Source organism: Nicotiana tomentosiformis, chromosome 6, assembly GCF_000390325.3.
Source record: "Nicotiana tomentosiformis chromosome 6, ASM39032v3, whole genome shotgun sequence".
Lineage (NCBI taxonomy): Eukaryota > Viridiplantae > Streptophyta > Magnoliopsida > Solanales > Solanaceae > Nicotiana > Nicotiana tomentosiformis.
In genome coordinates, this window is record NC_090817.1 from 98,295,031 (window position 1) to 98,367,119 (window position 72,089).

The following is a 72,089-nucleotide window of genomic DNA, read 5'->3' on the forward strand; positions in this document are numbered from 1 at the left end:
TTTTCGATAGTCAATTTTATTGAGACCATTTGAAATTTAGCCAAGGGTAGCCTTTTTAACTGGTTTGTGAAAATATTCGAAGGCCTGTTTAATAACGGAAATCGGACGTCTCCGAACCGTGTTGATTTGGCCGTAGCCTTTAACTTGGGATTCGCCTTTTGGGCTTGTTCCCTTGTTATACTTCGAACTTGTTCGAAGTGTCAGTCCCCGAGTGGGGTGACCGTGGCCGTGGCCTATAAAATCGAGGATTGTTTTTTTAAGGTCTTACGATCTCGGGGTTTAGTGAATTGATCGTGTCGATTTTTTGGGCGACAGTCCCCGAGTATCGGGTGAATTGTTTGAACTTCAGTTGTTATCAACCCTTGAGCCAGTTTCCGCCATAGATCATGTAAGAAATTGTAAAGTATAAATTTTTCTAAATCATAGAGCATCTGGTAAGGAAAAAATACTTCTTCCAATATATTATACATGCGCACATGTTTTGCCATTTTAGGGCTCGAGTAATCTATATGGACATAGTTCATTTGACTGTTTGGTCCTCTACAAAATTTACCTATCGATCCCCTATTGACACGAAGTATTTTCCTTGTAGCTATCCGAGGGTGATGCCCCTCAAAATTCTAGGTTGATTGTAAAGGAACCTCGGATTCTGTTGAATTATTCTAAGTTAGCACGAATAATGGTTGCCTCATTAAAAACCTCGCCGAAAAAACCCGTTTGGAACAAAAATCGGTCAAAGGAAAAAAGAGTACAACGCGTGCTTTCGGACCTAAGGGCTTCATGTTGAATGATGCTCTGATGTCTCCGATAAAATGCCTGTAATTGGTTAGTATAAAATTTTAATGAAAACGGAGAAGGTCATACCTTAGCAATAATATCGTTTGAGGAGTGACACGTTCCAATTATTTGACAATTGTTCGTCGTTCATCATGTCGAGTTTGTAAGATCCTTTTCTGACAATATCAAGGATCTGATACGGTCCCTCCCAATTTGGGTCGAGTTTTTCTTCGTTTGGGTCTCGGGTATTGAGGGTGACCTTTCTCAGTACTAAGTCCCCGATTCTAAAATGTCAAAAATTGGCTCTTCGGTTGTAGTACCTTTCGATCCGTTGCTTCTGTGCGGCCATTCGAACGAGGGCGCTTTTCCCTTTTTCATCAAGTAATTCGAGACTTGTATTCATAGCCTCGTGATTCGATTCTTCCGTTGCATATCGAAACCTGACACTAGGTTCCCTCACTTCGACTGGGATTAGAGCTTCGGCGCTATATACTAAAGAGAACGGTGTTGACCCCGTACTGAATTTTGGCATTGTTCGATACGTCCAAAGGACCTCGGGCAACATTTCTCTCCATTTTCCCTTAGCGTCGTTCAACCTTTTCTTTAGATTTTGAATAATGGTTTTGTTCGTTGATTCTGCCTGTCCGTTCCCACTGGGGTGATATGGTATTGATAAGATCCTTTTGATTTTGTGGTCTTCAAGAAACTTTGTTACTTTGCTGCCGATGAATTACTTTCCATTGTCGCATACGATCTCGGCAGACATTCCGAATAGACATATAATGTGGTCCCAGATGAAGTCGATAACTTCTTTTTCCCTGACTTTTTTGAAGGCCTGTGCTTTAACCCATTTAGAAAAAATAGTTAGTCATAAATAAAATGAATTTAGCTTTACCTGGGGCCGATGGTAGAGGGCTGACAATATCCATTCCCCATTTCATGAACGGCCATGGGGATAGGACCGAATGGAGTTGCTCCCCGGGTTGGTGGATCATCGGCGCATATCTTTGACACTTGTCGCACTTTCGAATGAATTCCTTCGTATCCTTTTCCATACTGGCCCAGTAGTATCCTGCTCTGATGACTTTGTGAACTAATGATTCGGCACCGGAATAATTTTCGCAAGTTCCCTCGTGAATTTCCCGTATGATGTAGTCGGTGTCTCCGGGACCCAAACATATTGCCAATGGTCCATCGAACATCCTTCTATATAGTGTTCCATCTTCGGCCAATGTGAATCGTGCGGCCTTCATACGTAGAGTCCTCGATTCCTTAGGATTCGACGAAAATTTTCCATTCTTTAGGTACTCGATATATTTATTCCTCCAATCTCAGGTTAGACTTGTGGAGTTTATTTTGGCGTGTCCTTCTTCGATCACTGACTTCGAAAGTTGCACGATAGTCCCTACGCTAATTTCATCGTCTTCGACCGATGACCCCAAATTTGCAAGGGCATCAGCTTCGCTGTTTTGCTCTCGAGGTACATGCTGTAGGGTCCATTCTTGAAACTGATGTAATGTCACCTGTAATTTATCCAAATATCTCTGCATTTGATCGTCTCGAACCTCGAAGGTTCCGTTGACTTGGTTTACCACAAGTGAGGAGTCACATTTGGCTTCGATGACCTCTGCTCCCAAACTCTTAGCTAGCTCGAGACCTGCAATCATGGCCTCATACTCAGCCTTGTTAGTTAACTTAGAAGTTTTGATAGACTGTCTAATTGTATTACCTGTGGCCGGTTTCAAAACGATGCCTAGTCCAGTCCCCCTCACGTTCGAAGCGCCGTCTGTGAATAGGGTCCACCCCCCCGATGTTGTACTCGATTTTAATAATAGTTCTTTTTCGACCTCAGGTACGAGGGCTGGCGTAAAGTCGGCCACGAAGTCTGCTAAGATTTGAGACTTAATGGATGTTCGGGGTTGATACTCGATATCGTACCCGCTGATTTCGACGGCCCATTTGGCCAATCGACCCGAGAGTTTGGGCTTATGCAAAATATTGCGAAGAGGATAAGTGGTCACCACACAAATTGAGTGACATTGAAAATATGATTTTAATTTCCTAGAAGCGCTTATTAGGGCAAGAGACAATTTTTCTAAGTTTGGGTACCAGGTCTCGGCCTCGCCTAGAGTTCGACTAACATAGTAAATAGGAAATTGCGTACCTCGATCTTCTCGAACTAGGACTCCACTTATCACGATTTTCGAGACTGCTAAGTACAAGTAGAGTTGCTCGTCTGCTTTCAGAGTATGAAGCAGTGGCGGTCTCGAGAGGTACCGCTTTAACTCTTTCAATGCTTGTTGGCATTCCGGGGTCCATGCAAAATTGTTCTTCTTTTTGAGCAGTGAGAAGAACTTGTGACTTCTATCTGAAGACTTTGAGATAAATCGGCCTAGGGCGGCTATGCGCCCTGTTAATCTTTGTACGTCCTTAACATTATCCACGACTGTGATGTCTTCGATCGCCTTGATCTTATCTGGGTTGATTTCAATACACCAATTTGATACCATAAAGCCGAGGAACTTGCCCGAACCGACCCCTAATGCACACTTCTCCGGATTGAGTTTCATGTTGTATTTCCTTAGTATATCGAAGGTCTCCTGCAAATGTGTCAAATGGTCCTCTGCTCGCATGGAATTAACTAGCATATCGTCAATATAAACTTCCATTGACTTACCTATTTGTTCTTCGAACATTCGATTTACTAAGCGTTGATAAGTGGCACCAGCATTTTTTAGTCCAAACAGTATTACATTATAACAATAGGTGTCGTACTTAGTGATGAACGAAGTCTTTTCCTGATCCTCCGGGTTCATTTGTATTTAATTGTACTCGGAGTAGGCATCGAGAAAACTAAGGATCTCGTGGTCGGCCATGGCATCAATCATACGATCAATATTCGGCAGAGTAAAAGAATCTTTAGGACATGCTTTGTTTAAATGTTTATAATCTATGCACATCCTAAGTTTATTTCCCTTTTTAGGGACTACGACTTCGTTTGCTAACCATTCGGGATATTTTACCTCCCGAATGGATCCTATTTTGAGAAGTTTGGTTACCTCGTCCTTGATGAATGTATGTTTTACCTCGGACTGGGGTCTTCTCTTTTGTTTTACCGGGCGGAACTTCGGGTCCAAGCTCAGTCGATGTATAGCGATTTCCGGTGGGATCCCTGTCATATCTAAATGGGACCAAGCAAAACAATCCATATTATTGATAAGAAATTTAATGAGTTTTTCCCTGAGCTCGGAGGTTAACCCCGTTCCTAGGTATACCTTTCGATCGGGTAGATGCCCGATCAGTACGACCTGCTCCAGCTCCTCGACCGTCGATTTGGTGGCGTCGGAATCCTCGGGGATTATGAAGGATCGAGGTATCCAATGGTCATCGTCCTCATCCGTTCCCTGCTTCTCTGATTGAGTCGAGGTTGGCAGATGTGGTTGCTATTTAGCTTCCTGTTTTCCTTTGGACTCCGATCCTTTTGTTGATGAAAGTGTCGATATCGGTATCACTTCGTCGACCGCAAATATCTCTTTGGCAACGTGTTTTTCCCCGTACACTGTTTTTATTCCATCTGGTGTTGGGAACTTCAGCATTTGGTGAAGTGTTGAAGGGACTGCCCTCATATTGTGAATCTAGGGTCTTCCGAACATGGCGTTGTATCTCATATCGCCTTCGATCACATAGAACTTGGTTTCTTGAATAGTTTCAGCTATATTTACTGGTAAAATGATTTCTCCTTTAGTCATTTCGTTTGCCATGTTGAAACTATTGAGAACCCGAGCTGCCGGCACGATCTAATCTTGTAGGCCGAGCTGCTCCACAACCCTCGATCGAATAATATTGGCCGAGCTTCCTAGAACAATTAAAACACGTTTAACCTGAATTTTATTTACAAGGATAGAGATTACCAATGCATCATTGTGGGATTGTGAGATCCCTTCTGCTTTCTCATCGTTGAATGATAAAGTGCCTTATGGTACATAGTCTCGAGTTCATTTTTCCCTGGTGATCGATACCTTAGTGCATTTGAAAATAGGCCCTTGTGGAATATCGATCCCACCAACAATCAAGTGAATCACGTGTTGTGGTTCTTCCTGTTCGTTTTTCTTGTTTGTATCTCTGTCTCTAAAATGATTTTTATCTCGGTCGCTTAAGAACTCTCGAAGGTGACCCTCGTTGAATAGACGGGCCACCTCCTCCCTTAGTTGTCTGCAGTCTTCGGTTCTGTGACCATGCGTACCATTTGTATTTACATATTTAATTGGGGTTCCTTTGGGATGGATTGGTTTGTAGGGTCCTGGGCCATCTGGTATCTTTGTTTTTCCCAATGGCCGACACAATACCTGATACGTTGATGTTGAAGTTGTATTTTGATAATCGTGGTGCCTTTGTGGGATCGGCATGTTTATCGAAATTGTTTTTGCTCATGAGCCCTCGAGAGCTCTGTCCTCGATCGTTCCTTCGATCATTTTGGATGGGATTGCGTCCTGGGCCGTTGTTTCTACGATCTGCATTGTATGGTTGATATCGGTCTCTGTTCGACCGAGGTTCTCTGTCGATATCTCTCTGAGTTCTTCCAACCGGCCTGACCAGATAAGCGGAACCGAAAGGGGTTCCTAATTAATCATCCTCGACCATGATCTTCGACTGGTATCGATTATGTATATCAGCCAGGTTAACGCCGGGTATTCAATTAAATTCCGCTTTAGCTGTCGTAAGGCCACCGAACTCCGATCGTTCAAACCTTGAGTAAAAGCTTGAATAACCCAATCGTCTATGACTGGTGGTAATTTCATGCGTTCCATCTGGAACCGAGATACGAACTCCCTCAATATTTTGTTATCTTTCTGTTTTACCTTGAAGAGGTCCGACTTCCTAGTCGCAACCTTTATTGCTCCGGCGTGTGCCTTTACGAAAGAGTTATCAAGCATGGCGAAGGAATCGATGGAATTAGGTGGCAGATTTTGATACCATATCATTGTCCCCTTCGATAGAGTTTCTCCAAATTTCTTTAGTAGAACCGATTCGACCACATCATCTTCTAAATCGTTTTCTTTTATCACACATGTATAAGAGGTGACATGCTCATTTGGATCAGTGGTCCCATTGTACTTGGGGATTTTCGGCATGCGAAATTTCTTCGGAATGGGCTTCGGAGCCGCACTTGGGGGGAACGGCTTCTGCACGAACTTCTTCCATACCTTTTAAAATTGGTGGCGCCCTCGGTATTTGTTCAACTTGGGAGTTATATGTCTCTACTTTCTTGTCATTTACCTCGATTTTTTTTTCTCCCATTTCAATTCATTTAGTGAGCTCCTCGAGCATTTTCATAATGACGGGGTCAGTCCCCGATTCATTGGCATTCGACCTTTCCGGCACTGGCTCGGCCCTGTGGATGACTTCTGGTTCTACCCCACTCAGCGCTCGATGTTGATTTTGTAGTTGTGCTATAGCGGCTTGTTGAGCCTGTAACATTTCAAATATCAATTGGAGGCTGACTCCACCATCTCCTCCGCCATGCGTACCTCGACTACCAGATCGACCTTCCGTGCATACGCTACCTTCGGGATCAGCGCCCAAATTTATATTTAGGGCGATATGTGAACTGACGTTGATGGGGTTTGTAATTGGTACTCCTCGAGATTAGCCCGAGGCACCTCAATTCCTGGGACGGCTATACTGTCGTTCTCCCCGTGAAATCCGAAATTGTTGTCACCATGTGTGGGTGTCGTTTGTGAGTTTGACATATTTTTTCCTGAAAACAAAAACACTTACAAGAACAAGCGTAAAGTAGTGTGTGTTATTGAAATCAGTATTTAGCAATCACTATTATCCTTAGCCCCACGGTGGGCGCCAAACTGTTTATCCTCGAAATTGGATAACAATTAAACTTATAATGTGGATTTTAGGAGACGTGATTTCACTTAATACCAATTGATAAATATGAAGATTAAAGACAGAATTGAACTATAAGGCAAATCAAACTAGTGTTTGAGTAGAACTCAACCCTTGAGTTGTAATACCCTCGAACTGGTGGATGCAAGGACAATAAAAATACGATAAGCTGAAGAACAAGAGCGTGAGCGAGAAAGAAAATTATATTATTTTTTTCTTCGTGCCCTACAAATGGTTAGAACCCCTTTTTATATAGTAGATGAATTCTATATATAGTACAATTCTAATTACAGAAGGAAATCTCATGATTAACTAAACAACCGTTCTTGATTCGATCCGTTCCGAGATTTTCGCCATGATCTTCGACCAATCGCGGATATCTCGCTTTTCCGTTATTACGCTATCTTCGGTATTGCTCGATGACTGTCTTGTTTGGTCTCGATTGCTGCTGGCCTCGATCTTGGCAGGTGCCTCGAATTTCAATCTCGGTACCTTATCTTCGTGTCTCGATCCAATCCACTTCGGAGTCGTCCTTCGATGCAAACTCCCCGGTCTCGGTCATACAGTAAAATCGGGCCACAGTAAAATCGGGTGGGCCCGATTTTAACCGTATACAGATACAAATATCCGGTCAAAAAAATGATGTTTAACTGCAACTTGAAAGCATATCATACACTCTACTTGTTAGCAGTATTGTTTCTTGCCACTTTGGTACTTAAGTTATCTTTCATGAATATTACTGTTTGAGCATTAATTCTAAAAAGTGCTACTTTGAGTCGTTTTTAAATTTTTGCAAGGAATACACTGAATGCTGTGGAATAATTCAGAAACTTGTGTCGTTATCGATTCAGACACCGTTTTTAGCAGTTTTGAACCACCTCGGATGTCGGATAGCAATACTAAGCAATTGGTGAATATATGGATTATATCATTCTCTATTTTCTTATTATTTTCGCATTGTTAAACAACATTCACCACTGACAATATATGAGTTGAAATCTCTACAGCTTTACAGTAATTGTTGTCTGATTGAACTTCAAACCGTAATTTATGTTAAGCATATTGAATCTTCAATGACGTGTACTTCTGATTCTTATACTTTTGAATCTTTAGAAATTTAATGAAATATTACCCGTTAAATTATTAAATATTTTTTGATTACTCCATATTTGAGGTTAATGAAATTCTAAAAGTATTCAAATATAACATATAGCATATGTAAAGGCACAGAAATTGCTCATTTTTATCAATTCAAGATAAAACATGCTTATATTGCAAGGACCAAAATTGACTAATTCATCAATAACTGAGGATCAAAAGTGCAATGATTCCAAAAGAATAAGGTGCCCATGTCAACATGTCGGAACATGTCCGGATATGAGTCCCTGTCCGAATTTATAGCATGTCCGTAGCATTATTAAAATTACAAATTTGCACTTTCCTTCCACCGCAGGCGGAGCACACTCTTCTCAGATTTTGCCTTCTCTGCTTTCTTTATCCTCTCTCCTAAGTTTTTTCCTTTCTCATTCTCTTTTTCTCTCTAGCGTATGATTTATTCCCAATGTGCAAAGCTGCTTGATTCTGTTTGCCCTTTCAGATTTTCCCTTTTCTGGAGATCTAATCGAAACCGTGTAAGAATTTCTCTTCTTCTCCTCTTTTTTCTTTTTAAAAATAAATTTGTAATCTTTTTTTTTTCGTTTCCTTTATTGCCTATCTCTTTCATTTTGGTGCTCTGCATTTTGTCCTTTTTTGTGTGTGTTAAATTCTTCAAAAGGGTTGTTAAGGTTTCAAATTTCTTTGATCTTTGAATTCCGGGTTTGTATTTTTTTCTTGAATCTAAGATTCTGATAATAAAAATTCCCTTTTTTGTATCAAAGATGTTGTGGGGTTTGCTCATTTTCTTTTTTTTCTTCTTCCATTTTTCAGGTTGCATTTTACAGAGGAAATTGATCTGAGATAAGCTTGCTCAGTATTTGTGAAATCTACAGGGTCTCAGCAAGGGGTTTCATGTTCTGTTATAGCTAAGTTTTGGTGGAATTTGAATACCTCAGGATTTTAGATGCAGAAAAAAACAACTTACATTGTGAGAAGGTTCTTGCTTTAAGCGAACAACGAATTATTACCTGTTGATTTTTGTGTTTCTGTTATCAAGGTTGTTCGGTCTGGATTGTATATGTGTAAAAGTTGGATTTTTTTGGCTCTGTGATATTTTAGCATTTGATCATTAACCTGAAGGGTAGGTTTTATAATATATACTGTGTTGGCTGGGAGAACTTTTATGGATAAGGATAAGTCTTCAAGCCATGCAGTAGGTTCATTGCCTCCATTCGGGAGATACTCATTGTTTTCACCTCCTGGGGGTAGTTCCAATGCAAAGTTGGAACAATCTGGATTAGCTAATTTACCTCCCTTAGGACCTGGAAATGCTTCAGAATCAGGTCATTTTGGTCATGGTTTGTCGGCTGATTCTAGCCGATTTAGTCATGATATAAGCCGAATGCCTGATAACCCGCCTAAGAAATTTGGTCATCGGCGTGCCCACTCGGAGATTCTTACTCTTCCTGATGATATCAGCTTTGATAGTGATCTTGGTGTTGTTGGTGGACTGGATGGACCGTCTCTGTCGGATGAGACTGAGGAGGACTTCCTCTCAATGTACCTTGACATGGATAAGTTTAATTCTTCATCTGTGTCTTCTGACTTTCAAGTGGGCGAGTCTTCTTCTTCGGCAGCTGCAGCTTCAGGTTTATTGCAAATTCCAGCAATGGCTTCAGCAGCTTCAGGGTCAGATAATTTGGGCCCCACTGTTAGCGCGAAGCCAAGGGTTAGACATCAGCATAGCCAGTCCATGGATGGTTCAACTACAATCAAGCCGGAGATGCTTATGTCAGGTGTAGACGAGGCATCTCCACTTGAAACTAAGAAAGCAACGTCTGCAGCGAAGCTTGCTGAACTCGCTCTGGTTGATCCAAAACGTGCCAAGCGGTAAGGCTTTAGATGGAAATGTTGTTGCTCATTTAAGTTTGCAGTCTGTTTCACGTTACTTTAGCTTGGCTATACCATTGCATTTTTCTTTTCTAGTGCATGGTCTTGCTTGGGATGAAATCTTTATGTGGAGGTTTAGGGGCAGATTAGGGAGGGAGAGCCCTAAACTATGAGCCTCCTGAATATGTTTTTGAAAAAAGTTTTAGATTTAATGCTACAGTGCTGTTTTGCAAATGCCTGCTCCTGAATATGTTTTTGAAAAAAGTTTTAGATTTAATGCTACAGTGCTGTTTTGCAAATGCCTGCTCCGTGTGAAGCAGCATTGTAAAAAGCGAGCGCAAGCGAAGCGAAGCGAGGCTGAAGCGCTTCAAGGGTGTGACAAGAGTGTGAAGCGAGGCGAGGCGAGGCAAGGTTAATGAAGCGACTGCTTCATAGTCTGAAGCGTCAAGTGAGGCTGAAATGATCGGGTCTTCTCTGTTTTTTAGAAAAGGGACTTAGTTGGAAGTAAAAAAGAAAGCTGGGACTTGTTTTTTTTTTTTAAAAAAAAAAAAAGAAAAGAAAAGCTGAGGAGCACTCATTATACACATAGAGGCGACCTCATGTGTTCATCAGACTTCAACCTAGGGTTCAAATTTTTTCATCCGTAATTTTCTTTTTCTTTCTTCTTCGCTGGTAAGGATTTTTGCTGCTGTGTAGTTTTCGCTGGCAGCTCTTTTTTCTCCATTCTTTCTTCTTCAAGCTTTTCTTTTTCCCTTTTTTCTTCTTCTCTTATTTCTTCTTATTCAGCTTTTATATTTTTTTATCTTTCTTCATTTTTTTCAGTTTGCTAATTTAATAGAATTTGCCATTTTCAGTTTGTTAATTTAAGCCCAAGCTGCATATTTCTTTGTTTCAATCCGTTTTTTCAATAGCCTTTTTTGAGTTACAATAGATGTTTCTGAATTTTTTTCTTTATCAACAATTATAAATTGTATATATATATATATATATATATATATATATATATATATATATATATAGAGAGAGAGAGAGAGAGAGAGAGAGAGAGAGAGAGAGAGAGAGAGAGAGAGAGAGAGAGAGAGACTTATAAATATAGACACACACACATCTACGCTTTTGGTTTATTTTGGTATTTCTTAAAAAAATGCTCTTCACTTCAATGAAGGGAGCGCCCCGCTTCTCGCTTCACGCTTTAAGCTAAGCAGGGCCCTGTCACTTTTTTGTGCTTCGCGCTCTCAAAAACACTGGTATGAAGATAATCATTTATTCCATTGGTAGTGAGGCATTTTATCTATATGTTGCTTAGCACTTGCTTCTCAATCTTTTTGGTTATTGTTTTTGTCATCGAACTTCTAAAGGTTTGCCTATGGTCTCTTCTATCAAGTTTTTCCCTTCAATGGCCAAAGAAGATGGTGAAGTGATGAAAGTTGTTAGAAAGGAAAATAAAAGAGTATAGAGAGACAAGGCCCTTCTGGCCCTCTACCATAACTGTGTCAACAAGTGCCTCACACTCCCCAGAACATTTCTGTTCTATTTCTTGTTCTCTCCTGTTCTCCTTGAGCCTACAGAAGAGGAATCTCCCCAGAAGTTGGATTTCATTTATGGTGTGTAGAAATCCACCTCTAAGAACCAAAATCCAGCTTTCTTGACTCCTCTAAATTAGCTAAAGTTGGCCTCCATTGTTGGTGAGGAGGGCACACTGCCACTGCCCCTCCCCCCCTGCCTTCTAGGAAATTTGGACTTGTTTGTCAATTAGAGGGAGGCTGGGAAAAGAGAGAGAGAATATGTAAGATCAAAACTGTGGGCCCCTCCAGGGAGTTTGAAGCAGGCAACAGAAACCATGTGAAGTGTGAGAGGTGTATATCGTCTTTATAGGGCTAATATAGAGACAAATGCCATAGAATTTTTTTCTTTATAGGGTGACCGTGCCACTAAGATTAGAGAAAAGAGACGGTATCATGGGATGGCTCAGTATTCTAAGCTTAGTTTGGTTGTCCCAGTCGAACTGTTCGTTTCACTTAAAACAAATCTCCAGTTGTATTCTCTCTCATCATTGTCTTTGTTTATGCTGTGCAACAGGATTTGGGCCAACAGGCAGTCAGCTGCAAGATCAAAGGAAAGGAAAATGAGGTATATAACAGAACTTGAGAGAAAAGTGCAGACTTTGCAAACAGAAACAACTACTTTGTCTGCTCAGTTGACCCTATTGCAGGTGCAGATCAGTTGCTCTCACTGCCCTGTAATTGTTTGTTTCTGTTCCTCTTTTTATTTGTGTTTGCTTTCTGTTGTCGAACACGGGTTTGGGTGTAATTGAAGTGATGCTTGTAGATAAGTGCTTGGTCTAGTGTCTGCAGCATCTGCTTGCATTTGTAGAAATGTACAGATATGTGTATCTTTAACTTTTTCTCTACGTGTATTATAAGATTATGAATTCTGAGATGTCTGCTTTTGTTTCCATAGAGGGATACAAATGGTCTGACTGCTGAAAACAGTGAACTTAAACTGCGTTTACAAACAATGGAACAACAGGTGCACTTGCAAGATGGTAAGAATCTGAACATTACTTCAGTAATATTTTCCCCATTAGACATTGTCTTTTCATCTGTCTGGATAGTGGTTGCCATTTCTTCATTGGTATTCTTGAATATATTTAGTTTGACCATTCAAGCTGATTCAAAAGGGGATTATTGGTCAAATGCAAATTAAGGTCTGGTTGGGTTTAGGCTATTGTTGATTTCTGAAACTTTTTCCGCGAGTTGAGAAGAAAGTGAAATTAATTTTGATTTACTTCATCACTTTCACATCCAGTGTAGTATTGATGTTTTGGTAAAAAATACTAGTAATTCTGATCTTGTTGTACAGAAACCAACTCACCGCATATTACCTTACAAGGCTAAACATATTTTTTAATAGGACCTGGTTGCCAAGTAAATATTGAGAAACTCATATATTTAGTCTCATGATGGGCACCGCCCATGTATTAGGTAATACTCTGTTTCATCCATTAAAAAATGGATAGGTTAGAAGACACCAATAGGCTATAAATTCACCTTGTAATGCCTTTGACAGCATTGAACTCAACAGGACCTTATTTCCTTGTACTCAGTAGAAGATCATACTAGGCTGATTAGAACACTTTCCTAACATAAATTTCCTTGTCTCTCTCTGAAAATTTTTTCATCTCCATGATCTCTTCAGCTTTTTTCCAACTTCTTCAGCCAGATTCCGGATGCAACCCTATGTGGACGATGAAATGAAATTTATTTTACTTACTACTGAGAAACATAAGCCTTGGAAAACACTTCTCTAAGATTAGTAGCTATGCTACTTTTCTGTATCTGTAAATTCCTTAAACAGGAATTCCTGAATAACTGATTCATCTCCCAACTTGGGTGAAAAGGGGAATTCGTATCGCGCGACTTTTGGCATGTGAATGTGCTGGGAGGTTTCCTTATAAATAATATTTGTCTTAATTCACTTCTCAGTTGAGCTACTCCTTCACGTGTACCACGCTCTCCTTTCCAAAAGGGGGGAAAGGCCGGAAACAGAAAAAGTGAATGGCTAAAAGTTTAAGTGAAAAAAACTGTAGAAGACCAATATTCAATATAGAAGGCTTTAATTAAATGGTGAAGAATGGAGCACTACTACAATATATGGGTTTGTTAGAATTATTTTTACGCTAATGGTGAAGGCACGACACACTAGCGGGCCTTCTTCTTGTAATATTAACGCCCCAAACCTGACGGACCGTTAAGTATAATTTGAAAAGAAGGTGCAATTATTTTAAAATTTACACAGAAGGCTATATAGAGTACCGCGCCTTCTGTGTAAATTCAACCCTGACGCGATTCAGCTTGATGAAAGGCGCTTTCGTTGACGGCGCCTTCAGTATTAATACTAAAGGTGTGCTTGTTGGTCGCGCCTTCAGTGTTAATACTGAAGGTGTGCTTGCTGACCGCGCCTTCAGTCTTAATACTGAAAGTGTGCGCTTTGAATGCGTTTTCCTTGTAACTGTTAAACCCTCCACCTTCTCCATTTCAGTCGCCTTCCACCATTTTCACCTGAAAATTTCCTATTTTCCTTCAATTTTCACCGGAAAAATAACCCTATTTTGGCCCAAAAAATCACACTATTCCCGGTAGAAGTAGTAGCAGGGTTGTTATTGTTCAAGACTTCAAGTAAGTTTTAGTTCTCCCAATTTTTTTTTGCCCTAGATTTTAAATAGTATATTGTTATATTTTGATTGGTTATAGATTTTATTTGTTTTCTATTTTGATTTCATGTCTAATTGTTACATTCTGATTACATCCAAGTTTGAATAATAGAACAAGTTCACTTGTTATGTGAGCAAAAAACAATAATTTAAATCCTTTTTATTTGTGAAAAAAATTCGACCATTAGTAGCATTTTTTTTTATATTTGATTGGTTGCATATTAAATTTTTTGGTTGTAAAAAAGTAGTATCTTGTTATTATTTTGATTGTTTGAATTCATATCTAATTGTTGCATTTTGATTTTGTCCAAGTTTGAATATTAGCAAAAACATTCCAAAATAAACTTTCACTAAAAGCAATACTTTTTTCGCTTATATATTTTTTACCTCAAGAAATATAATACTATATAATCTATGTAACTCATGTGTTTTTGATTTGCTTAATTTATCACTACTATATCAATTCATAATCTACTAATTTAAACTAGTTACATAATATTTTCCACGAAAAATATATTATCACTGTACAAATTATTGAACAAATTAGGCATACACACTCAACTACTACTAATGGTCAATTATTTTCACAACAAGGAAAAAGAACTTGCAACTTTCAGACCTTAGCAGATTTTTGCTAGTTTAATTCCTTGCTAATCTGCAGTACGCATAAATTGTCGCAAGATGTTTCTCTAGAAATTTTGTCTAAATTACTCTACGAGCTCTTCATCTTGTTCAATGTGCATGTTTTACAAGTCTGACAATTTACACCTTTGGAAGAGGTTGATGTCTTGAGTTCCTAGTGCCGGATGTGCTACGAATGATTAGTAGACAAGTCATTGCTATCTGTCCGAAATCATCCTCATTGATTTATGAATTTGCTTAAATGTTTTCTTAGTTTCTTTAATGTATCAAAAAAACACTGAGGGCAAAAGTAGTTTGGGTTTTTGTCTGGAGGGTTTCTAATATTCTGCTCTGTTTTTGTTCTTCTTTATTTTCTATATATAGCATTGAATGACGCTCTAAAGGAGGAGATACAGCATCTGAAAGTGCTAACTGGACAAGGCATTGCAAATGGCGGACCTATGATGAACTTCCCAACATCCTTCGGAGGCAATCAGCAATATTACTCTAACAACCATGCGATGCATACGTTGTTGGCTGCGCAACAGCTTCAGCAGCTCCAGATACATTCTCATAAGCAACAACACCAGTTTCAGCAACATCAGCTCCACCAGTTTCAGCAGCAGCAACAGTTGCAACACCAGCAACAACTGCAAGAACAGCTGCACCAAGCAGGAGATATGAATTCGAGAAGTTCACTGTCATCTCCTCAAAATGACAATGCTTCTGATACTAGTGCTATATCAAAGGATTGAAAAACACACAGGCATTGTTGGCCAGAGAGTATAGAGTTGGTCTATTTTTTCAGAATCATCATGTGTTTTCATCTAGCTCAAAGTCTCTCTATGTTTCAAAAACATCATGTGTTTTTCATGTAGCACAGCTTATTACGCTTAATTAGGTTGGTTAGCTTCATCTGCATTTTAGTACTACATTGTAGGGTCATTGACTTTTTAGTTGAAAATTGTGCTAGTTCCATTCTATGGCAAGTCATTGTGCTCGACATGTTTTTCTTCATATATTACCAATATTCTTTGTGGTGGTCTTTTTTAAGACATCAAATGTAATTTACAGTATTTCTCTCATAGTGTCAGTGTTCACATATTACTAATAATTATATTTGAGGCATGTGAGGATATCTGTTGGTTTTGTCTTATAACTGTCTGTTCTGAATCTGTTATCACTTTGAGAAAAATTGCAGGGTGGAACTAATTTCCAACGTTTGCCTATGAATTATGAATTATATTTCATGTTTTTATTCATTTCAAACTGTGCTTACCTCTTGCATGAATACAACTTATGACTCCATGTCCTCTCGTCTTCAAGACTATGTTTGGCTAACTCACCTAAGCAAGTGAATGTCGATTTTTTATAACTTTTACAACGGGAATAACATTTACCTTTTTAAGAGTAAAGTAAAACAAACCACAAAGGAGTTCTTGCACTAAAGAAATGGTTTTCGTTAATAAAGCTTTTATAGAAAAAGTAATAAAGTAGAGGTATCCACTTATGTCGTGTGACTGGTAGATTTAACCATTTAGTCTGAAAGATAAAGTTGGTACTCTCTCTGTCTCAAATCAATTTATGTGGAGGAGTTCAAAGTGCCAAGGAAAGGATAAACCACATAAAGTAGTACTTAATTTTTTTGTGTGAATTCAAATACATATTATTAAATCTCTTATAATAAAATTTATATTTAAAATTACATGAAAAGTATAAGTGATCATAGTTAATATTTTAAAATATATAAAAAGCTTAAGAAAATCGTAGTCAACAAAAAACGGTATAACTTCCCAAATACTCGAGCTTTGTATTAAGCAAATAATTTTAAATGTCAAAAGACAAAAAAAGTAAATAAAATGAAAAGGAAAGAGAGTCCTCTACACTAGAATCTGCATCTTCTCTGTCACTTCTTTCACCTCCAATCATCTTGAAGAGAAGAGTCACTTTTTGTTCTTTTCCTGAAATAGTTTAATTCCCACAACCCAACAAATTTAATTTTTTTTTTTTTTGTGTGGAGTTTTTCTCCTCCATATTGACAATTCCATTTGCGCGATCACTCTACAAACAGAACACCTGATCAAACTCTTTCAGGGTATGTTTTTGTTTTCAATTTCATTAATCTTTTCCCTCCCCCCAAACCCCAGTTTTGTTCTTAGTTTAACTCATACTTCTTTTAGCTGTGAGTTATTTATATTAATCATTTCTTGTAGTATTTGTTTATTTGGGTATTTTTAGAAATGCAACTGACAGGTAATATGTAGGAATGTAATTGAGAAACATAACAGGAGAATTGGGATTTTAGAAAATTTATTCCTAGAATTAGATGAAGTGTGCATCTAATAGGTTCATTAGCTTGGCCAGAATGCTATATGTTGTGGGTATTTCTTGGAAAATTAAGATAATTGAATCATTGAATTCATGTTATAGCTATATACTATATGCAAGTTCTCTTATTTTCTTTATCTAAATAACAAATTTGTATTTCTAAGATCCAGACTAATTTTTAGAAGGGTATATTCTTGCAAGGATAAAGATATGATCTTGTACATAGACATGTATATAGAATATAAGCCCTAGATAATGTAAAGTTAATATTTTTAATAAGGGTAACTTTCTGCAATATCCTTGAATCTTTGCACCGATAAAAAAAAAAAGAATATCCTTAGATCTCTGCTCCAACAGCCAGCTCCATCGGTAGTGGTACTATTTGAAATTTCACTAATTCCATTCTTAGAAAGTGTGGTACTGAAAGACGTAAATTGGATAAGGAAATCTGTCTCTGTTGGATGAAGTTTCAAAATGGATTCCTTTTCTTTCAACTAATAGAACTTTTGAAAAAGTGAGGAATGTGTTGCCAAGGACATTCCAGAAGGTCACCCATCTTAGGAAAACGAACTCACTTTAGGTTCACATGTTTCCTAAATGGTTTATACGTGCCAAGTTTAGTTGAGAAAATAGTAACTTATAGATTGGGAAAATAAGAAGATACCATTAGTCTTATGGTGTTGGAATTTTGGTCACTTAATTCCTTTTTTTGGTGGTAAGATTATGCAAATGATTAAGATGTAATAAGCAAGTTTAGGGTTGTATTGAAGGTGCCTCTGTGTTGTATTTTTCTTATTTCTTCATGAATCTTTTTCAACTATATAAATCTTGGTCCTATTTTTGTCGTTATTAAAGAGAACAACTTCTACTTTTGAGCCCACGTATCACTTCAGCCAGTGAAGCCATGGCCAACTGAAAGAAGCCTGAAAAACAGATGGAAGGGTGGAAACTAAGGAAGAAAGAGATGTAGATAGAAACTGCTTTCGATGAGCCCGAATCTGGCTAACCTTATTGGGCACATATACAAGTATATTGATTTTTATCAGGCTAGCTTTAAAGAGCACCTTTGTATTGAATGATTTGAAATGGAAAGAAGCGGCTTGTAACGGACTGCAATTCTCCTAGACTGCAAGCATGCAAGCCAACAAGCGAATGACACTGTGAACTAGTTAAGATTATATATTAACAAATTATGAAGGCACATTGAAGCCTTTTCTATGAACTTGCATTCCTGTCTCCAGCAGTCAAGATCAATGTGTGACCACAGTTTGACAGTGAAACCTCCTAAAACCTTTTCTTATCAAGAATGTGCCAGGTAAGAATGCGTTTCTTAATGGAAGGACTAATCTACAGAAATTTGAACTGAGATAAGGGTAAAAGCATGACTATTAGGAAAATGAATAGGCATCAGAATACTAGTAAAAACTAGATTTAGGTGATCAGATCTGGATCCATGAGGGTAAAGATGTTAAAGGGAGGACTCAAATCAGTGTATAGTTGTTTGGTGCGTGGGTACACCAGCGACACTGATTCTTACTACTCAGATAAATAGTGTAGTTTAGAGTGTTCCGACTACAAGAAAAAGATGTCCCAGTTTTGCAACTATTGCTTCCTGATAGGTTATAAAGTTAATGTACTCTAAAATTGAAAGGTGTAAACTGTAGCGGTGACATAGCAAGGTTTATCATTTTGCAGTTGTTCAAGATACGCGAGTCAGCATATTCAGAATTTGGTTGTGGAAAGAAACAGCAATTTCATCAGAAAGATGTCAGTTTATGAAATGTAAAGGGACTGTAAATACTAGTATTATGTTTGGCGAATAGCCTATAATCACTGGCTATCTCATAACTCGAGACTTTAGGGCTATAAAACAGTATGGTGATGCAGAGGGATGTCAAATAAGTGCATGAGTAGAACATGCACATTGATCGTCCATTTTTGTCACAGTTTTGGCATGGCCCATCTCTTGTACATCTTCTGTTCATAATGCCACTTATCTGTTAAATTGTTCACTCTTTTTGAATTTGTTATTGAGATCTCTAAGTTTGAGGGAAGCTACTCTCCAGCTTTTTACATTCTAGAAACTTTGAAGTACTGTTTTTGGTATATCGATTCTACATCCTGGTAATAAAATCCTCTAATCATAAACTAAGGTGGTGCCGTACAGATAGTTTTCATTGCATATGGCCAATCTTGATGGCGATGATGAACCTGAATGGATAAAGAGGGTGAAATCAGAAGGTGCCGTTCCCCTTCTGGACCCAGATGACTGCTCAAATGGTTGGGCTTCTCCACCGGGGAACGGTTTCATGGTAAGAGGTCCAGAATACTTTTCAACAAAGGTTAAAGTTCGTGGGGGGGAATTTCTTCTAAAACCTCTTGGTTTTGACTGGATTAAAGGTCCCAAAAAGATTTCTGGTCTCCTGAATAGTCCAGCACACCGTATCAGGAGGGCTCTTCAAGAGGAAAATCCAACTGGTCACAAGCCCTTTATTTGGGTTTTCAACTTGCAAGTTCCTAGTAAGGAAAATTATAGTGCCGTTGCATATTTTGTGGGTCTTGAGCCTGTCCCCGAAGGGTCTTTAATGGAGCAGTTCTTGAAAGGGGATGATGCATTTAGAACTAGAAGGCTTAAATTGATAGCAAATATTGTTAAAGGACCTTGGATTGTAAGAAAGGCAGTTGGGGAGCAAGCTATATGCGTAATTGGTCGTGCGCTGACTTGCAACTACTGTATAGCAGACGACTTCATAGAAGTAGATATTGATATTGGATCTTCTGTGATAGCAAATGCAATTGTTCATCTCGCATTTAATTATCTATCATCTCTTACTGTTGATTTAGCTTTCCTTATTGAGAGTCAAGCTCAACCAGAACTACCAGAACGGATTTTAGGAGCTGTAAGATTTTCAGAGCTGAAAACCACTTCAGCAAGGCCAGTTGAAATGCCATCTGATGGGAACATGGGAGAGTTGCCGCCTTCTTTCTCTTCAAGGTTATGGAAGTCGTTTGGGCACAGTTTCTCCCACCGTGTTCAGACAGATACTCAAGATGGTAGCTCCAGCTCATCACATGTAGAGGGGGCTGTTGATAATGGGATGTTCGAAGAAGATACAAAAAAATGGTAAGTCATCTCAGACTTTAAGGACGCTTTATCAAATACCTGACGTAGAAGAAACATGATTTTTCCTTCCTCATTTTAGTTTTACTTTTTCTATTTTAAATTTGACTACATTGTGAGCAACCCACCCCCCTCCGCCCAACCTCCACCACCCCCCAAAAAAAATGTAAGCGCCTGTTTCATGGCTAAATTTTTGAATTCCGAGTTCATCTTTTCCTTTGTATAAAACTTACCATGGTAAGGTAATACCTTTTTTACATTGCTAAGCATGGCAACTGCTAAGAGTTTGGCAAATCATGGTTTGATCTAATTTTTCAACACTAAAAATTGGTCTACTAGGTTTTCTTTTACATCCTTCCTCGGGTTAGCAAAAATAAAACACAAAGAGAAAATCACGCAAAAGATTTTTGGTTTAGTTCCATTGTATATAAAGTTCCCAATTCTTCCTCTTCCTGAGAATTTTCCTTCAGTCAGTTAAAGCTTCTTGAATGGTAGTTATGATTTCTTTGAGCAAAATTGTTACTAGTTTCCCTTTGTTCTGGATTTCCTCTGATTGTTTCTTCCATCCATAGAAATATAGTTTAAGAAAGTTTTCTCTGAAGTGTGGATTCTTAAGTTGATTTTGAAATCATGTCCAAAATGAATTCCTCTGACCAGTAATGCATCCAGAGTAGATTTTACATATCTTATTTTTCTCTTCTCACACCGCACAATTGAGATGCTTCCCTTATGTATAGTGCCAATGGTTGTAGTAACTGGCATATCTTTTTTGCAAATGACTTCTAATTAAGGATATAAACAATGATTTCAATCATAACTGCCTATTTCAGTGTTGGCTATCCTTCAAGTGTCACTCTTCCAACATATGCTGCATATAAAATCCACAGAAAATGTTATAATTTGCAAATGTTTTTCTTATAAATATGTTAACGCAGCATCATGTTACATTATCTCTCAGAAAGATTTTGTTTTTAATTTCATTGTTTAAACATGCATATGGAGCTCGTGTATTGTTGCTGGCATGCTGCTGAGACTCCTTTTTTTTTTAAATCTTTTCTCCGGACACCAAGATTAGGGTTTTCTCTTGGATCATGTCCTCTTTCCAATGAAGACAACATTGTCATTTTCCTTGCAATATATCCCTTGCTCTCTTTCTGTTCTTCATTAGACAGTTCCCTCCTTGTATTCTTTCTTGGATGTTTGAGATGAAGGCTGTTGCTCAAGTTATACGCATCAAATATCTGCTCATATTCTTACTGCATATACTGATATATACATTTCTTAATATTTGAACACCGCAGACCTCCACACTGTAAATTCGACGAATTTCTTGAAAGGTTCAATGGCTTCAGGCGTGAGGAGTCTTACTATTGGTCTCTTGTTGCAGTAGAATTATATACTACAAACATATGCATACAGCTCTGTGGCAAATTTAGCGACACGAAACTGCAGTAACATTCTTCGGCTGTATTGGCCTCTGCCATTCTCATTTCTTTCTGAAAACCCACTTCTTCAGCTGCTCATTCATTTGTATTCTTGATATTGATTTTTATTTGTTTATATCGATTGCTCGGTAACAACCGGATACTAATTTGAAGGGGTTTGATTGGCTATACATTGTTTCTTTTCCTTTTTTTTTTTTCTCTTCAGCAACCCCATATTGTTTACAACAACAACAACAACCCAGTATAATCCCATTAGTGGGGTCTGGGGAGGGTAGTGTGTACGCAGACCTTACCCCTACCCTGGGATAGAGAAGCTATTTCCAATAGAAACTCGGCATCCTTCCCTCCAAGAACTCCCACCTTGCTCTTGGGGTGACTCGAACTCACAACCTCTTGGTTGGAAGTGGAGGGTGCTTACCATCAGAGCAACCCACCTTGTCTAAATTGCTTACCATCAGAGCAACTCACAACCCCATATTGTTTGATGTCAGGAAATATATTCTTTGATTGAAAATGTTGGGATAGAACAACTATATTTGCCAGAAGAAATAAATAAAGGCAAAAAGAGAAGAAGAAAGACAGAGAGAAACCAAATACAGTAAATACTCTCATGAGGACAAACCAAAATTTACATGATTTAAAACGCAGAAAGCACACCCCTTAGACTTGCACAACCAGAAGCTCCATGATTTTGCAAAGAAAACTAAAAGTTCAAATCAAAATGCTTCTGTTGGCGGCTTAAAACGAAGTCTGATTAATAAATGAATTCTGCAAATTTATGATCTTCCGGAAGATCTAAGAAAAACAGTTTCAAAAAACTAAAGGAACGGGGGAATGACTACCTGTAATAAAGCAAAGGATAATACGAGTCGAGTCAATCATCAGAGGAAGAAAGGGTCAAATTACCGGCTATTGGACAAAATCTTACCAGAGATGGAGACCCCCTCGCCTCGCCTGCTAAATGAAAGCAAATGATATTACCTGACTCAAAACTACCTAATATGGGGGAACCTTCCAAATATTGCAAATTTATGATTTTCCAAAAGATTTAAGAAAACAGGTTCCAACTTATTCTGCTCAATGAAGGTACAAGGATACTCCCTGACCCAAAACTAGCTAATATAAGGTCCTATAAAGATTAAACATGAAAACATATACTCCATGAGATAAAATTTGAGCATACATCCCATTAACAAAGCTAAGAAATGATTCACGAGACTGGACTAGGAGAATGATCTAGGTATTAAAGTATATCACTAAAACAGTCCAAGAAAAGAATGAAAAGTTAACCGACTAAGTTAGCAACCAATTACATGTCCAAAGAGTTTTCTGCACATCTGGTATCTTCTATATTCTGAGGCAAGCACTGGCCAAAAGTTTTAATAGGTAAAACTTTATAAGAAATTGCATATTAGGCTTTCTCAAGGACAAGATTGAGGATGCGATCATACCAGCACTAACGCACCGGATCCCATCAGAACTCCGAAGTTAAGCGTGCTTGGGCGAGAGTAGTACTAGAATGGGTGACCCCCTGGGAAGTCCTCGTGTTGGATCCCTTTGTAGTCATTTTGTCTTTTTATTTTTTTGAGCCGAGGTTCTTTCGGAAACAGCCTCTCTACTCCTTCGGGGTAGGGGTAAGGTCTGCGTACACACTACCCTCCCCAGACCCCATTAGTGGGATTTTACTGGGTTGTTGTTGTTGTTGTTGTTGTCAAGGACAAGATTGACAAATAAATCTCTTTTGCAGTTTCCGGAAACTTCCCAAAGGGACAAATTTCATTCATAAACAAAACTTAGATAGTTGAAGCAGTCCTTTTTTCTCTTTGAAGGCTATCTTCATCCTTAACATAAGACTCTTTTCTTGACTAGGTATTGAATGTCTCCATGTTTTCTTTGCTTTCTGTTTAATTCATGGGAGAGTAATGGGGGTGGGGTTGTAGCACAAAGCACAGAATAAGCAACTAAGCTTGAAGCTTTGACCTATGTTACTCAGACTCTCCAAAAATATCCCGGTGCATGTCAGATCCTCCAAAAGTAGTGCATTTTTGGAGGATCCGATACAGGTAAGGCAGCATTTTGGAGAGTCCGCGCAACAAAGGCTTTGACAGTATAAGCAAAATCCATGAGTCTACTCTGCAATAAAATAAGCATTATAATGGACAGAAATTGACAACAGTAAATATAATTGTTCATTACATAGCCTAAAAAACAGACAACAGAAATTCTTTTGATATTTGCAAATGTCACCCTCCCAAATCATTTAACAAAGAATTGGAATGCATGCATGGATGGAACACAATGGCTAAAGCACCTAACCACAAAAATTTAGTGTTAGGTGGAATACTATGGTGCATCTATAAATATGTTAATAACAGCTTTGTCCAACACACTTAAACATGACAGTGGTTACCTAAACAGACGAGTGTTTCAAGAATCAATGAACATATTGTCGTCTAAATGACAATTGTTGAGATTACTGGGCAGGTAAACCAGTCATCCTCTGCAAAATCCCAATACTAATAAATACATTGTAATCCCCAAGTAAGCAGTGAAAGCTATACAAGATTGGAGCCAGTATCTGCTAATGTACTCATCTGTAAAGTTCTACCATTTCCAGCTGCAAGAAACCGTACAGAAGGCAAAGAGGGATCGGTGACAGGTTCAATCTCAAGAAAGTTCAAATCAAATGTAGCAGACTTTTTCAAACTGAAAACAAACACAACCACAGTCCATCCCAGCAGTGTAACCGCCCAGTAATTGTTCATCCCATGTATCAGACCCCAACCAACAGCATAACCAACAATGATTCCCGATAAATGCCCAAGAAAACTCGCTTGAGGAACAATAATAGAAGTAAATATAAGTGACTCAAATGGCGCAAAACTGATGGGAAGTGAAAGAAAACCAAAAAGATTCAGCTTTGACGACGGTTGCTTGACTGAAAGAATCGTCATCCACCCAAACACCACACAAGAATATCCAACAGCAGTAACTCTTCGAAAATACTCAAGCTTAAATTTCTGAATCAAAATATGGTACATTGCTACGACAAGCATGCCCGAAAGAAGAACCAAAACCAATGTATAATGAAGATAGTACTCTACCCCAAGACCTATATCTCCCAATTGTTCAACAACTCCAAGACTCCAAAGTGCACTCATATTAAAAACAAGATGAAGCACACTAATATGCGAAAACGCTGATGTTATTATCCTCCAATGATGACCTTCCACAGCAGTTTCATAACTCATACCAACATGTGAATAACCAATATTTGATTTCTGAATATAGAACCAAATTGCACTGCATATTCCAATCACACAACTCGTTGCTGGCTTTTCCAATATCTCATAAAATAATGGTTTCCCCATTTTGAAGAAACCACCTACTCACAATTCCTTCCTTAACTTTATTGCTAAAATGCTTACAAGGACACAACTTTGTCCTTTTTATTTCTCTTTTTTTCTTCTTCTGGGGTTACGCAATTAATCAAATTCAATACGGAATCCACAGAAAAATTGAATCTTGAAGCAGCATAGAGAAACCCCAAATCAGAAAAATCGAGAATCTTGCACTAGGGCTAAGTTTGATGAAAGTAAAATCACATAAAGACCCAAATCTACAAACCCAACTTCAAAATTTCTTCATTGCAATCTTATTCAGATCCAATGTAGTAACTAAGATTCCAGAGATCCTCGTACAAAGATCAATCGAGCTATCAATCTTCAATAAAATTTGAGAATTTAATGGTAACCCAAAATCTAAAACAAGGAAAATTGAATACGTAATACTTACAGGGTTGTCTCGAAGAAATGTTGCTATGAAAATCAATGTATTTTAGGGAGAGGGGTTTCAGTTGTTATTTTTGTCGAGTCTAGGCTCCTCTAGAGTGACATAAGGAAAATGGAACAATTACAATTGTGGTCCCTCAATTTTTAAAACTTTTAATTTTGGTCTAACCTTCTCACATACCGACAATTAGTTATGTGAGAGTTCTTTGTTTAAAACGTGGAATGTGGTTCCAGGTAGGGGACATAGTTTGGGGCAAACTCGAAATCCAAATCGAAATCCTGAGTATTTTAGATTTTTGGTTTGGATTTTCGAATTACGGATTGGATTTTGGATTTAATTTTTAAAATTTTTGGATTACGGATTGGATATTGGATTTGGTACTTCAAATTTTTGGATATCCGAAAATCCAAAATTCTTATACTTTATATTTGGTCAATTATCCATATGTCAATAGTAATAAGTTCAATATCTTACCCATTAGATATTATCTCATATATTCAATATTAATTACTAAGTTACTGTGTGAATACTTTTTATTTGGACATGATTTTACTATTTCTACTTCTTATCGACTGTATTAATGCCTCTATTTTATTTTTTGATAATAATTTCGTTACTTGAATACTTCATTTGAATGATTGTGGTGACAATGAGGAACTTTTCAGGCAATTTAACATGAGTACCTCATTTGGATATTTATTTTTGTAAAAAGCAGAAATATCTCAATTTATAAGCTCAAAGCCGAAAATCCAAAATATCCAAATCGAACTTAAAAAATCCGATCCAATACGAACTTATTTGGAATGGATTGGATTTGGATTGTCATTTCTTCAATCCGAAAACCGAAAATCCAAACCGAAATTTTCATATGCAATCCGAACTACCCGAACGCCCACCCCTAATTCTAACTTTCTAAGGGTGTGTTTGGTATGAAGGAAAATATTTAAAATAAATAATTTTCTTATTTATTTTTATTTTTACATTAATTAACTAAAGTAATGAAATGTCACGACCCAATTTCACTTATAAGCCGTGATGTCGCCCAACGTCGCCGCTAGGCAAGCCAACGGTGAACTAGCCATGTATTTATTCTTTTAACAACTTTAAAATAGTTGATTTTTATTTATTAAGTAAGTAAGAGGTGAAAAATTCTATAAAATAAAGTGTAAACTAATATAAGAACAAGTATGGTGAAATAAATACTCAAAAGCCATCAAATGTCTACTAGCATAATTCCAAGACCTGGTGTCACAAGTGTATGAGCTACTAGTGGAATATATAGAATACTAAACTACTGTCTGAAATAGAGTAGACAGAAAGTAAATGCAAAAGAGAGATTTCAGGTGCTACAGAACAGAATCGGAAAGCAGCTCACCACTAAGTCTCGGAGTATCAAGGGTGTGTGTCGGGATGACTTCCAAATGCACCTGCCTCAGATCCTCCACGATTAGTGCAGAAGTGTAGCGTGATTACATAAATAACATGTACCCAGTAATTATCCAGTCTAACCTCGAATAAGTAGTGACGAGGGGTCGATATCGACACTTACTATAGGCCAACAATAAAATACAGAAAATTCTAAACATGTATGGGATATAGAAATAATAATAATAACACAATAACAAGCAATGAATAAATGACTCCTTAACTGATAATAAATTCCAAAATCTCTATCCAACACCTACTAACCCCAAAGCAATTTCTATCATTAAATAAATTATAATCTCTCAAGCCATAAAATAATATCAAGTGTAATCAGGCTCCAAGTATTATCACGCACGATTTATGCCGAGGTCGTACGACTCGATTAAAAAATATATTGTATGCACTGTCGAGGGTCGAACGACACGAACCATAGATGCATCTATTATACTGCCGAGGCGAACGACCCGCTCCCATGAGAATAGAGAAGTTTACCTCGCTCGCGGAAGTACTTGCGACGCGAGAGGACATGGATTTCTCAAAGTTATTAAGTATTCTTCAAATCTTTCCCAAAAATAATAAATCTAACTTGGAAGTTTTCAACTAAAATCTCTAGTCTCAGCTCTATTTAAGATAATTAATATGCACAACAAATATGACAGTACAATTAAAGCATGATGTAAATCTAAGACTACTCGGATATCTCGAAAAAAATATAGCTACGCACGGACTCTCGTCACTTAGTACGTACGTAGCTCCCCACACAAGTAACACACAACAAAATACACCTAAGGGGATGAGTTCCTTCTTAAAAGGTTATGCAAGAGACTTACCTCGTTCTCAAGATCACTTCCGGTCCACAAATACTCTCTAAATCCTCAACTCGGTGCCAAATAACCCTAAACTAGCCAAATATTATATAAATAAATCAATATATACTCAAAAGTTCATAATTTAACTATTATGGTAATTACACACCCCTAATTGAAAGATTCCTAAAATTCACCCGGGCCCACATGCTCGGATTCCAAAAATTTTCGTAGATAATTGTTACTCACAACCTCACAAACTCAAATATATAATTTTCACCCAATTCCATAATTATTTTCGTGGTTAAACCCCATTTTTATCAAAACCTAGGTTTCACAATTTTACATGTTAAAATCTACCCATAATCTATGTATTTAACTTACATTGGGTAGGAATTACTTATCTTCAATAGATAGGTGGAAACCCCTCTCTAAAAAGCTCCAAAAATCGCCCAAGAAGTGAAATAAATGAACCAAAATGGCCTAAGTCCCATCTTAAATGAACCTCACTGTCTCCCAGTGGTTCCGCTTCTGTAGCTCCGCATCTGCGGAAAATGCATTGCAGATGCGGCCCTCCCCAGTTGGCCTCCTTCCGCTTCTGCGGTGCCCTCTTCGCATATGCGGTCGAGCCTTCGCCCCTGCGCCCCTGCCCCTCAAGCTCAAGGCCGCTTCTGTTGACCTCTGACCGCTTTTGCGCCTCCATGTCTGCACCTGCGGAGTCAGCCCACGCAACCCAATTTCGCACCTGCGGCTAACCAGCCGCTTCTGCGGTGCCGCACCTACGACCAATCCTTCGTAGGTACGAACGCACCAGAAGCCCTACTGCTTTAGCAACTTCTTCCAAGTCCAGTCGAGTTCCGCGCATCGCCCGAATGGAATCCAAGGCCCTCGAGGGCTCGTCCAAACATACCAACAAGTTCGAAATCATAAAACGGACTCGCTCAAACCCTCAGAACACGTGAAAATAACATCAAAACTAATGATTACACTCCAAATAAAATCAAATCAACTTATGAACTTCAAGTTCTTCCAACTCACTCCGAAGGATACTTAAACTACTCGAAATGATACCAAATTTTGCGTGCAAGTCTGAAATCACCATACGGAGCTATTCCTAGGCTTAGAATCTCAAACGAACCGCGATAACACCAAAAGCTACTTCAAACCAAATTTAAAGAACTTTAAAACCTTCAATGCGCCAACTTTCAACTTTAGGCACCGAAACGCTCCCGGGTCATCCAAAACCTGATCCGAGCACACGCCTAAGTCCAAAATTATCATACGAACCTATTGAGACCATCAAATCCCGGTTCTGAGGTGGTTTCTATAAATGTTGACCCAAGTCAAACTTAACCTCTTTTAGCCAATAATAAGGAACTAAGTGTTCCGATTTCAACCCAAACCCTTCCAAACCCGAACTAACCATCCCCGCAAGTCATAAAACAGTAAAAGAATATACGAGGAGTCTTATTTAAGGGAACGAGGTTCTATAATGTAAAATGACCGATCGGGTTGTTACATTCTCTACCTCTTAAACAAACGTTCGGCCTCGAACTGGTCTAGAATCGTACCTGGAGTGACGAATAAGTGTGGATATCTGCTCCGCATGTCCTCCTCGGTCTCCCAAGTCTCCAGGCTCTCGTCTAGCTGAACCGTGTTGTAGTCTAACACATGCGACCTATTGGCATGATATCTTTAAAGCATAGACACGTGGAAACCGGATGAACTCCCAATAGACTAGGAGGTAAAGCAAGCTCATAAACAACCTCCCCAACTCGTCTAAACACCTCAAATGGACCTATAAACCTTGGACTCAACTTGCCCTTCTTCCCGAACCTCATGATTCCATTCATCGCCGAGACCTTTAAGAGAACCTTCTCACCCACCACTAATGATAAATCAAGCGCCTTATGATCCGCGTAACTCTTCTGTCTGGACTGTGCTGTGCAAAGTCGCTCCTGAATCAACTTTATCTTTTCCAAGGCATCATTCACCAAATCAGTACCATATAACTTATCCTTGCCGGGCTCAAACCATCCGATGGGCGAACGATATTGCCGACCATATAGAGCCTCAAATGGAGCCTTCTCGATGCTGGACTGATAACTGTTGTTGTAAGCAAACTCGGCCAAAGGCAACAATCGATGTCGCTTCCCTCCGAAGTCAATCACACATGCTCTGTACATATCCTCCAAGATCTGAACCGTCCGCTCTGACTGCCCGTCGGTTTGTGGATGAAAGGCTATGCTAAGCACCACTCGGATCCCTAACTCACTCTGTATTGCCCTCCAGAAATGCGAGGTAAACTGAGGGCCTCTATATGATATAATGGAAATAGGCACACCATGCAACCGAATAATCTCCTAAATGTAAATTTGAGCCAATCTCTCTGAAGAATACGTGGTCACAACCGGAATGAAGTGTGCCGACTTGGTCAACCTATCGACAATGACCCAAACTGCATCAAACTTTTTCAAGGTCTGCGGCAACCCAACTACGAAATCCATAGTAATGCGCTCCCATTTCCACTCAGGTATAACCATCTACTAGAGTAGGCCACCTGGCCTCTGATGCTCATACTTAACATGTTGGCAATTTAGGCACCTCGCTACATACTCAACTATGTCCTTCTTCATCCGCCGCTACCAATAATGTTGCCTCAGGTTGCGATACATCTTCGTAGCACCTGGATGAATAGAATACCGATAATTGTGTGCCTCCTCTAGAATATTTTCCCTCAATCCATCAACATTAGGGACACATAGATGACCCTGGAGTCGCATAACACCATCCTCACTGATAGTAACCTCTTTGGCACCACCCTGTAGCACCATCTCTCTGAGAGCCAATAAGTGCGGATCGTCGTACTGGTGAGCCTTGATCTGCTCGAATAGTGAAGACTGGGCGACAACACATGCAAGAACTCGACTGGGCTCTAAAATATCCAACCTCACAAGTCTGTTAGCCAAGGACTGAATGTCCAAAGCTAATGGCCTCTCCTCTGCTGAAATGAATGCCAAACAACCCATACTCTCCGCCTTTCTGCTCAAGGCATCTGCAACCACATTCGCCTTTCCCGGATGATAATATCATAATCTTTTAGTAACTCAAGCCACCTGCGCTGCCTCAAGTTGAGATCCCTCTACTTGAACAAATGCTGCAAGCTGCGATGATTGGTGTAAACCTCACAGGGTACCCCATAAAGATAATGCCTCAATATCTTAAGAGCATGAACTATTGTGGCCAACTCCAAATCGTACAGAGGGTAATTCTTCTCGTGGGGCTTCAGCTGACGTGAAGCATATGCAATAACTCGCCCCTTCTACATCAATACAAAACCCAGGCCAATGCGTGAAGCGTCACAAAACACATTATACATCCCTAAACCGGAAGACAACACTAACACTGGTGCTAAAGTCAAGGCGGTCTTAAGCTTCTGAAAGCTCACCTCGCAATCATCGGAACATCAAAACGGAGTACCCTTATGGGTCAATCTAGTCAAAGGTGCTGCAATAGATGAGAAGCCCTCCACAAACCAACAATAATAACCTGCTAACCCCAAGAAGCTCCTGATCTCGGTCATTGTGGTAGGACGGGACCAACTCTGAACTGCCTCGATCTTCTTGGGATCTACCTTAATACCCTCGCTTGATACAACATGCCCCAAGAATGCCACAGAATTTAATCAAAACTCACACTTAGAGAACTTAGCATATAACTTCTGTTCCCGCAAGGTCTGAAGCACCACTCTCAAATGCTGCTCGTGGTCCAACATGCTACGCGAGTAGATCAAAATGTCATCAATGAAGACAATGAAAAACGAATCAATATACGTCCTGAACATCCGGTTCATAAAATCCATAAATATCGCCGGGGTGTTAGTCAAGCTGAAGGACATCACTAGAAACTCATAGTGGCCATATCTAGTCCGGAATGCCGTCTTCGGAACATCTGAATCCCGAATCTTCAACTAATGGTACTCCGATCTCATGTCGATCTTAGAGAACACCCTGGCACCCTGTAACTGGTCAAACAAATCATCAATGCATGGCAACGGGTACTTGTTCTTAATGGTAACTTTGTTCAACTGGCGGTAGTCAATGCACATCCGCATAGTCCCATCTTTCTTCTTCACGAATAACACCGGTGCACCCCAAGGCGACACACTCGATCTGACGAACCCCTTTGCTAGCAACTCCTCAAGTTGTTATTTCAACTCCTTCAACTCTTTCGGAGCAATGCGGTACAGTGGAATAGATATAGGCAGAGTACCTGGAGCCAAATCAATACAGAAGTCGATATCATAATTTGGTGATATGCCTGGAAGATCAGAAGGAAACACATCGAAGAACTCCCGGACTACGGGCACTGAATCAATCGTCGGAGACTCTGTAGTAGTATCCCGAACATAAGCTAGATAGGCCAAACAACCCTTCTCGACCATATGTCGAGCCTTCAAAAAAGAGATAACTCGACTAGATGAACTAGCAGACGAACCCTCCACTCCAATCTAGGAAGCTCCGACATTGCCAAGGTAACAGTCTTGGCATGACAATCAAGGATGGCGTGATATGGAGACAACCAATCCATGCCAAGGATGACCTCAAAGTTGGTCATATCGAGCAACAGAAGATCCGCTCTAATCTCATAACCACAGAAAGTCACGATACAAGACCGATAGATCCGATACACCACAATAGAATCACCCACTGGCATGGACATATTTACAAGAGTTCTCAAGGACTCGCGAAGAACACTCATGAAATGAGAAAACAGAGATGAAACATATAAATATGTAGACCATGGATCAAATAGTACCAAAGCATCCCTATCGTAGATAGAAATAATACCAGTGATCACGGCATCTGAGGCCACTGTATCTGGTCTGGCCTGAAAACATGGAACCTAGCTGGAGCGCCACCTGACTGGACTCTACGTCTGGGACAGCCCCTACCCACCTGCCCTCCACCTCTAGGCGACCGGACGACAGGTGCGATAGCTGGTGCTGAAATCATAGGTTGATGACCGTGTTGTACTGCCTTGCCCTGAAGTCTGGGATAAAACCTCTTCATGTGGCCAGGATTCCCGCACTCGTAATAACCCCTCGGAATGGTGGAATGATGACCTGAAGTCTGGACATGATGGCCGGAATACCCACTGGAGGAGCCCTGAATAGCTGGTGGGCGGTAAGAGCTCTCTAGAATGGCTCTGAAATAGGGCCGCACTAGAGCACCCCGAGAAGGCGGCGGTGCTGGATATGTGGGCCTGCTAGACTGACCCCTCACAACTAACCTCTGCCCCCAGACGGAGCACCACTGAACCCTCCAGAATAACAGAACTGCTTACCCCTCGGCACCTGCTCTCGGCTCCGCTGACGAACACCCTCGATCCTCCGAGCTATCTCCACAACTACCTGATAAGAAATCCCCATCTCAACCTCTCGGGCAATGGTGTCTTGGATACCAGAGTGTAACCCTGCAACAAACCTCTACACCCTTTCTGCATCGGTAGGAAGTATCATAAGTGCATGGCGAGACAACTCAGAGAACCTCGCCTCATAGTCGGTCACCGACATCTGACCCTGCTGGAGCTGCTCAAACTGAAACTGTAACCCTTCTCTATGAGAAGGTGGAATATACCTATCCAGAAAGATATGTGTGAACTGGTCCCAAGTCAAGGGAGGAGAACCTGCTGGCCTACCGAGAATATATGACTGCCACCACCTACGGGTCCTGCCCTCCAGCTGAAAAGTGGTAAAGTCCACCCCGTGGGACTCCAATATCCTCATGTTGTGCAGTCTATCCCTGCAACAATCAATAAAGTCTTTGGGGTCTTCATGTCGCTCACCTCCAAAGACAGGAGGATGTAGCCTGGTTCATCTATCTAATAGCTTCTGCGGCTCGCCGGCCGCAGCTGGTCTGGACTCAGGTATGGCTGCTATAACTGGCTGGGATCCGCCCACGGGTAGTGCACCTAGGGTATGATATACAACAACTATATTCCCTAGAGCCTGAGCGGTAGGGGTCTGTCCTCCCCCTCCCGCCTGAGATGTGACTGGGTACGCTGGAAATAAACTAGTCTGAGTCATAGAATCCATTAACTGCAGCATACGACCCATGACATCCTGGAATAGTGGCGCATACTTGAAATCCATTGGGATGGCTCCGCTGCAGGCACCTCGCCATGCTCCTTAATAATAGGATCCTATACTGGATCCACTAGTGGCATAACTGGAGAATCTCTGGGATGCCCTCGTCCTCTACCACGAGTTGGAGGCCTCCCTTGGCCTCTGCCCCTGCCTATAGTAACAGGGGGAGGAACTCCTCCATGATCGGGTACATCTGCCGCACGCTTTCTCACCATCTGTGAGAGAATAAGAGAAAGATACTTAGCACAACATCAACTGCATGGTAGGAGATAAAGAAAGAGTAGTTTCCTAGCACCCTATAGCCTCTCGAAAATAAGTACGGGCAAGACTCTATTAGGCATGCTCATAACTTGTGAGACCTATGTGAACCTAGTGCTATGATACCATGTTGTCACGACCCAATTTTACCTATAGGTCGTGATGGCGCCTAACATCGCCGCTAGACAAGCCAACAGTGAACTAGCCATGTATTTATTCTTTTAAAAACTTCGAAATAGTTGAGTTTTATTTATTAAGTCAGTAAGAGGTGGAACATTCAATAAAATAAAATGTAAACTAATATAAGAACAATTGTGGTGAAATAAATATTCAAAAGCCATCAAATGTCTACTAGCATAATTTCAAGACCTGGTGTCACAAGTGTATGAGCTACTAGTAGAATTTACAAAACACTAAACTAATGTCTGAAATAGAGTAGACAGAAAGTAAATGCAAAAGAGAGACTCCGGATGCTGCAGAACGAACTCGGAAAGTAGCTCACCACTAACTCTCGGAGTATCAGGGGTGCGAGCCGGGATGACTACCAAATGCACCTGCCTCAAATCCTGCATGATTAGTGCAGAAGTGTAGCGTGATTACATAAATAACATGTACCCAGTAAGTATCCAGTCTAACCTCGAAGAAGTAGTGACGAGGGGTCGATATCGACACTTACTATAGGCCAACAATAAAATACAGAAAATTCTAAACATGTATGGGATATAGAAATAATAATAATAACACAATAACAAGCAATGAATAAATGACTCCTTAACTGATAATAAATTCCAAAATCTCTATCCAAACACTTACTAACCCCAAAGCAATTTCTATCATTAAATAAATTATAACCTCTTAAGCCATAAAATAATATCAAGTGTAATCAGGCTCCGAGTATTATCATGCACGATTTATGCCGAGGTCGTACGACTCGATTAAAAAATATATTGTATGCACTGTCGAGGGTCGAACGATACGAACCATAGATGCATCTATTATACTGCCGAGGCGAACGACCTGCTCCCATGAGAATAGAGAAGTTTACCTCGCTCGCGGAAGTACTTGCGATGCGAGAGGACATGGATTTCTCAAAGTTATTAAGTATTCTTCAAATCTTTCCCAAAAATAATAAATCTAACTTGGAAGTTTTCAACTAAAATCTCTAGTCTCAGCTCTATTTAAGATAATTAATATGCACAACAAATATGACAGTACAATTAAAGCATGATGTAAATCTAAGACTACCCAGACATCTCGTGGAAAATATAGCTACGCACGGACTCTCGTCACTTAGTACGTACGTAGCTCCTCACACAAGTAACACACAATAAAATACACTTAGGGGGATGAGTTCCCTCTTACAAGGTTAGGCAAGAGATTTACCTCGTTCTCAAGCTCACTTCCAGTCCACAAATACGCATTAAATCCTCAACTTGGTGCCAAACAACCCAAAACTAGTCAAATATTATATAAATAAATCATTATATACTCAAAAGTTCATAATTTAACTATTAGGGTAATTAGCCACCCCTAATTGGAAGATTCTTAAAATTCACTCCCGGGCCCACGTGCCCGGATTCCTGAAATTTTCGAGATAATGCTTACCCATAACCTCACGAACTCAAATATATAATTTTTACCCAATTCCATTATCATTTTCGTGGTTAATCCCCATTTTTATCAAAACCTAAGTTTTTCAACTAAACCCATAATTTTCACAATTTTACATATTTAAATATACCCATAATCTATGTATTTAACTTACACTGGGTAGGAATTACTTACCTTCAATAGCTAGGTGAAAACCCCTCTCTAAGAATATCCAAACATCGCCCAAGAATTGAAATACATGAAGCAAAATGGCCTAAGTCCCATCTTAAATGAACCTCACTGCCTCCTAGTGGTTCCGTTTCTGCGGCTCCGCATCTATGAAAAATGCATCGCAGATGCGGCCTCCCTAGCTGGCCTCCTTCCGCTTCTGCAGCGCCCTCTTCGTATCTGCGGGTTCGCAGATGCAGTCGAGCCTTCGCACCTGTGCCCTTGCCCCTCCAGCTCAAGGCCGCTTTTGAGGACCATTGACCGCTTTTGCGGTCGCGCATCTGCGCCTCCATGTCTGCACCTGCGGACTCAGCTCACTTAGCCCAATTTCGCACCTGCGGCTAACCAGCCGCTTCTGCAGTGCCGCACCTGCGGCCAATCCTTCGCAGGTGCGAATGCACCAGAAGCCCTGCTGCTTCAGCAACTTCATCCAAGTCCAATCGAGTTCCGCGCATCGCCCAAATGGCATCCAAGGCACCCGAGGCCTCGTCGAAACGTACCAACAAGTTCGAAATCATAAAACAGACTCGGTCGAACCCTCGGAACACGTGAAATGACATCAAGACTAAGTATTACACTCCAAATAAAATCAAATCAACTTTTGAACTTCAAGTTCTTCCAACTCACTCCGAACGCGCTGAACCATACTTAAACTACTCGGAATGACACCAAATTTTGTGTGCAAGTCTTAAATAACCATACAGAGCTATTCCTAGGCTCGGAATCCCAAACGACCTCGATAACACCCAAACCTACTTCAAACCAAATTTAAAGAACTTTAAAACTTTCAACGTGCCAACTTTCAACTTTAGGCGCCGAAACGCTCCCGGGTCATTCAAAACCCGATCCGAACACACGCCTAAGTCCAAATTTATCATACGAACCTATTGGGGCTGCCAAATCTCGGTTCCGAGGTCGTTTACTACAAATATTGACCCAAGTCAAACTTACCCTTTTTAGCCAATAATAAGGAACTAAGTGTTCCGATTTCAATCCGAATCCTTCCAAACCCGATCTAACCATCCCCGCAAGTCATAAAACAGTAAAAGTACATGCGGGGGAGTCTTATTTAGGAGAACATGGTTCTAGAAAGTAAAACGAGCGGTCGAGTCGTTACATGAAAATTAAAAATCAAATTTTGAAACTATTTTTGAGAAAATATAATAAAAAGAATACTCTAAAAGTTTTCAAAAAATACAATAAACTTGGCTAAATTTTCTTCACATAAAGTACCCAATATATTTTGTCCAAAAAGGTTTTCATAATCATGCAATCCTTATCATTTTACACTGAAAATTTTTAGCCTACACATTTTGAACTTTTTCTTTCTTTCCTTTTCTTTGTTTTGGTAAGTTGGTATATTATTGATTATAGTTGGACCTATTATTAAATTTTGCTTTATTACTTCAAGGAAAGTGGGTGTATCCTTATGGAAACCAAATTAATTTCTAACTTCCTCAATCTATCATAAATAAATTACTTGTCATTGTTCTCAAACTTATTTCAGATTGCACTTACCTTAAATTGTGATTCTCAGAACTATATATAGCAAGAAAAGTGATAGGTATTTATACAAGTTATAACTCATCAAAAATTTGTTGCACACTTTTCAGTTTTCAATATGGCTATGTGGAAGGGATCCATCACTTTGTTTTCCATGGTTTGTTTGATGCTTATCACAATAGGTATATATTTCTCCCTCTTTTACTTTCTCATCAAACGAAAATTCTAATTCTATATATGTTTGTATGCCTAAATAAGAAATTGAATTCTTAACATAAAAGTATTTCATAATACAAATTAATTTAATTTTTGGAGTTTCAAGTATATAATTAATAGAGCAAATCCGAAATAGTTTGGGATTTGAGACATTGCAACTTATCACATTTTTTCTAAACCGGCCTATAAAGTTGTATTATTTTTCTACTTAAACATAAATTTTTTAATACTTTATAACAAAAAATTAATTAATATTTGTTTATAGGCTTGCAGAGTGTGGAAGGTTCGGTCTTGTTTGGTGAACCATGCACAACATTTAGGGATTGCTTTAATTCTTGCGGTCATGGCGCAATCCCCTTTTGCCAGAATGGACATTGCAGTTGCGATAAACAGGAGGAGACTATGAGCATTTCTTCAACTGGAGCTATTAGAAAACTTTTACAGAATAATTAAGACTCTGTAATTATACACAGGAATAATTGGTTTATTGAAATTTTCAGAGTGATAATGATGAAGATTTCTCTTCAATTTCAGTTTATGGATAGAAGAGATTTCTCTTCAATATCAAATTTTCGCATTTTTCCAAAGGTTATATATTGACCTCCTATATTGATCAAAGACTAACTCGTCATCGGTGTTTTTGCGATTATACTTGGCTTGAGCCTGGGGTTTATCGAAAACAGGCGCTTTACCAGCACAAAGATAAGAGTAAGATCTGTATATATATATATTACCCTCTTCAAATCCCACTTGTGAGAGTCAAATTAAAGGAGATTCAATCAAACCTCCGTTATTACATGTAGCCAGGGGGTGAAAAATGCGCGGATCGGGTCGGATATGGGCGGGTAAAAATTTGGTAATGCAAAAACGGTTAAATAATCCGACCCTACCCATATTTAATACGGTTAAATTATCTGACCCTACCCATATTTAATATGGATAAAAAAAAGAGTTAACTCGCGGATAATATGGAATGGATATCCATATTATCCATGACTTCTTGAGTATGATCACTTTTAAGAGAATTCCTAATCTCTCACACTTAAGGAACCCTCAATTTGAGGTTTTACAAATGTAAAAGTTAAACACATTAGTTATCCATTGGTTATCCATTTTCTAAATGGATAATATGATTCTTATCCATATTTGACCCATTTTTAAAAAATTCATTATCCAACCTATTTTTAATGAATAATATGAATAGATAACTGTTTTCTTTTAACTATTTTACCTCCGCTACACGTAGCTCTGCCCCTTGTGATGCCTCTTGATCGGTAAGAGTTGAGAACACTATGAACAAATTACTTCTTCAAAAGAAGAGAGAGCTAAGAATAAGGCTAGCATTTGGGTAGAAACCTGTTAGTTATAGGCGAAAATAGTAGCCAAGGACAAAATATGCAATATTTTCACATCGTTAAAGAACAAAATAATTGCTAGTATTCCACAATATATTGAGGGCCTACCCTTTTCTCTACCCTTTCTCGAAGAATAACAATTATCAAGCACCAAAGACATGAAATTTAGTCGGTTAAATTTTTACTAATCAATTTTCTTTCATTATCGAGGAAACACTGTGTAACGACTTAATCGGTCGTTTTGAGCTCTAGCGCGTCGTTCGTCGGTTTGAAGCCTTGAGTAGCTTCACTTTATGTTTTATGACTTGTACGCGTAGTCAGAATTGAATTTCGGAGTTGATTTGGAAAGAAAATTCTAAATTTAGAAGCTTTAAGTTGGAAGAATTGACTAAGGTTTGATTTTTGAGTAAACGACCTCGGAATTGGAATTTGAAGGTTCCAATAGATTTATATGATGATTTCGTACTTGGGCGTATATTCGGGTCGAGTATCGGGTGGTGCGGGAGCATTTCGACGCCTATTATGCAAGGTTGGCATTTTGGAAGTTTAAGAAGTTTTTAAGTTTGATTTGAAATAAATTTTTGGTGTTGTCGATGTCCGTTTGGGATTCCGAGTCTTCAAATAGGTTCGTATTGTGAATTATGACTTGTGCACAAAGTTTGGCGTCATTCCAGAATGTTTTGATATGGTTCGGATGCGTTCACCGAAGTTTGGAAGTTTAAAAGTTTAAAAGTTTAAAGAAGGATTTCGATCATTGATTCGTAATTTTGATATTGTCTGACGTGGTTTGAGGTTTCAACTAAGTCCGTATACTATTGTGGGATGTGATGGTATGTTTGGACGGGGTCCCAAGGGCCTCAGGTGCGAATTGGATTGGAAACACATCGAGTTTGGACTTGGAAGAACTGCTGAAGCTTAAGGCTTTTGGTGCGATTGCACCTGCGAGGTTATGGCCGCACGTGCGAGACCGCAAAAGCGGCTCAAGGTCGCAGAAGCGGTAGGGAGTGGGATTGGATTTGATTCACAGGTGCGAGGAATTTATCGCACCTGCGGTCTCGTAGATGCGGATGGAGAAGCGCAGAAGCGAGAGTGGTCTGGAGTTGGATGATCGCAGGTGCGGGTGTTGTAGTGCACCTGCGGAGCCGCAGGTGCGGTCATGGCTGCGTAGGTGCAGAGTGGTGCTTGAGCTTGGGAGTCCACAGATGCAGAGGATTTTCGCAGAAGCGGATGCGCACCTACGGTTCGATGGCCGCAGAAGCTGAAAAAGTTGGCACTTTGGGGGAAGTCGCATCTGCGAGGAAGCTTCCGCAGAAGCGGAGCCGCAGACGCGCAAGGAGTTCCGCAGGTGAGGAAAGTCGGCTGGGCAGATTGTTTAAAAAATGGGGTTTTGCTCTTTTCACTCATTTTCTCTCTTGATTTGGGCATTTTTTGGAGAGCTTTAAAGGGAGATTTTCATCATTTATGGCAAGGTAAGTTATTCCCACCTATTGTAAGTTAAATACATAGATTTTATAAGGATGTAAATATGAAAATTAGTAGAAAGCGTGGGATTTTGGTAGAAAACCTAGAATTTGGTATTTTTAAAATTTGACCACGAAATTGGACATGGAATTTGGAATAAATTATATATTTTAGTTTGTGGCGTTATGAATAAAGTTTATCTTCAAAAATTTTCGAAATACGGGCACGTGGGCCCGAGGGTTGATTTTATTGACTTTTTCGAGCGGAGTTGGTAATTTTTATAAATGGTTAAATTGTAAGCATTGGAGTATATTTCGATTGAATTACACGTTGTTTGACTAGTTTCGAGACGTTTGGCTTGAGTTGAGGTGTTAGAGAGGCGTTGGAGCCGATTATGGAAATTCGGAGCGAGGTAAGTCTCATGTCTAACCTTGTAAGGGGAAAACTACCCCTAGGTGATATTTATTGTTACGTGCAACTAGTTGTGGGTACTACGTACGCACGAGGTGACGAGAGTCCATACGTGGCTAAAGCATGTTTATGTCTGGGTAGAGTTAGGACTTTATCATGTAATATTTGAATTGTTTGGACTCATTTTGCTAGCTTAATTAATTGAAATTTTAAATAAAACTGATTTAGAAACATATGAATATATTAGGCCGAGTTTTATCACCTTGAGTTGTTGCCAAGATATTTGATAAGTGTAAAGGGGTATATTTACTATTGTACCCATGTACTGTGTTGTAAGCACGTGTCTCGTAATTCGATAACTTTCTTTCTTTCTTATGGAGTGGGCCGAATGCCTCGGCAGTATAATAGATGCATATATGGTTCGTGCCGCTTGACCCTCGGTAGTATACACATTATTCTGAATCGGGCCGATCAACCTCAGCATAATCGTGCGTCATATCGCTAGTACTCCGAATATTCACGAGATAATATTTCCACTGATGCTCTGCATTTTATATGGTATTCCTTATTTATTTGATATCGGCACTTGGTATTTTCTGAGCTGTTAAGGTAGGATACTAGATCGAGAAATTCATACTTTAAAAGAAATGTTTGAAAGATTATGTAATTTACAGATTCACCCCACTATCGTTGTGCACTTCATATCTGATATGAATTATTATATCATTTTATTTGACCTCTAGTAAGTGTCGATATCTATACCTCGTCACTACTTCTATGGGGTTAGGCTAGATACTTACTGGGTATGCATTGATTTATGTACTCATACTGCACTTTTGCACTAAATGTGCAGGATCTGACAGGTTCATCTGGTAATCATCTTGGCACGTGGGCGCACCTGTAGAGGAGACTTTATCTGATCAGCATTCCAGGTTACGCATCGTAGTCCACTGAGTCTCCATCGTACTATTTACTTTATCATGTCTAATTCACATTCTGGACAGATGTTGTATTATTATTAAAATGCCCATATACTTGTGACACCGGGTCTTGGAGCTATACTAGTTGATGCTTATGGTTTCGTACATCATTAACGCCTTTCAATTCTTTTTTTATAAACTACATATGTTGTACGTCCCCGTGGATTTAGGAGCGTAAATTGTATTAGGTAAAATATGTTATGGCACGTGGCCACCCAAGAAGTGGACACGTGGAACCTAAGCCGGGAGGACGAAAAACTGGACGTTGCTATCCCATGTGTCACCGGAAATGATAACGTTCATGAAGGCATTGAATACTCTGCACCCGGTAGCATTCAATGAGGAAAATTTCATATCATTAAGAGCAACGACCCGTTACAAAGAATTTGACATTTATGTCCACCGTTACGTCTTTATCAATGCTCCTCATAATTGACATTAAAGAAGGGCACGACCCTAGTGCCTTCTTCATAGCTATAACTAATAAGTTCAATGATCATTGTAAGGGAAACGAATTTTCTGGCTAACTTACACTATATTCTATACAGAATTTTAATACAATTTTGCTTTCTCGCTCTTTGATCTCATCATTATTATGCCCGAAAACCCTGTTCTCAGACTCGCTAGATCTGTCATTTCATCTACATTTTAAGGTTGAGTATTTTATATTTCGTCAGTTATTTCGCTATTTTTTGGATCAAATTAATTCACATGTCTAGAAACCACGAACAAATTTAATTGTACCGTTTTACGGGTAAACAGTTTGGCGCCCACCGTGGGGCCTAGACAGTCGTGCAATTAAATTGATCCTTGCCTTTTTTACTAACGAGTTTTAATTACTTTGTCTTAGTAAAAAACACAAAAAATGGCAGATAACACTGTTAACGGCACACGCAACCCTGAAATTCAAGGGGGGCAACCTTATTTCGAGGATTCAATCAGTGACACTCGCAATGAGGAGAACGACGCTACACCGGTACATGACAGACGGTACACTCGACAGATTCGAGAGGCAGCTCCTGATGATGCTGATGAGGAACATGTAGCGTATGCAGTAAGGGTCCTGCAAGAGCAACATGTAATCATTCTAGTCCATCTCACGCGGCAGGATCATGTTATGACAGAACTAAAACAGACGCTTTCAGATGCCTTAAATAATGCAAACAAGCGAGATCCAGTTCCTCCTGATGTTCCCGCGAATCAGACGACATAGAGAGTTGATAATAACACTCCCAGGGACGAAGTTAGCGGGGCTGGGGGTAGTAGATCTGATCTCAACAATGCGAACGATCCGTTCAAGGATGAACTTTTTAGGTGCATGAAGGAAGTAAACACCTGCATGGATCAAATACCGGGCACGCCACCAGTATTAAAAGGCCCAAACTCGAAGAAGTATATTCAATTACCGTATAAACTGAGCGCAACCCCAGAATTAATCCCGAAGCGGTTTAAAATGCCCGATGTATGATGGAACTTCAGATCCATATGAGCACATTACTACCTACACAACAACGGTGAAAGGAAATGATTTGGCTCCTCACAAAATTGAATCTGTATTGCTAAAGAAATTTGGTGAGACTCTCACGAGGGGAGCTTTAACGTGGTATTCATTATTGCCGGAGAATTCCATAGATTTCTTTGAGATGCTCGCAGATTCTTTCATCAAAGCTCATGCCGGTGCCAGAAAAGTACAAGCCCAAAAGGCCAACATATTTAGGATCGGGCAAGGAGAAAGTTTAGTACATATTGTTATAATGTGATGCCCTTCGGGTTAAAAAATACCGAAGCCACTTATCAACAGCTCGTGAATAAGATGTTCGAAAAACAAATTGGAAAAACTATGGAAGTATATATAGACGATATGCTAGTTAAGTCTTTGAATGCAGGTGACCACCTGAAGCATTTGCAAGAAACATTCGACATCCTGAGGGAACATAATACGAAGCTTAACCCCGTGAAGTGTGCTTTCGGGGTCAGTTCGGGTAAGTTCCTAGGATTCCTAGTCTCACAAAGTGGAATTGAGGTAAATCCCGACAAAATCAAGGCCATAGAGGACATCCCAGATCAATTGTCTAACATAAAAGAAGTCCATAGGCTCACAGGGAGATTGGCAGCTTTGAGCAGGTTCATTTTCCGATCATCGGAAAAATGTCATTGCTTCTTCGCACTACTAAAAATGAAAAACAATTTCGAATGGAAATCGGAGTGTCAGAAAGCCTTGAAGGAGTTGAAGAAATATTTGCCAAGCCCTCCGTTACTCTCAAAACCAAAAGAAGGTGAAACATTGCTAGTCTACCTCACGGTTTCAGAAGTTGCGGTAAGTGCAGTTTTAGTCTGAGAGGATAAAGGTATGCAATCTCCCATTTATTATGTTAGCAAAATTTTAACGGGAGCAGAAACTCGCAACCCACATCTAGAAAAGCTGGCTTTAGCTCTCAGAGTCGCCACTCAAAATCTGAGGCCCTACTTCAAATGCCACCCGATAGCTGTGGTGACAACTTTACCTTTTGAGGAATATTCTCCATAAACCCGAGCTCTTGGGTAGATTGGCCAAATGTGCTGTCAAAATGAGCGAATTTGATATAGAATATAAACCAAGGACTGCAATTAAGTCGCAAGTCTTGCCTTACTTCGTGGCTAATTTTAGTCCGGGACTATCGCCTCTGGCAGCCAAGGAGGTAATAATGGTGTCAGAATTGACATCGGGAGTTTGGACCTTATTTATGGACGGAGCTTCAAACGTAAAAGGGTCCGGGCTCGGAATAGTCTTGGTCACGCCTTCGGGGGAAACCTTAAGACAAGCCATCAGAACGATTCTTTTAACAAACAATGAAATGAAATACAAAGCTTTGATTGAAGGGCTCGAATTGGCCTGGGGGCTTGACTTCGAAGTCATCGAAATCAAATGTGATTCGTAGTTGGTGGTAAATCAGGTCTACAGAATTTTTGACACCAAAGAGGAATGTATGAAACAATACGTGGTAAAGGTTCAGGCTTTATTGGTGCAATTCTGGGAGTGGTCAATTACTCATATCCTGAGGGAAGATAACACGAAAGCAGATGTATTGGCAAATTTGGGCTCATCTATAGAAATCCAGGGATCGGAATCAGGGACGGTAGAACAACTGATGAACTCAGCCTTGGACACAAATGGTTTCTAAGAGGTGAATTCGACTAGTTTGGTCTGGGATTGGAGAAACTAAATAATCGATTATCTTAAGCATAGAAAGTTGCCTGAATACCCCAAAGCATCAAGAGTGTTAGGCACCAAAGTTGCACGATATAGCTTCAAGAAAGTCCAATTGTACAAAAAATCCTTTCGAGGCCCGTTGGCTCGATGCTTAGGAGCATCAGAAGCTAGCTATGTCATGAGAGAAGTCCATGAAGGGATATGCGGCAACCACTCGGGTGCAGATGCTTTGGTGCTAAAATTAGTTCGGGTAGGATATTACTGGTCCCGTATGGAACAAGATGCCAAAGACTTCGTACGAAAATGTGATACATGCCAACGCTACGCACCACTATTACATCAACCGACAAAACCCCTACATTCGGTTTTGTCCCCGTGGCCGTTCATGAAATGGGGGATGGACATTATCAGATCGCTACCACCGGCTCCTGGAAAGGTAAGGTTTCTTTTAATTTTGACTGACTATTTTTCTGAATGGATGGAAGTAGGTCCTTATCAGAAGATCGGAGAATGCGAAGTGGTTGACTTCCTATGGGAAAATATAATTTGTAAGTTTGGAATACCAAAGAAGATTGCATACGACAACATGCTGCAGTTTATCGGCGCAAAAGTTACAAAGTTCCTTGAAGATTTGAAGATAAAGTAAATGCACGACTGGTGTCACCTCTTCACCTTATCATCCGAGCGCAAATGGTCAAGAAGAATCAACTAACAAAGTAATTATTCAAAATCTCAAGAAAAGGTTGGAAGTGACAAAAGGCAACTGGCCCGAAGAATTACCTGGGGTTCTATGGGCCTACCAAACAACGGCCAAGTCAAGCACAGGTGAAACCCCTTTTTCTCTTCTGTACGACATAGAAGCTTTGATACCAGTGGAAGTAGGGGAATCAACCTTAAGGTATTTCCATACGGACGAAGAATCGAACAACAAAGCAATGCTAATCAACTTGGAGCTACTCGAGGAGCGTAGGGACTTAGCACATATAAGAATGGCAGCTCAGAAACAAAGAATGGAGCGATATTATAATCAAAGATCCAACCTCTGATATTTTAGAGTAGGAGACTTGGTCTTGAGGAAGGTAACTCAAAACACCCGGGAACTCAATGCGGGCAAGTTAGGCTCAACATGGGAAGACCCTTACCGGTCTTCAGCTATCAATGGGAAATGATTGTACGAGTTGGAGAACCAGAACGGAGACAAGTTGCCCAACAACTAGAACGTGGCTCACCTCCAAAGATATTACTGCTGACGAATAACAGTCAAACGGAAAGTATGTGCTGCACTTTTTTCCCTTCGTTTAGTTTTTGTCCCAATTGAGTTTTTCTGGAAAGGTTTTTAACGAGGCAGCGACACAAAGCATACTACGAAGACATCAGTGATAAGAACTTTGATAACAAGGCAAACAAATAAGTTTCCACTCGGAGATGATTAGATAATCTTTGCTTCGATATCAAATTCCCACCGGGAAGTTAAGTTTGCTGCCGAGCAGAGGTTACCCGACCGTTTACGAGCACAAACCACTAGAGGACTGTTAGGTATTCTTTCGCTCGATAGCATGGATTCCTAAGGGGAATCAAAGTATGTTTCTGAGTGGAGGATTACCTAGCAATTCATTGGTGGAGCCTTCGAGGGTGCAAGACTTCCAGTGTTCCAATTCGCACTCTCCACCTTCGAACACTGGGGGAATAATATGAGGATACGGTAACAATGACTGCCACATCAATCAGGAATGAAAATTCGGAAAAAAAATGCTTCATTGGGACCGGGGACTACACAACCAGCCTCGTAGAAACAAGTTGTACAAGAAAGCCACATATAATGGCAATTTCTTTTTGCATAGCAAGATGCTTATGTATTTTTTGAAATAAAAGGAATAAAATGAAATCCTTTTGCTTTTATCTTGTTTCTTGTTTAAACGATGAACTAACTTTTTCATTTGAAAGTTAAACAAGTACTTCAAATGTTAGTGCCGTAATGAACATGAGACGTCTTTTTCAAGAGCACCGTAAACATAAGAGTGCCCTCTCTTATAAAAACTCTCACGTTAAAGGTTTGGTTCCGGAAGAATTTATGCCTGGAATAAAAAATGCTATCGGGGAAAAATACACTCGAAGCCGCATATGAAAATAACTCAAAAGGCAAACTTGCACAAATACTTATAAAAACCTTCACGTTAAAGGGCTGGTTCCGAAAGAATTTATGCCCGGGATAAAAAATGCTATTGGGGAAAAATACACCCGAAGCTGCATATGAAAAGGACGCAAAAAGCAAACTTGCGCAAATACTTATTGAAAACCTCACGTAAAAAGGATAATTCTCGGAAACAAAGTTCGAAGAAAATGCATCCGAGACCACATACAAAAAAATGTGAACAGAAAAACATGCACCAAATCCTTAAAAGAATACAAGGGTTAAAAAACTTGCACGAATATTCAAGCAAAAGTAAGACTCAAACAAACATTTCGGCAAAAGTATGTCTTCATTTACAAGAACATGCCAAAAGAAATACAAAACAGGACAAGACAAATAAAGCTAAACTGCAGTACTTCCGGGCCCAGGAGAAAGAGAAGTGTCCGCGTCCCCAGGAGTGGTAGACGGTTCCACCGATGGCTCGAGATTTTCCCCAGTCTGATCTTCAAAATCGTCGCCCTCTGATTCTTCTTCAGTTCCCGAAAATTCGGAACTAGAACCAGATGGGCCAAATATATCGGACCTCGATGGAAGGCCAGTCTTAGTGGCTAACTCAATCTCGCGTGCCTTATCAAGCTCGCGAATAGTTGAACTAAAGAGCCTGTTAACTCGATAGTTTTCCTATACTTCTCTTCTAGCTGGGCATGTTTCGCCCCTGCGGCAGCAAGCTCTTCGACTTTGGAGTTCAAGGTTGCTTCAAAGTTAGTTACCCTCCCAGTAACAGCAGCCTCGCACTCGGTTGCAGCAAGAATAGCGTCTTGGACTTCAGCCCATTTAGCCTTGGCTTCATCAAATCTAGCCCTCAGCGGGCCAACTTCTTGGCTGAGGGTTATCACTTCTTGCTCGATTTGCTGCAAACGAGCTTCCAAAATGACGGCCTTGGTGGCTCTGGTTTCCAGTTCTGAGAAATGGAGAATGGTTTGGTCTCGTTCCACCAAAAGCTGATCCCGTTTAGAAGTAAGTCCTTCTTTCTCACGAATCAGCCTTTGAAGGCCCTTAGAAGCAAGAAAGTTGGCCTGCAAAACAAAAAGAGGTAAAACTTAAAATACATTCATTCAAGTAGGAGAAATAACAGAGGAAGAAAGAAACGTAACTTTGTGGCGTTATGCATAGCATTGTTCAACAAACACTCTCCCGAGAGTGTTTGAATCTTTTCCCAATCCTTCTTTGAAGCCAAAGTCTTCAGATAGTTAGCAAGACCCACCGGCCGGGAAAGATGATTGCACCCGGTACAGACCAAAAGAGTAACATTCATCCTCCTCTGAGGATCTTCAGAAGGGGCAGCATAATTTTGCCCCAAATTTTCATGAACTGGGGACTGTGGAAGAGGAACGCCTTCTTCATGGTCAGGTATGGCAGCTGGAGATGATGTTGCTGGTGGAAGAATGGATTAAGATGGAAGAGATGTAGTAGTTGCTGGTGTTGGAGAAGGTGGTGATAAAGCTGATGGGGTAGAAGAATGAGAAACATATATGTTAAAAGCAGCACTGGATGTTGGGTACTCGCCAACTGAAGACAGCAAGGACTTGGTACTCTGCCTTGCAGTACCGGTCACAATAATTGAGGCCCAAGAACGGGAGTTAGCATTATCTGTCAAATCAAATTCTCCCCAAAGTGCCGAGACATCATCCTCGGTTGGTATGAATGTCTCAACAGGTTGAGCATCCTATTGAGATGATAAGGGTCATCGCCTTCTATAAAGAGAAGCTCCCTCATCACTAGCTTCTTCATCGTCATCAATCATCACAGTGTCTATGACCGGCCCGGAAGGAGGATCAGGCGTCATCGCCACCGGAGATAGCTCGGGGATAGCAGTCTCCGCCCGCTTATTATTCTCCCTAACCATGTAGAAACGTCTTCTCTTTGGTTGCTTATCTTCTGGCTGAGGACTCCGTGAAGATGTGGTTACACCCGAAACATACCCAGAGATACATGTTCGAGTGAGAGCTTCCTGAAATAGCCTCGCTGTATCAGCGGGATCAGCCAAAGCATCCTCCTCGGGGATAGTAACAGAGCTCGTAGGTAAACCTAATTTCATAAACAAGCCAGAAAGGTTCAATCGATATGCAAAGCAGAGAAAGATGGAAGCGAGGTAAGTTCAAATTACCATGATTTTTGGCCTTCCACCCGTATTTCGGGGAGAGCTCTTTCCACAAGCGAGTTTTGGGCATTGTGATGTCCAAAATTTTCTGAACCCACCGGTCTAATACTTTCACCACCTGTGGGACCCATCTAGTTGTTGAAACATACGAAGAATGAAAACACGGCCATAGAATATGTGTTAATGAAAGAAGGAATATTAGAGATGTTACGAGCGCGGTTCCAAGCTGCCGGAAAGTATGAAGCCGTTGTTGGAATAATACTGCTAGTGGCAACCGCGATGAACCATTCCGTCCACCCACAGTAATTATCATCATCCATGATAGTCAACAAAGCATGGTGACCTCGTTTGCAGAGATTTATCATACCCCCGCCCCCTCCCGAAAAATCTTGGGGGAGTATAGCTTCATCATGTGAGCTAATGTTAGCTCCTCTCCAGTTTCTTGGCACAAGCGTCGAAGACAAGAAACCGTCCTCCACACTTAAGGACTTACCTTTGCCAAACACACCTGATAGCGGAGGCAAAATTCCGTAATCATAGAATCAAGCTCTCCACTCAAAGAAAACGCACCCAAAGTAAAGGGATACGTGTAAAAGTATGTAAAACCTTCCTTGGGAAGGGTCACTCACTCTGATAGACCGGAAGCGATGATATCCAATTCATGGCAAAGACAATCTTCCTTCACAGCAGGAATACTGAAAGGACAAATGGAGGAAGGGTACCTGCTAACAACCCATGTACGAGAGTTAGCAGAAGGGAGTTTCTCCTCAAAATCCTTTGCGGTATTGAGTCTTTTTGGTATGATGGAGTCTACGGTTGGAGAGACAAAGTCGTCGGTTTTATTTTTGCCTTTCGAAGAACCAATATGTTTTGAGGAGGAAGCCATCGAAAAAGATAAAGGATTTTTTCTATTTGAAGAAAATGAAGACTCAGTAGGCGAAATAAGATGAAGGAGGTTGGAGTACAAGGGGGGAAGTTAATACGTATAAGTAAAGTTTTGGCAGCTAAATCCTTGGCTAAGATTACCTCGGTAACCGACAAAAGCCGTGCTAAATCATGGGAAGACGCGTGTTCGGGGCATTAATTGTGTAGAGACAGGCGTCTAATCAGCCTTCAGTTGCCTTCAAAAGGAATTATAGTAATTCCCGCCAAAAGAATATTTCTACCAACTTTTCGGTAACACAAAGTTATGTCACCGGAAAGCAGGGAGCTATCTGTATTAGATAAAATATGTTATGGCACGTGGCCACCCAAGAAGGGGACGCGTAGAACCTAAGCCGGGAGGACGAAAAATCGGACGCAGTTATCCCGTGTGTCACCGGAAAAGATAACGTTTATGAAGGTATTGAATACTCTGCACCCGGTAGTATTCAATGAGAAATATTCCACAGCATTAAAAGCAACGGCCCGTTATAAAAAATTTGGCATTTATGTTCACAGTTACGTCTTCATCAATGCTCCTCATAATTGACATTAAAGAAGGGCACGACCCTAGTACCTTCTTCATAGCTATAAATAATAAGCTAAATGATCATTGCAAGGGAGACAAATTTTCTGGTTAACTTACACTACATTCTATACAGAATTTTAATACAATTTTGCCTTCTCGCTCTTTGATCTCATCATTATTGTGCCCGGAAACCCTGTTCCCGGACTCGTCAGCTCTGTCATTTCATCTACATTTTAAGGCAGAATATTTTATATTTCATCAGTTATTTCATTATTTTTTGGATCAAATTAATTCACTTGTCTAGAAACCACGAACAAATTTAATTGTACCGTTTTACGGGTAAATATAAATCTCCTTCATTATTAAAAACTATTATTTCGAAAGTAATAAAATGAGTAATTAAATGGATAAATTACTGTTGGCTTGCCTGAAGGCGGCGTTAGGCGCCATCACGACCTATAGTGGATTTTGGGTCGTGACACATTGGATAGTAATTGAAAACTTGCTTAAAATTTGCATCCGGTTAGAGGTTCAGCTAAATGAGAGTATCAACTATAATACATTTGATTCAAAGTATGTTAACTCAAGCCCAGCACGTTACTCTATCTTTCTACAATTATTTTGAGTGGAAAATTAGGAAATTGCAAAAGCAATATAAAAATTTGTATAAAATAATATATACATATATATTGATTAACCAAAAGAAATTAAGATTAAAAATTGTATTCTAAAACTATTATCGACAAAAAATAAAGTCAGAAAACACTTGTAGATGTTCTCAAAAACAAAATACACTTGGTTAAAAAATCTTCACAAAAGGAAACTCTTATATTTTGACTAAAAGAGATTTTCACACTCATGTAATCCGTCTTATTTTACAGTAAAAATTCATTAGTCTACACATCTTTTGACTTTTTTTTTCCTTTTCTTTATTTTAGTAAGTTAAATATGCTAGTGATTATATTATAATTGCACCTGTAACTAGATATTGCTTCATCACTATTAGGAAAATGGTTGTGTCGTACTATGGAAACCAAATTGATTTCTTACTTCCTCATATTATCGTAAACAAATTACTTGCCATTCTTCTTAAAGTCATTTCAGATTTTATTAACTTTAAATTGGAACGGTCCTCAAAACTACATATAGCAAAAAAAGGGATAGGTATTTTTGTAAGTTTCAACTAGTCACGAATTTGTTCTACACTTTTCAACATGGCAATGAGGAAGATATCGTCCATCACTTTGTTTTCCATGGTTTGTGTGATGCTTATCACAATAGGTATTTCTCCCACTTTACTCTCATTCAAATGGAAATCAAAGTTGCAGATATGTTTGTATGCTTAACATAAAATTAATATTTTGTATTTAATGTTTGGATTCTGAGTAAAAATTCATGTTCACACAGCATTATTCCTAAAGATCTATGATTTCAGGGACTTCTTTAGGCAAAGGCATATCAAAACCTTTTTAAGATTATTTTCAGGATATGATCTATCAAATGGTTGCAAGATTATCCCTACAGTATACCAAGTTTGATATTAAAGTTTATTTGTTTTTGGTATAGTTTGCACTAAATTTGATGTTTTAGAAGAATATTTTGTTCTAGTTAAAGGCTTGTATGTCCTCATAATAATAAGTGCATATAGATTAGATCCAGGTTTAAATAGTACTATGTCGGGTCATTTGGTTTGAACACAAGTTATCCCGCGATTAGTTATGCTGGGATTAATTATCCTGGTTTTATTTTTTACTTATTGTTTGGTATGTTGCATTAATCTTTGGGTTGTCAATTTTACTGCTTCATCCTGAATAACTTATCTTTAAATTACTATTCCACTCTCTGATAGATATAAGTTATCCCGGTACTATTTTTAATCATGGAAAAACTTATCCCAAACTTAGTAACCAAACAAAGGACAAGGCAATCTAAACTAGTTTGGGTTAGGAGCTGCAACTTACCATATTTCTTCTAACCTGGCTTTGCTATAAGATGGCCTATAAAATGGTACTATTTGTCTAGTGACATTATATTTTACATGCGTTTGGTATTTTTGTGTTATCTTTACTTAAATATAAAAATTTGTAGTATTTTATGATAAAAATTTGACTTTTATAGGCTTACAGAGTGTGGAAGGTTCGGTATTCATAGGTGAACCATGCAAAACAGCTAAAGATTGCTTTGATTTTTGCCGTGGCGCGACCCCATTTTGCCAGAATGAACATTGTATTTGCGAGGTTGAGGAGGCGGCTATTAGCAATTCTCAAGCTGGAGCTATTAGAAAAATTTTACAACATAATTAGGAGTATGTGACTATACATAATATATACATAATAAGAACAATTGTTCTATTGAAATTTTCTTTAGTTGTTGGTTGAAATTAATAAAGATCTCAAATAATGAATGACAAATTTGTCTATTGTTTCATGTATTTTAATAGCATGAAGACTGGTTACTTCATTTATTCTTTCTTCTTTTTTTGTTTTTTTCATGGCAGGATTTAATTTCTTAAATCTTGCTCATTAACTTGTGCTTTTGTTTTGAAAAATAGTACGTGAAACTTTGATATATATAGTAACTCAGAAAACTAAATGAAGTATTACTGAATTTGTGTATAACGCTCAAAACCAATGGTGATGAAAATGATGAAGATTCGTTTCTTATTTCTTTTTTTTCGAGAGAATTACTCTGCAAATTCAAGATGTCATAATGATCAAAACGGTTAGTGCTGTACTTGCATCTCAAAGATGAATCTCATCACTATCCGTATTATCAAAGGTGCGCTAAAAGTGCCCATAAGGCTGAAGCGCGGCTCAAAACATGTTGATTACTTCGCCTCGCTTAGTGGACAGTATTGTCAGCAAGGTACTAAGGCATATTTTTCTTTGCTAATGAGCGTCGTAATCCTGAAGAGTTAACACTAAGCAATTGATATTTCACTTAATCGTAAATTTTCTTCAATTTCTTTGTTAATACACGCTTATAGATATTAGTTTTGTAGTTTTTCTCGCCTTTCTTCATTAAAACCAACGTTTTAAATGCGCTTTGAACTTAAAACCCCAACAGATCTTAAAATGTTTTTGCTTTTTTTGTCTTTGATAACACTTATGACCATGAAGATGGGTGTATCCAGTTGGGACGTGAGCACATGTTTTGTACTGAATCAAACTCATATAGTAATTTCCTTTAATTCGCTCTTAAATGAAATTTGCATTACATTACAATTCCTTATATAGGAATAAACCGACTAAATTTCCATTTTCTAGTCTTTACTAATTCAGTCACCATAGAATTAACATATATATATCATATCCTGAAAACTTAACCTTTTTCAAGACTCCTAACAAGTGAGATTATTCCCAGTATCTACACCAAGTTGCTGACAATACTCAGTGTAATATTGAATCCTTCTGGCAACAGGCTCTGGATTTCCACCATTACACTCAAGCGGACCATTAATGGCTCGAATAGTCGCCCCGAAACCATGGCCAGAAGTTATGAGAGAATGGCAATTATTCATCCAATACCAAAACGCAGTTTTGAATGCTATGAGACTGTCTCTAGCCACGATATCGGGGTCGTTTACGCCATCGAATCCGATGTCTTTCCCCGCCGGTCCATAGTTGAAATTCCATGACAATTGTATCGGTCCACGGCCGTAATATTTCTTGCCGAGGACACAAGGGTACTCTTTATTTGTCTCGTCACAATAGTCCCTAGATGCACCATTTATCTCATTTCTATAGCACATTTCTGCATAAAGTGAAAAAAGAAAAAGAAACTGTAGTGTGAGTTGCGTAAAATTGCTATATAATGTTATATGGAAGTTGTCATGTAGTCGTGAAAATGTGTGCCATAGTATACAAGATTGTAACGAACAGTTTATACAATCAAGTCACTTAAAAATTAAGTCTATGTAACTTTTATGGCCAGTATAGATCTGCATGACATAATAAATGACCTATTACAACCAGTGTCAGAGCTATATATGTGTTGGCAAGAGGATTCAATCGAATCCCTTTTAAAAAAAGTTACATCGTTCATATATAAATGATCTCTTTTTTTTTTCCCCAAAAAAAATGATCTCTTTGTTTTTTTTTTATTATGTGCAAGTTGTTGACTCCCCTCAAGTAGTAACAAAGAGGTTCAAAAATAGCTGTAGATCATAAGTTCAAATCCTATGTATCAATAAGTCAAGCCAAAGCTTGGTTCAGATGAAACCACAGCTTATTCAGTAGATCCACCGCTGCATTAATTATGTGATATCATAGTATTAATTTCTTTTCCGCTATTAGTATATACAAACTTAAATTAAAAAGAGGTAACAAACAGGAGAAGGTTGTAAGGAAAAAGACTCACGTCCAGTCTCATGGGTAACATGAGCAAAGAAAGCAGCAATTTCACGCTTATTATCATCAGAAGAACCAGCAGTTGCAAATAGAGGATAAGACCTGAGAGCTTCAAGAAAGGCAGATCTTGTGTAAAATCCTTTGCCTTCACAGTTTGGAGCAGCTTGATTAGCAATTCCATTGAAAAATGGTTCAGAAACAATTTGAGAAACTGATGAAATTCCATAGTTTTCTGTAATAAAACAAGGCCCCCCTTTACAGCCTTGACCACAATATGCATTTCCAGTGCCACAATAACCCCATCTGCTGCAGCACAAACCTTCCGCACACCCACAGTTTTGAGCCAAGATTAATTTTGGAATAAATATGGCTATAATATAAATAAATAAAAAGAAGTGCTTTCTTGAACCACAGTTAATCATTTTTCAGCGAGGAACTAGACTGGATATGGAGGAAAGACTAAAGCATAGAAGTATTTATAGAAGCAAAAAGACTGAGCCGGTAATAATGTTGAAAATTGTTTAATATTTCAGCAACTTTAATGTGAACTTTATAGGTATAGATGCACTTTAGATTAGTTTGAGTATTGCACTTTATTAGGAAGGATATGGTTTTGTCATAACTCGTAGGGTCTGCCTAACACTCTATCTATTAAAAAAGATTAGTTGATCACAAGAACCCCTTGACGCTTTTTGATAAATGTGCAAAGACCTACCTTTAAGTTTTAAGAATTAATGGTAAGTTCTCTCTTATTTCAGGTTGTTCAGAAGCGACTAAGCGTCCCTTGACAAGATAAATGCTAATGTTAGTATTTGTGGCTAGTATTATAATTCGTACAAAGTATTATAATTCGTACAAGATAAAAGAGTTTAATATTCGTACAATTAAATCATCTTATATACTATTTGTATTTGTGTTTATATGTATATATGCATTGTCTGATTCTAGTTTTCGATAAATACAATAATGTTTATTTTCATGAATAAATTTTTTTATGACATATTAGAATTACTTTAGAATTTGCATGGAACTTAACTTTGAATTTCAGAATGATATTTTTTCACTTCCTTAGAGATTCGAATGTAATTAAATATCATATTCAACTCTAGTGTTGATAACTTTGCACCTTAAAACATTAAGCTTGGAACTAAAGGAACGTCAGGTCGCCTGGCAAGCAATTATTAATAGGTAAATTTTGATGGTTTCTATTTTACGCTACGTTAATTTCAACTATTTCATATGTGATACACCCAACCCAATTATTGACAAAGTTTTTCGGAATTATGAAGAATGATTGGGTGACTACAATGATAAAAAGGGATGATTGACACAAAAGAGACTTTGTGGGGATGATCTTAGGGGAATGTCCCCAAAATATGAAAAAAACAAAAACTCTTCTTTTCAAGGGTTTTTCTATCGAATTAAATTATTCATCGAAATTTATTGGATGTGAGCACGTAATTTTTGCTCGACATATAAAATCGCTCCTAAAAAGTCAAAAATAGTTTTAAGTGCTTTTCGTAGAACTTTTAGGAATTTTGTTGGTTTATTTGATTGCATTTTATTGCATTAATAGATTATTTTCCCACATTGCATCATTAGTAATGTTTTAAAGCCAATCATAATTATTTTTTGTTCATTGAATTTTTCCTAGATTTTGATTGCATCATTAGCCTTTAATTGCACGTAGTAGTATCTTTAAACGAAAATTAATAATAATAAAAATTAAAAATAATAATAAAATTACACTAGTTGTGTCTTTTGCATTTTTGGCTAGGTTATTAGTTTAATTTTAATTATTTTGAGTTAGTTAAAGGCTAATTAGGCCTAGTTTGCATTTAGATTCAATTTGATTTAAGTGGATTAATGTTTTTTTTGGGTTAAATGAAAATTTTTTATTCAACCAAGTATAATTATTTACAAGCACACCTGCTCACTGGACTCTAGAGACAGGATCATACAAGAATAACTATGAAAACTCTCGCTAAACTAGCTACTTCCAGTTCCAAGCTCTATAACTGCTCACCTTCTAGGGAGGGTATCAGTTGTAGAGACAAGGATTTACTGGTAGCTACTCCTAGTCTGGGTAACCTCTCAATCTATCTAATTTATTCTGCCATTTGGAGTATCGTTGTCCTACAATATGTAATTGTAGAGCTATTTCTTTCAGTCTTTCTGTAGTTATTTTCTTCAATTGTTGAAATCTTCTACTGTTTCTTTCCATCCAAACATGGTAGACTGTGGCTGCAAATATGAAGGCAATGATGACAGCTCTTGGGTGTTTGCTTCTTGTTATGTTTGCCAGTCATGCTAGTTCTTCATTCCATGATCTCACTTGCCTCTGCATTCCTATCCATTGAAGTAGTTTATGCCATATAGTCTTGGAATAGCTGCACTCAAAGAACAGGTGAGTGAGTATTTCCTCTGCATCTGTTGAGCATAGCACATATTCACTCTGCACTTGTATTCCCCATTGTTGTATTATATCTATTGTTGCCAGTCTTTGTTGAAGAGCCATCCACAGAATGAATTGATGCTTTGGTATCATGCCTTTACTGAGAATCAAGCTTTTTCAATAGACTTTTGGATATTGAGGGAGATTGTCCATATAGGCTTTCTTAATGCTGAATTTGGCATATGGTGCATAAGTCTATATTCTATCTATATTAGGTGCTAGCCATTGTCTAGCCTCAAATATCTTTCTAACCACCGAGCTTGCTTGTCTTGGTGTTTTTGTTTCCTTTAAGTCTTTGCCCTTTATGTATTGATGTTGTATCCATTGGACCCAAAGTGTATCTTTTTTTTGAGAAATTATCCACAACAGCTTCAATATTGCAGCTCTACTCCACAGGGTAAAATTGAGAATATTCAGTCCACCAGTAGATCTTGGTTGGCATTGTGTTTCCTAGGCAATGAGTGCTATGTTCACATTCTCATTTGTGCCATGCCAGAGGAAGTTCCTGCAGACTGTTGTGACAAGTTTAACTACTTTTTTTGGAAGTAGAAAGATCTGAGCCCAGTAGGTTTGAATCTCAAACAAAACACTTTTTATCAATTGAAGTCTTCCTGCATAGGATAGAAATTTAGAGGACCAACATCTGACCCTTGCCATAATTTTTTCCACCAAAGGCATACATTGGTTGATAGTCAGTTTTGTAGCAGATAATGGTACTCCTAGGTATTTGAAAGGAAGGCTGCCAAGGGAGAAGTGGAGTTCAGCTAAGAGTTATTGTCTGAATTCAGTTGTGACTCCAGCAATGTACAGGGAGCTCTTCTCCATATTAGCTTTAAGTCATGATACAGATGAGAAGTGTTCAAAGTATTTCATCAGGAGTTGCATTGAAATTTCGTCTGCTCTACAACACAGTAGCAGGTCATCAGCAAAACAGATATGAGTGATGTGTTGCTTAGAGCATTTATGATAATAGTTGAAATTTTGGACACTTTGTAACTGCTTTAATGCTCTATTTAGGTATTCTGTTACAAACACAAAGAGGTATGGTGACATATGATCCCCTTGCCTTAGACCTTTCTTTGCTTGGAAGCTAGTTGTCATACCACCATTAATCAGCAGTGTATAGCTTACTGTGGTTACACACTCCATGATCAGACACACCATCTTATGTGGAATCCCAAACTCAATCAGTAGTTGCTTCAGGAAGCTCCATTCTACCGAGCCATAGGCTTTTCTAATGTCAACCTTTATGATGCATCTTGGGGATACTGATTTTCTTGTGTATCCCTTCACCAACTCATGTGCCAATATGAGATTGTCTAAAATGTTCCTCCCCTCTATGAAGGCAGATTGAGCTGGTTCAACAAGGTAATCCACTGTTGCTTTTAACCTCTTAGTTAGGATCCTAGCAATAATCTTTTACAGAGTAGAGCAACATGCAATTGGCCTGAATTCTTTCATATATGTTGGGCGATCCACCTAAGGGATCAGTGTGACAGTGGTGCAGTTTATTTCTTTGAGTATCTTGCCTGGTTCAAAGAATTGTTGGGTAGATTTTGTCACCCCCTCCCCTATAATCGACCAGAATGTCTTATAAAATTCAGTCGGATAACCATCTAATCCTGGTGCTTTATCATCTGGTAGCTCCATTACTGCTTGCAGGATTTCTTCTTTTGGCATAGGGTTTATCATTGATTGTTGTTGGACTAGGGTCAAAGTAGGACCATCCCTAGCAATGTTGATATCCAAACCAGGCAATATAGGAGTTGCTTCCCCCAGTAGCTTCTTGAAAAAGCTGATGAACTTATTCTGGATCTGATCTTGCTCAGTTAGTCTAGCATTTTGCTCATTGTAGATGTAAGATAATCTCTTCCTTGCTTGTCTAGATTTTAAATAGGTATGAAAGTACTTGGAGTTTGAATCCCCTTGTGCAATCCATATAGCTCTTGATTTTTGCCTAAGTACTCTTTCTTATATTGCATCATATTTTTCAATCAGTGTAAGTGTCAGTGTTTCCTCCTCTATGATTGCTGGGTTGAAGTGGTCATCATTTAAGGCCCTCTGAACTGGCACCATCTTGTTCCTTAGATTTTCTAGCTTGTTATCAATGAAAGAGAATTCCTTGTGAATGTTCCTAGTTTGGATTTCCAGCAGCTTCAGCTTCCTGCATATCTTGAATATAGTATGGCCCTGACTTTGTTGTGTCCAAACTGTTCTGACTGTTTCTCTATAATTTTCCTGTTGTAGAAGCACTGTTAGGAGTCTGAAGGGTCTCCTGAATTTAGGTCTGTTAAATATTGTATTCAGCATAATTGGGGAGTGGTCTGAGACTCTTGGAAGCAGGTACACTGCTTCAATCCCTGTATATGTCTGGAACCAATCAGGGTTGCCAAAATTCCAGTCAATGTGGATGTAAATCTTTCATCTGCATCCCTCTTATTGTTCCAGGAGAGTTGATAACCTCGTTTGGTGATTTGCCCTACTCCAATGTCTTCAATACATTGTTGGAAGTCTATCAATTCTTGTTGGTGTACTGGATCTCTATTTATCATGTCCCCTACTGATAGTATACTGTTGAAGTCTCCAATAATGATCCATGGGCCATTTGTCTTCGCATGAATGGCCTTAAGTTGATCCCACAGAGGCTTCCTGTCGCGCCCCCATTTTCTCGCAAAAAGCGGGTTTCGACGTGTGACAACTCTTTTAAAGGAAGTATTAAAAGAGGAGAGTCACCACCTAACGATTTTTAAGGTGCGTTAGGGTACCTATTTGAAAATAACTCGGTTTGACTAATCTACGTCACCAAAGATCGGGTAAGGGCTTAAGGTACCTCAAAGAAAAGGTGTTAGGTACTCCTCGAGGTCCACAATTGTGGGTCCCCGCTGAACTTAAGATTATGTGGATTATGATTAAGCTAGGTGATCAAATAAACCAAGTAGTTCAGAAGTCACAGAAATTTATTACAACATGATTAATACAGATCCTAGTACGAATATAGGGATACGACTATTTAGATCTAATAACGACATACAAAGAAGAGGGGGGTCATAAGTCATTTAGCCTAAAGGATCACCCTGTGCAACATAAATAATACTTCGTAACTCCCTCAAGATGGGGTGTTACTAATATTATTCAGCTGGCACAGACTATCATCTCCTGCTACCCGATTACTATGTTAAAGTTGTTACCTAAAAGCGTTCTAATTCAATTATAGGTCGTACCCTATGCGTGCACTACATGTCCCATACATATGGTCCAGGAGGTTTTGGACCTTTATTTGGGTAGTTCTAGACCTTACTTAGGCTGCTCAGAAATGTCAAAACTAGGCGACATACAAAAACACATTGGACTTCAAGTATGGACAATTAAGGGCTCAAGTTTGCCTCCACACTTAAACAACAAATGCACGCAAGACAAGTTTTCATGTTAGGCAATTCCGAATTAAGAAACATAAGCCCTATAGACATGATTTCTATGTGACAAGGCATCGAAGCACAAAAGCAGCTTCAGAGGCCAGGCACTGCTCATAGAAAGGATTATACACGCTGATTATTAAGATTACAGGTTTTCAGTTATTAACCTTGTTGAGTCTAGGTGACTTACACAGTAAGGAGTAATGAAGACCATTAGGGGGAGCCCATAATTACTTATGCTTGATGACAGTGGCATAAACAAGCAGTAAATAATTTTTAGAGGTTTATCATTGATATAAAACGAGTAATTATACCCTATGGGCAGGTTCTCTAACAGCTGACGCTTGGAACTCATTTTATTGTTGTACTTAGTCCTATAGGCATAGTTTCTAGTGAACAGTGCGATACAATAGAAAATGAAATGATCAAAATCCTATAGGCATGATTTCTAGTGATCAGTGCGATACAGTAGCAAATGAAGTGATCCAAATCCTATAGGCGTGATTTCTAGTATATATGATGTAGCAATGCAAATTGAAGGAAATTTTAACGATATTTATTTCCTATGGGCATGTTTTCTAATAACATGTAGCAACAAGGATAATTGAAGCATTTGAGCTCATGCTTTTCTAGTAGGCAAGTAGTGTGAGTGTGTGTTTCACCTAATGGCATAATTTCTATAGTGTACATAGAGAGTGAACGACACATATAGCAAACACATCATTAAGTCTTATAGGCATGTTATTTACCCATCATATGTGAATATTAAAATCTATCACATTCCCTTTTACTAACAACCCCAAATGTTTATACAAAGATTATTACAGGCCTAATAATGAGTAAATTAACAAATATTACATAACAGTGATAAGAGGCCCGCAACATGCCCAAATAAAATAAATACCCAGCATTGCCTGGGCCTTCAATAGCTCTTACACATCATACTTAGGCCTTCAACAAAGAGCCACATTCGATACACGACTCAGGGATCCATAGAAGAGTCCAGAACCAGTTTACTCAACCATAGAACCAAGTGTTGCACCATTTAAATCAGTCAATTCAAGTACACAACACATAACAAGGGGAAGTAGAGTGAATAAGAATAGTTTGAGATTGAGGGAGTGACTAAGGACCAAGACCTAGTGTGTCAGAGTTCACAAGGGTCTCAAATGGACCTCGAGTAGTGCTTACACTAGGGTGGTTAATAGAGAAGTCTTAGTGGCCTTGGCTTTTAGCCGGCCAAGAGTGATATATTCAGAATATTGTAGGTAACAAATAAGAGTGAGCGAATAGTGATCAAGAGGGCAGAATTTGAAGAGGTGCATTTCTATTTTTTAGAAAGCAGACATGACAAGGGTAACATACAAGCAAAGAGAATCACAAAACTCAAAGAGCAGGTTGTTATCACAAATTCAAACACTTAGCATATTGGGCAGAAAACATTATTTTGCGAAAGACAAGGGCATCAAAGTTTCTGACATTACAAGATTGACATACGAAGGTGCATAATACTAAACGAGTCTGAAGTAGAGCATTAACTTGAAGTATTAGAACCTAGGTGGGCCAAATCATGTTAAGTATCCATCACAATATCAAAAGACAGACATGTTAACTTACATCATGAAGCTAAACAGTATCAAACATGGTAAGAAAATACAAGTTGAGATAGTTACTCTAAAGGTTCAAATAATCACAAAGGGATATGAGATTCAGCAAACAAATACATGATGAAGTGTCAAAACTAGCAGGGGAGCGGATCATAGTTAATAGTGAACATATTACAAATGCGAGTTAGTCATTACAGGAATGCAGAACAGAGTAGGAAAAACAAACTCATGTTAAATAGCAAATATGGACATTCAGGTATCAATACATTAAGCTTAAGAGGGTCTAAATTATTTAGGTGAAACATATTCAAATAACCTATCTCATAACTGGTAGATTTATTTAAAATCAAATGCTAAAGAGGTTCAAGACAAGTGCAAAACTAACAAAGTTGTACACAGAAATAGCCCAGAACACATTAGGTCACGAATTTCAAAGGTAAGAGTATGCAAATCGTGAACACAGTAGAACAAAATTGTAAATGCCAAAAGACTTACCAGTTATCAGTTGACAAAAACAAACAAAAGGAAAGAACCAACTCCACAATACTTTGAATATTAATCAAAGAGCGAGAACCCAGAATTTTAGTGCGTCAGAGTTCCTAAGGGCTTCGAATGAACCCCGGGCAGTACTCACACCAAGAAAAGTTGAAAAATCGAAATCCGGTAGCCTTGGCTTTCAGCCGGCCAAGAATCAGAGTATAGAACAAGAGAATAAGAGAATAATAGAGTAATAACTCTAATTTTTAATGAAAGTCTAGCGATTCCCGGTCTGCCTCAAAAGGGAATGGGGAGGGGTTTAAATAGCAGTCAAAAATCGAGCAAGCACATAAGAAAACAGAGTAAATTAAGCAACGAATAAGAGAAGACAACAAGCAAATTAATTTGAAATCGATTTCAGAGAGAAATATGGTAAACCCTAGTATTTTAGGGAAAGTGTAAATCAGCAGAAATCCAAACAAAATCGGACTCACACAGTGTAGAATCAGACGTGCCATATTTAGGAAAGTACCAAGTAACACCATAATCTTGCAAGTAACAACGCGATAACGCGTAAAAGGCAAATAAATCACAGAGGGAATCCATGATTTACTCGGATTTGGAGAAGATTGGGGAGGCGACAGTTAGGGTTTGTGAGGAGAAGAGAATCTTCGAGAGGATTTGGTGACAGCGGACGGGTAAATTGAAGTTAGGGTTTGGGTTTGAGGAGTTATAAGGAGAGGTAGGGGATTATTATGGGTCGTTGATCATTTGAAATCAACGACCAAGATCGAAAGGGGGGTGGGGCGGATCGTTTAAAATGGGTCCCATCCGGGTTCATTAAAGGGACGGGATGGTTTGGGATGCTGAGAGCGGAGAGTGTGAGGGCTTAGGATTTGGGCCAAGATTGGTCCGAAAATTAGCCTAGAATTGGGCTAATTTTTAAATAGGAGATTAAAAGGGAAATAATTTAATAAAAAATAATTAAATAAATATATAAAAATTATATTTATGCAAATTAATTCTTTAAAATAATAGTAGGAGATTACAAAAAATGTAAAATATTATTTTGACCTTGACCAAAATGACAAATGCAAAATATAAGTTATGCCTCCAAAATTGTGCAAATAGCTTAAATTACCACTGTAATTATAAAATAAAGTGAAAATATTTGAAATATATATTATGGATGCAAATAATAATTTTAGGTACTTAAGTCATCCCAAAATAATTTTAAAGGATAATTATTAGATATTTATATAATAAAATGTAGAAAGAAATTAATTTTTGAGCTTTAAAATTTATGAAAAATTATAGAAAATACTTTTAAACTAAGTAATGACACAAAGTGATATTTTGAAAATATATATACTGTTTGAGAAAATATGAGAGCAAAATTGGTATCAGCACTTCCTGTGAGCAGTGGTATATAATCCATAAACAAAGGTTCCATAGCAGTAGAAATTTGTATTTCTATCCTGGATATGACAGTGAGTGAGTTGGCTAGAGGATTGAATCACTGAGACTGTTACATTCACTGATTTCCAACCAATCCAGATTCTTCCCTTTGGTGGTGAGGAGTAGTTATCTACAAATTTCCATCCTGCTCCAAGCTTCTTTTGTATCACTGCAGCCTTTGACTGTTTCACTTTGGTTTCAAAACATCGCACCATATCTATCTTATTGTTAAGTAAAAATAATTTAAACTCTTTTTGTTTGTGGGGTTTGTTCAGCCCCCTTATGTTCCAAGAGCTGAATATCATAGTGGAGGTGTTTTGATTGCCTTGATTTCTTTATCTACCAATTGATCTACCCTTATGACTTCTTGCTCAGGTTGTGCTCTCTCAAGTATCCTTAGTGGAGCAAATTGATTCCTCCTGGCAATATCTTATATGTCAATATGATGTCCACCTTTTTTCTTTGAACCATGATGAATGACAACTTGTTTTCCTCTGTTTGATAGCTGTATTTGTATCTGAACCTCTGGTGTTTCTTCTGTTGGTTTTTCAACTGAAGTTGTCTCAGGAGGCTTAGTGTTTTCAGGGGCTACTGAAGTTGTTTCAACTGTATCACTCGGTTCTACAGCCTTTGTCTTCCTTTCCCATTGCTCCTTCTTCTTTCTTTTGTTCTGCTTCTTTTTTGGTTGCACCTGTTGTGGATGTTTTCTTTGGCATTTCTCAGTCATGTGGCCAAATTGGTTACATTCTTAACAGAACATAGGCTTCCACTCATATTCTATATCTTGATTCCAAATCTTACCATCCGCCATAATAACAGGAAGAACATCAGGTAGGGGTTGAGTGACATCAACCTCTATGAGTACTCTAGAATAAGAGATTCTATCACAATGAGTTGTGAGCTTATCGGTGCACAAAGGCTTTCCAATGTAGCTCACTAGCGTACCTAGATTTTTTTCGGCCTAGAGTTGTATTGGTAAACCTAGTAACATCACCCATATGGGAACATTTCGCATAGATTCGTTCCTTATGTTGAATTCTGGAGTCCAATCTTTCAAAACCATGGGTCTGTTATTGAATGTATACGGGCCATTTTGGATAATCATGTTTTTATCCTCTATAGATTCAAATCTAAAGATAAAATAGCCATTGTCATGTAATAGTACCTTCGGTGTAGCCACTGAATTCCATACTCCATAGACAAACTTGAGCATCTCTTTGAATTTTGGATTTCCCCCGATTACATAGCCAATTAGGGCATTTTTCCATTGATGGCATTGGCTCTCCACTTCATTTAGGTTCAATTCAACCAGTTTCACTCCATCCTTGATCACCGGTGGGTAGAGCATCAATTGCATTCCTTGGTCCTTCATTCGATTGCCTTTGACCACCTCTGCCATAGATCTAGCTGGTACTTCTGTTGAGTATGTCAGTTTGCGCGCTGCAGTTGTCATTCCTAATTCCTGTGGGATTGAGATTTCTAGTGGAATTGTAGTAATTCCCCTCCCCGGTGGTTGAGAATTATTCATTGTCGTTGTTTGCATGACTGTTGGTGCACTTCCCATTCCTGGCAACCAACTTACAAGTTGTCGAGGACCTAATTATTGTTCAATTTCAGATTCTGGTATTACCAATCGACTAGTCGATCCCTTAATTTGTTCTGTAGAGCTCTTCGTTATCAAAGCTTATCGTTGATGGTTGTTCATGGCTATTATCGTCATCAATGTGGACTAATATTGGAAATGAAATAAGTAGAAGGAGGCCATTTGGTTTGGTTTGGATTGAATTTGGGCTATTTTTGTCTGGCCCAACTTAAACGCGTGCCAGCCAAGTACCCACACACAAAATCGGTCCATTCCCCTCTAAATCTAAACGACAGCGTTTCACTACAAGAAATATCAGTCGTTCCTTGGTCATGATCAAACTGCTGAAAACTAATCTCCATTCCCCATATAACTGTCCGAAATGACCCCCCCTCCCATTTCTTCATCTCTTTCACTCTCTACCTCGCCGTCACCGTAAATCGCCCACGGTGGCGACCCGTCTTCAAACACCACCAAATTATCACCCTACAATACTCAAGATTTATTTAATCCAAATCCATCATTATCTCCCTCCAATTCCATCCCAAACTCATCATTTAGTAGATCCAAGATTGACCCAAAAATCCTAATCTGTCTTCTCTTGATTTCTTCTCAAAGACAAGTCATTTTAACTCAAAACCTACGTTGACCGATTGTTCTTGACGAGAGTAATCGATTGATGTTGGTTTTAGTTCATTCCGAGATAATCGGATTTTGGTCAACGGGTCGTTAACCGGCAAGATGCTCTCCAATTGACCTTTTCTGCTTTCTCCGGCTTGCCGGAATCATTTTGTCAATATGTTGAAACTCATTAGGTATGTCTTCCCCTCTTTTTCCTTTTATTTGTTGATTTTAGTTCTTATCCAGTCTTCCTCCCCTATTCTCTGGTTCAAATTAACTTTTTTGCATTTGTATATTATTTTAGTTCGACTGTTTGTGTGTTCGCATATTAGGAGATTCATTTTTTTTAGTTAGTTTAATTGCATGATAGTTAACTGGTAGGCTAATTGATCTTGAATCATGTTAGTCGCATGTTTGAATCAGGATTAATCATTAGAATTACTTGATTTTTTGAATGTTATTTGCTCTGTTTTGATTTTTAAATTGGTTGGAGTTCGTTTGTTACTGTTGTTTGTACTTACTAAAAGTCTAAGGGGTGCTAAGGGAATTTAAAATTTGAAGAAATCTTTCTTGTAACTAATTTAAAAGCTTCTAGAAAAAAGAAAAAGGGACTGAATTGTAAAAAAAAAAAAGAAGAGCAGGTCATATGTGAGGGTGAGGAAGTAATAAACAGAAATAAGAGGGTCAAAAAAGAAGAGAAATAACAGAATACAACTGTAGGAATATTCTACATAACAACACATTGGGGAAATGTCTGTGATTTTTTTAAAGATTAATGTGTTAATATACTGAAATATGAGTACTGCTCAATGAAAATAGAGTTTGAAGTGGAGATTTTCAGGTTGTTTTGAAGTTTAAAAGGTATCAGCACCAAGCCATGAACTAAACCAATAGATCTGGATATTAACAGGATTGAAGGTGGCTATTAGCGTAATAGTTTAATCTAATTAAATATCCTTCCAGTTTAAACTCTTCTATAAAATTGATCAATGGTATGATGATTCATTTGAGATTAAGTCTGTAACAACGATTGTCTACAGTAGTATTAAATTTGTAAAGTAAACTAATTGTAATTAATTGAATGGTTGATTTCATGTAATGAGTTAGTAGAGTTAGAGTACGAGTATTTATCTTCATGATTCTTTTACACTATGGTTTAAATATGAGAAGTACTGATTTCGTAAATTGCAATCGTCGTGCTTAAACTTGAATTTGATGTGTAAGACCTTGTTGATATTTATCATTCGGACTCAGCAGTTGGCCATGTTAAGCCTAATGCATGGGTTTGGAGTTGATAAAACTCTAATTCCTTGCAATTCATTTAGCTGAGCGATCTTCAGGTCCACAAAGGCCTTAACAGTTTACTGGGTGGGTGGCCTTCTCAAGAGGCCACGTGTTGGGCCTCAAATCGCGACCCATTCGTATCTACCAAGACTTGTTGGAGGTCTGGCCGAAATACTTAGCTGAACTTGACCCCTTAAGACTATTATCTGTGTTCTAATCTGTGTTTGAATTAAGTAATTAAGAGGAGGCCAAACCAATATCGTTTACTTCACGTGAATTCCTTAAACAATTTAAGATGGCAAGTCGAATTTCCTTCAATTATTTTGTCCTTTTATATGTGTTGGCAATTAGCTCCAATTAGCATTTAGCTCTTGTCAAAGATTCATGCGCCAATAATTCATGTACTCACGTACGCTTCTAGAACAAAATCATTCCATAATTTTTAGACCTTTGCACTTGACCTCAAATTTAGGAAAAATAATTTACTTATGAACATTCGTAGTTTGCTTTAGGCGTATTTATTAATAAATCATTGTGACTATGAGTACGGTTCACGTGGCATAGTCATGATACATAATTTCAAACTCAAGTGCGTGTTCACGCGACTTGACCCAACTTCAAATAATTAAAATAAAAAAGTTGTGAATCACGGGCACGTTTCACGTGACGTGATTTGCGATGTGTACAAAAATAATAAATGCGCGACATCGTGACTTGTTTAAATAAATTCTATAAGTGCCTATAATGTATAATAAAAGCGGTAAAAGGGTAAAAATGCACAATATGTTTAAAATATCTAATAATCAGACAATTAAGCCAAGTGTAATTTGTTAAGCGACCGTGATAAAACCACGGAATCCGAGAATGCCTCATACCTTCTCCCGGATTAACAGAATCCCTTACCCGATCTTCTGAGTTCGCAGACCATAAATAGAGTCAAACTTTCTTGAATTGGAATTTCAAATTTGGTGACTCGGAACATCGTTAATTATATAATTCTGAGTGGCGACTCTTAAAAATAAATAAAATAATCTCATTTCAAATAATGTCACTTTAATTAAAAAAATTCCTCTCCCCGAAAAAAGGAGGTATGACACCAGATTGTCATACTTTTGCTCTTTAGGATTTCTCTACCGAATTGATAGAGTTGATACTATTATTACTCTATCTATCTGTTAAGTTCTTCATTGAAGTCTATCGGATTATCATACTTCTGTTCTTCAGGTATTTCTCTACCGAGTTGGTAGAGTTAATGCTATATTTTCTCTATCTATTAAGTTGTTCATCGAAGTCTACCAGATTGGTATACTTTTTCTGAGTTATTTTAACAAAGAGTTCTTCGAATTTGCAACTTCAACTTCGATCAAACCATCCCAAATCTGCTCTAAATGATCTCAAATATGAAACAAATATCACGACCCGAAATCCGAACCTCGGGGTCGTAATGGCGCCTAACATCCACTTGCTAGGCAAGCCGACGCGAAATAAATAATTAACCAAATTTTAACAGTTGAAAACAAAATAGTGGTATTCAACAAGAAATAAATGTCAAATCTAACACAGTGCGAATATAAATCATGTGATGCTAACTACTCCCAGAAATCTGGAATCACGAGTACACAAGCAACTAGAAGTCTACAAATATAGTCTGAAATGAATACAACTATTCAAAAGAGATAAACAATAAAAGTAGGAAAATGAAGGGGTCTTCAAGGTTTGCGAACGCCAGCAGATCTACCTCAAGTCTCCGTATGAAAGTTATCCAAGTCGACGCACCTCTAAGCACCGTTGGGACTGATACTAGTATCTGCACAAGAAGTGCAGAAGTGTAGTATGAGTACAACCGACCCAATGTACTCCGTAAGTATCGAGCCTAACCTCGACGAGGTAGTGACGAGGCTATGACAAGACACCTACGTAAAAACCCTGTACAAGTATATGTAAAGCAGTAAAATAGCAAGAAGAATGATAGAGTATTAACTGGGAGGGGACATGCGAAAGGGGAAAATATCATAAAAGCCGCAAGTACGAAATCACGAAATAACATCTTCCGAATTAAGCAACAATATAACCAAGTAAATTACCAAAACCGAAAATCAAATAAAACAATGATATGAAAATGCCACGGCATCACCCTTCGTGCTTTTACTTTCGTCATCACCATGTAATAGCATGAATATAATGGCACGACATCAACCTACGTTCTTTTACTCTCAAATCTCATAATATATGATAATGAATGCAAATGAGACACGACAACACCCTTCGTGCTTTTTTCTCTTCCTCACCAAGCAACAATATAAATCTGAATAATAAAACAAAGCGGGGAATAATTTCACTTCAAATATGATGCCATGATATCAAACTTCAACTTCCAAAATATTCAACATTCTTGAAATACATAGTAAATACAAAATGCGTAAATAAAGAAGTAATAATCTAACCTAAGCATGGATATCATAATTAACAAAATAATGTAATACAAAGAAATAATTTTCACCTGCATGCTTTAACCTAATGGCAACGCATAGGTACTCGTCACCTCACATATACATTGTCCCCACACATAAAACGCGTAGGAAATAGATCAACAAGTCCTAATATCTCAAATCAAGGTAAACCACGACACTTACCTCACTCTGTAACCAAACCAACCAAATCTAACCAAATATAGTTCAAATAATCCAAAACAAGCTTTAGAAACTACTCATGAGTGAAAAAGATTCATTCTTTAAAGATTTTGAAAAAAGTCAACATCGGACTCGCTTGGTCAAAACCCGAGATTCGGACCAAAACTCAATTACTCATTCACCCCCGAACCCGGTTATGTGATTAGTTTCGAAATTTGACCTCAATTTGAGGTCTAAATCTCAATTTCTCAAAATTCCCGATTTCTACCGAAATCCCTAATTTCTACCATGAAAAAGCATAGATTAAAGGTTAAAATCAATGGATGTTTATGAAAATGTAAGAAAACAAGTTAAAATCTATTAACCTATGAATTTGGGGTGAAAAACCTCTTCAAGATCACCTCAAGGCCGAGCTCAAACTTGAAAATGGTGAAAAATGAGATGAATCCCGATTTTTTAAAGTTTAAAAGACTGGGCGTTTGTTCATCGCGTACGCGAGACACCTGACGCTATCGTGAAGCATAGCGGCCAAAATGGCCTTCGCGTTCGTGAGCCTAGGCTCGCCTTCGCGTAGAGTAAACACCTGCCTCCCCCAGAATCCCCCTTAACTCATCGCGTTCGCGTATGAACGGTCGCGTTCGTGAAGGGTAATCCCTCCACTGCTTCGCGTTCGCATAGAAGAACTCTGCCCCTATCCCAGTTTCCCCTTCATGATCGCGAAGCACAAGGCCTCAGACACCGGATACAGCTGAAACCAACTATCTCCTAAGTCCAAAAATGACTTGTAGCCTATTCGAAACTCATCTGAGCCCCTCAGGATCCAAACAAAACATGCACACAAGTGTAATAATATTATACGAACTCGCTCGCGTGATCAAAACACTAAAATAACACCTAGAACTACGAATCGGACATCAAAATGCATGAAACTTTTAAAGAAACTTAAGAACTTTCAAATTTAGAACCGAGCGTCCGAATCCTATCAAATCAACTCTGTTTTGCACCAAGTTTCGCAAAAAATTTAAATAGTAAAATAAACTTATACCAAATTCCAGAACCGATATTCGAACCCAGTAGCAATAAAGTCAACCTACAGTCAAACCTAAGAAATCTTTAAACCTTCAAGTTACTAGTTTTTAACAAATCAAGTTAGGGACTTCCGAATTCAATTTCGGGCATATGCCCAAGTCCAATATTATGATACGGACCCACACGGATTGTCAAAATAGCAATCCAGAGTCGTTTACACAAAATATTGACCGTAGTCAACTCAAGTCATTTTTAAAGCTAAAATTCATGTTTTCTTTAATTTTTCACATAAAAACTTTTCGAAAAAGATACGGACTGCGCACACAAATCGAGAAATACTAAACTAAGCTAATCAAGGTCTCTAAACATGAAAATGAGGAGTAGAACTCAAAATGACATATCGGGTCATCACATTCTCCATCTCTAAAACAAATGTTTGTCCTCGAACAGACATAGAAAGGTACCTGGACTGGTGAAAAGGTGTTGGTATTTACTCTGCATATTGGACTCAGACTCCCACATAGCTGTCTCGATCGGTTGACCTCTTCACAGCACCCTAATAGAAGGATAACTACTAGACCTCAACATTCGGACCTGCCGCGCCAGAATGGCCACCGGCTCCGCCTCATAAGTCAAGTCCTTGTCCAATTAGACTGAGCTGAAATCTAATACATAGGACGGATCACCGTGA

General features: G+C 38.7%; 4 protein-coding genes, 1 long non-coding RNA gene and 1 other non-coding gene across 10 annotated transcripts; 4 read left to right on the plus strand and 2 right to left on the minus strand.

Moving 5' to 3' along the window:
* Positions 1 to 8,121: 8,121 nt before the first annotated feature.
* Positions 8,122 to 15,579, plus strand: LOC104088180 (probable transcription factor PosF21). Its single transcript, XM_070177625.1, has 5 exons — positions 8,122 to 8,306; positions 8,602 to 9,660; positions 11,740 to 11,872; positions 12,121 to 12,205; positions 14,879 to 15,579. Exons 2-5 carry the CDS (start codon positions 8,954 to 8,956, stop codon positions 15,247 to 15,249), a joined length of 1,296 nt encoding a protein of 431 aa, XP_070033726.1. The 5' UTR covers positions 8,122 to 8,306; positions 8,602 to 8,953; the 3' UTR covers positions 15,250 to 15,579.
* A 734-nt stretch (positions 15,580 to 16,313) lies between these two features.
* On the plus strand, positions 16,314 to 21,556 carry LOC104088179 (protein ENHANCED DISEASE RESISTANCE 2-like). Of its 5 annotated transcripts, none has more exons than XM_009592819.4 (3): positions 16,314 to 16,589; positions 17,678 to 19,946; positions 21,245 to 21,556. In XM_009592819.4, coding segments are annotated over exons 2-3 (942 nt in total). In that variant the 5' UTR covers positions 16,314 to 16,589; positions 17,678 to 19,005; the 3' UTR covers positions 21,246 to 21,556. The 5 variants fall into 5 exon arrangements, with proteins under 5 accessions (XP_009591114.1, XP_009591117.1, XP_009591118.1 ...); XM_009592822.4 differs by having other exon boundaries at positions 18,518 to 19,946; XM_009592823.4 differs by having other exon boundaries at positions 18,976 to 19,946.
* A 1,269-nt stretch (positions 21,557 to 22,825) lies between these two features.
* Positions 22,826 to 22,944, plus strand: LOC117274640 (5S ribosomal RNA). Its single transcript, XR_004504779.1, has one exon. It is a non-coding gene; the product is annotated as a 5S ribosomal RNA (ribosomal RNA).
* A 600-nt stretch (positions 22,945 to 23,544) lies between these two features.
* Positions 23,545 to 25,281, minus strand: LOC104088178 (RHOMBOID-like protein 13). Its single transcript, XM_009592817.4, has one exon. The coding sequence runs from the start codon at positions 24,757 to 24,759 to the stop codon at positions 23,944 to 23,946; it is 816 nt and encodes a 271-aa protein (XP_009591112.1). The 5' UTR covers positions 24,760 to 25,281; the 3' UTR covers positions 23,545 to 23,943.
* Positions 25,282 to 37,222: 11,941 nt separating this feature from the next.
* Positions 37,223 to 37,972, plus strand: LOC104088177 (uncharacterized). Its single transcript, XR_684492.4, has 2 exons — positions 37,223 to 37,320; positions 37,620 to 37,972. It is a non-coding gene; the product is annotated as an uncharacterized lncRNA (long non-coding RNA).
* Positions 37,973 to 53,665: 15,693 nt separating this feature from the next.
* On the minus strand, positions 53,666 to 55,402 carry LOC104088175 (chitinase 4-like). The gene is made up of 2 exons (XM_009592816.4): positions 54,853 to 55,402; positions 53,666 to 54,246 (listed from the first exon to the last, which is right to left on the minus strand). Exons 1-2 carry the CDS (start codon positions 55,262 to 55,264, stop codon positions 53,834 to 53,836), a joined length of 825 nt encoding a protein of 274 aa, XP_009591111.1. The 5' UTR covers positions 55,265 to 55,402; the 3' UTR covers positions 53,666 to 53,833.
* Positions 55,403 to 72,089: the final 16,687 nt, after the last annotated feature.

Excerpts from the sequence above, each read along its gene's own strand:
- LOC104088180 (XM_070177625.1), top strand. The coding sequence starts at position 8,954 with ATGGATAAGGATAAGTCTTCAAGCCATGCAGTAGGTTCATTGCCTCCA. Across the intron at positions 9,661-11,739 it reads GATCCAAAACGTGCCAAGCG|GATTTGGGCCAACAGGCAGT; the intron begins GTAAGGCTTTAG and ends GCTGTGCAACAG. Across the intron at positions 12,206-14,878 it reads ACAGGTGCACTTGCAAGATG|CATTGAATGACGCTCTAAAG; the intron begins GTAAGAATCTGA and ends TTCTATATATAG.
- LOC104088179 (XM_009592819.4), top strand. The coding sequence starts at position 19,006 with ATGGCCAATCTTGATGGCGATGATGAACCTGAATGGATAAAGAGGGTG.
- LOC104088178 (XM_009592817.4), bottom strand. The coding sequence starts at position 24,759 with ATGGGGAAACCATTATTTTATGAGATATTGGAAAAGCCAGCAACGAGT.
- LOC104088175 (XM_009592816.4), bottom strand. The coding sequence starts at position 55,264 with ATGATTAACTGTGGTTCAAGAAAGCACTTCTTTTTATTTATTTATATT. Across the intron at positions 54,247-54,852 it reads TGTTACCCATGAGACTGGAC|AAATGTGCTATAGAAATGAG; the intron begins GTGAGTCTTTTT and ends CACTTTATGCAG.